The following is a 72,089-nucleotide window of genomic DNA, read 5'->3' as shown; positions in this document are numbered from 1 at the left end:
AGACCGTATATGGGATATATTTGGTCATAGACTCATATTTGGTCATATACAAATTTGAGTAAATAGGTGCCAAATTCAATCCCATCACTGTCCCAGCATTCTGCATATAGGGCCTGATTCAGAGCTGTGTACTATGCTGATGGTTTCACAGTTGAGTACTAATCTGCAATCTGTGAATGTTACACTGCACATGCATCAAGGTGCATTACCATAATCGCTCACAGAGACTTTTTACTCACATTGTGATTGACAGGCATAGACAATTTGGAGTAGGTAATGGGAGTATGGCAAAGAACATAGGCATGTCATGACCATTTTCATGGCGTGTAAAAGCCTACATCTGTGAATCCAAACTCAGAGAAAGTGGCTCCGTCATTTTAGTACAACCGCCCAATCTACGTGACCATAAAGTGTGCATCCTAACTGATAATGATCTACTTGAAAATTAAATTTGTCCCTTATGAAGGTTGATGCCGAAACTGATATCTGATAATCAATTTGTAAGATAAAAGATTAAACGCATTCTCTTTCATTGCTTCTTTTGACCTCTTTTTATTGCCCCACCTACTCTTAGGGCCTCTCTTTCCTCACTGTATTCTACTAGTGAGGTATCAATATGAGGTACCCCTGTAAAAGAAGTCATTATTCTGGATGTGGTATTATATGTCGACAATGATATTGTGATCATAATGTTGAAATTCATCAAGGTGATAGTGATGCAATGTTTTCATGTTAGAATGTCAACATATCATTCCTGGTGGTACATCAGTAACTTACTTTCCCCTGCAGACTGCAGCAAGTCAATTGTGGGTCAAGTGACTGACTTCTGGGTCACAGATATGATCCTCTTGCTTTCCAATGAGTTTTTCTGCTCTATCCCTAACCTTAATCCATAACCCTTACCCTCTAATGCTAACTCTAACTTCCCACCTCATAGCTTATCCCTAACCTCTCCTTGCAGCCTAACACTAACCCTCCTGCCCTCAGCCTAACCCTAATATCATTAGTCAAAAAAGTCAACACATTGTCTGTCAACACTTTAACAATGATGGCATCATAACTTTCAACATTGCAGTGTTGATATTATGAATGCTGACATTTTAATTGTTGACTTTTTGACTACATCCCATTGTTCCACTAGAGAGCAGTCGTTCACTCAACACTACATCTGATAAAGAATAAGATGAATCCAGTGTAAATAACAGGCATCATCTATCTTAAATTGACAACAGGGATAATGGCATCTATCACCAGTCAACTAATTACTGTATAAACAGTATGATTTTTGTAGTCATGTTGTACATCTTCTACTTCTACCATGTATGATTAGGTCCACCTCTTTTTTACTGAGACATAGCAAACAATTATATAAAAAATAATGCTGATTTGACTGGAAGATGCCCAAATTTCTCCTGTTAAAATAGCACTTTGTCAGTGTCAGTGAGCCTCACATGTGCACTTTCTGCTAAGGTTATTAAATCTTCATACACTCTCTGCTACAACATAGGTCTAAATATTCCCAAAATATCCCAACCAATAATTTAAAATAAAAAAATCAATTATAGATAGTCACATCTTCATATGTATCCATATGCACTCTCTGCAATACAGCCAGCTTGCCATGGTGCCTATTAAATAGTCAGAGTACATAGTATAGCATGGATGGCACTCAAGAGACTTGTAGCAAAATAAAAGACTGCAAACTCAGTTGTTAAATGCCAACATTTCAGAGGGAACCTCTTTTAGCAAGACATAACATGTTATACAAAAGGACTTACCATATATAAGTTAAACACCCCATGCTTCCCCCACACTCCACAGCTCCCGACAAAGACCTGATAACATTACAGAATGTGCCAAGGCACCAAGGGGCGTGGACACCATACTGCAGCCACCAAGGGGCGTGGACACCATCTGTCACCATGTGACATGGCTTACAGTATGTGGCAGATAGCACTGCAAAGTGGTAAAATATGTTTTCACAGATTCCTCAATAACTCCTAGGTGACAAGCAGGGGGGGATTTTTTGTGAAGGTGTGAGTGAAGGAATGTGTTACTACACAGGTGAGGGAGGAAAATGTGTTACTAAAGAGGTGAGAGAGTGTAATGTGTTAGGACACAGGTGAGGAAGGCTAATGTCTTACTATAGCAGTGAGGGGAAGGATGCATTACTATATAGGTGAAGCATTAATGTATTACTGGAGTGGTGAGATGGAAATGGAAACAATAAATATATAAGATCTACCCAGGTGAACACAGGCACATCAGCTAGTGTCTATATAAAAATACATTTCCTGACTGACTGACTGACTCACTGAATCATCAATGCCCAGTCCAAAGCCCTGGACATAGAAACATGTAATTCAGGGAATATATGCCTACCATGACATAGGCACCTACTAGTCAGGAATTTTTTAAAATTTGATTCCTAAGGGGGTGAAAAGGGCTAAAATGTTTCCCCCCCTGTGCAATGTACTGACTGACTGACTCATCAATGCCCTGTATAAACCCTTTAGAAATATTACATTTGGGGAGTATATTCCTTACATGATGTAACCACCCACTAAGCATGGATATTTAAGATTTAGACCCCTTAAGGGGATGAAAAGTGGGAACATTTCTCCTCTCGAATTAGATGATGGGTGACAAAGCAGCATGTCCCAAGTACTGTGGGACTGTAAACTCATTGTCTGGGTCGAGTAGTGGCTTCAGAGATGGGACTGCAGTCAAGTCCCATATTCAACTGCCAGTGATGTTTAGCAGCATTTAGGGTGACAGCTGGTGTGGTTCCCCTATTTCAATATTGGATTATGCTGCAGTCTCACCTCTGGAGTCACCACTGCTAAGGACATAACACTTTCACTAGTTTTTTTCAATTTGAATACTTCCCTTGCTATGTACAGTATATGGATTTTCTTTTTTCTCAAACATGGCAATTGAGTTTTTGAATGTTAAAGGGGAGATGGTGTCTCATAACATTATCCCCATCACAGGAGCAAAGCCTGCCTGTTCCAGTCCCTCTCCTATCTCATGTATGATATTCAGCTAATGGCTAGGGAGGTGTGTGAACTAATTGTGAGGCACATCATGCACAACTGGGAGGAGTTCTCCTTCATGTCCCACAATAGCAAGGGGGACAACTACACCAGCTCCACTGAGTTTTGGTGCTGAACATCAAACTGAGGAGGCTACGCTTAGCGCAGAACCTCTATAATATGTACCTACCACACAAACCTCAAAAAGTGTGAAACAAACTACCCCTCCTCCAGCAAAACTCTGCCTCAGCCTCTCACAGGCATCACCTATTCCATCCTCAAGAAGGCTCTTGCTAAACATTGTGGCAGATAAACCAATGCTTAAAGGAGGAAGTGACTTCAGGATATGACAAGGAAATATGTGCAGATTTAACCTACGGTGCACCATACTGCAGTGGCTAAGTAAGCTAAGCATACTGTATAAGTTAAGTACAGATAGTATGAAGGAGATGAAAATATCTACCCATTTGAAATCGGGTATATCAACTAATATATATGTATATATGGGTTGGGTACAGGATGATGGCACTAAGGATCCTGGCAGTAAAGATCCCAATGCCAGCATCCCAATAGGGTTAGGATATTGACACATGTCGGTAGGTACCCTAACCCTCCCCTTCTCTCTAACCCTCTCTCCCCGGTGCCTAAACCTATCCCCTCCTAGTGCCTAAACCTAACCTACCCCTCCACACACCCTAAACCTAACCCTCTCTTCTTAGTGCCTAACCCTAACTCTCCCCCTAGTGCCTAACCCTAATGCAAACCCTCCCCCTAACCCTGCTACTTACCTTCGGGATGCCGGTGGGCTGGATGCCAGTGCCAGGATTCTGACAGGTGTTGGAATTCCAGCACTGGCATCCCCTTTGTTGGGATATTGACCGTATCCTATCTATATGTTTATATATATAAAAACAAAGAACTCTGACAGTCACTTTTATAATTTGTAATTGACATGATCATAGGTAACTGGCATTACATTTTCTTCTCCATTATGATTGTTCTTTTTCTTTTCCTTGTCGTTAATCATTGTTGGTTACTTTTTATTTTTTCTATATTTTATTAAGCTGCATAGCAGGTTTATAATATTTTACAAAAAATGTATAGGGTTTGTATGTTCTTCCCTTGTTTGTTTGGGTTTTCTACAGATGTACTAGTTTCCTCCCACTGTTCAAAACCATATTGGTAGTTTAATGATAAAAATGGACACAGATTTGTATGTGTATGTGTGGAGGGAAACTTAGACTATATGCTTGAATATAGAAGGAACTGTTGTGAACTTTATGATATTTTCTGTACAGTGCTGTGTAACATGGTATATAAAAACAATAATAAATTATAAATGTTTAATACTATGTAGTATAATAAAAGAAGAAAAAAGCTTAAGGTTTTAATGAAACTTTTGGTTTAAGTCTTTTAAACAATTTAACAAGTATGTGAGTGCTGTCACCTGCTATTATAAGAAATGTCATTTTGACAATGATGGTGTATGAAGCACAGTTTTATGTATAGTCTTATCATGTACATCGCAGCTGAAAATACATTTTATGTTATTGTAAGTGATAGCTTATAACATACATTTTATCAGTTATAATATTTATCCATTTTGAAAATCTAAAACATGATATAAAATATAAGAATATTCTAGCACATCTAATACGTTTGCTATTCAAAATTTAAGAGAACATATAATTAGTTGGATATTAATTTGGTTTCAGTAGTTTCATCATTAGAGCACTACGAATATTGATATATTTAGTTTTGTCCTTGTATTTAAGAGGTATAATAGGAATCAATTGAAATATAAAACATAGTAGGCTAGCATTGTAAATAAGTAAAATAGAATAGAGACCAATTCCCTGCACTATGGAAGGTCATAGACCATAGTTTATAGTTTCTCACATGCCAAATACCCCAATGTGAGCATTTTTGTTAAAAGATAATTTTAAATTGTAGATTGGTACGGACATTGTAAGACAGAAACTCCTATGACTTTTCTGTTTCTTGTGTAGTAATGAGTTTTGCTACTTTCAGAAGCAAAACTGCCCAGAGATACAGAGGAGAATTGAACAATACATAAACGCAATGTCCTCTGTGGGTCATAGAGTTTCAGGGCAAAAGTGGCCACACATACAAAAGAGCACACATCTGTATATGTAGTGGAGTGTTGGGCAGTGGTCGGTGGAGTACAAAACTGTTCATACTTTAGTAAAGTACTGTGTAGGTGCAGAAATAATATATTATTATGTGAAATGTGTCACACGCTGCACTCTACAGACTAATTAAACCTGCTCGGTACTTGTCAGGTTGCCAGATCTTCAGTCTTAAGCCGGCTACACACAATGCGATCCATTTATCAATCTATAAATCCAATGTAGATTGGAACGATAGATCATGTGGATTGCATAGTGTGTATGGACTATCTGTGCTCTTGCTGTTGCACATCATCTCGTTGGCCGCATTGCACAGCCAAGCGAACGCTATCGCATGAGGCTGCCATTGCAAGTAATGAAGGACGGAACTATCACTTTACATCTCTCAATGCATACCTGTGGTACAATATGTTGGCCCATTGAGCCGACATATGGTCTAGGTATACATCGGCAAGTGTGTACCCAGCATTAGTTAGTTTGATTATTGGGCCCTCTTGGCTCATACTTTCCATTGTGTTTCTGATTTTCCTCCAATTTTCAAGAACCTGGTATCCAGCTTCACATTTCCTGCTTCATTTTTCATGATATTCTTATATATTATGCCTATTTGTCATCTGTTTATTCTGCCAGTGATATGCCCATCCCTCATTGCCATCTGATTATTCTGCAAGTGATATCCTTGTGTCTTATTGTCATCTGTACATACTGGTAATGACTGGAATTCCCATGGAGGACTGTGGCCTGCATGGTGACTGCAGTGAAGTTTATACCTCCCTTGTGAACACCTGCACCACATCAGATACCCTGACACTGGTAATGATTAACATCAATCAGACTAACTGATTTGGACCCATTGCATCCTTGTGAACTCCTTATATTTTATAATACATACAAGAGTCAAGGAGTCAATTTTCATGTTTTTTGCCATACATAACTAAAAAAAGAAAATATCATTCAATTTACAATGAGAGGAAATCATATCTAGTTCTCTACTTTTGATCAGACAAAACTGGTTACCAGTGTGACAGTATACCCAGTGTACAAGAATTTAAAATGATAAAATTCTTAAAAATCAGGTAGAGCCAATTATTTTATTCAATTTTTTTCACTCTTTTAGTCTAATAAACAAACCAACCCACTATTATGTGCCCTAGATCTTACTTCCTGCTTCAATGAAAAGATTAATAAGATCCAACATGAAATTGTACCCTTTTCCTCAGCCAGCAACATCATTAATTCCTTCCTTGCACCCTCTGACATATTTTCATCATTTGGTACCATAAATTAAGGTTAATTATCTATTATCTTCTTATCTTTCTACTCTACTAATTGTTCTCTTGATCCTAAACCCTTACAAATCAGTCAATCCTTGTCTCCTGTACACATCTCAACCTTGACCTTAAAATCTGTATTATCTCTCTTTACTGGTATCATTCCATTATTATTGTACAGTGTTTACTAAAATTGTAAAAAATGTGTTCCCGATCTCTCTCAAATTATCATTTTATCAGCTACATTACCTCTCTAAGCTTTTTGAGTGGCTTGTTTACACTAGCCTGACATGTTTTCTCTCCTCACACAACCCATTGGACCCTCTTCAGCCAAGCTTTCATTCACTACACTAAACAGGTAGAATTTATCAATCTGCTATGACAATATACATCACCACTACCTAAATCTAAAGACACTTACTCACTTTGGGGATGTAATGGAAAAGAAGTATTTGCAGCAGGAATTCGCAACGACAAATCTGCATCCCTCTACCTTATCTATCAAGTGTTCCCCCCCTTCTCTCCTAGGGAGAGATGTATCAAACCTTGGAGAGAGATAAAGTGGAGAAAGATAGAATACCAACCAATCAGCATCTAACTGCCATGTTACAGGCTGTGTTTGAAATATGACAGTTAGAAGATAATTGGTTGGCACTTTACCTCTCTAACTTTATCCAATGCTTTATACATCTTCCCCTTAGCCTGCAATCTGAATTTGGCAGGGACATTTTACCTTCTGTTTCATGTAATTGAATATAATTTGTTCTTGTCATAATCTTTTTCAACATCCAGTGCTATGTACTACTGTATATCAGCACTTTATAAATAAAATATTTTAACCTCTGCAGTTACCTTTATTAAAAACAAAAATAAAAATAGAACACTAGGGCATTCAGATGCTTTAATACTATTTACTATTCAAAAGGAGCTATGTTAGTTCCATATATTGGAAATCATTTACTATCTAGGCACACATTTAAACCAAATAGTAAAAGATAAAGTTACAGGGAGGGAAAAACTTCATTAATTGGTGATGCTTACACTTGCATTTTTAGTCCTACCTTTAAAGCAAAATATTTGTGCACATCTGGGGCCAAAGGCTGAGAGTTTAGAAAATGTGAGAGCAATCTCTCACATTTTTAAACTGAGCCAATGTAATAAAGTCACAGAACATGCACACTAACATGTTTTTCAGACTAAAAAAATCTCTCAATATGTAAACTCTCATCTAGATGTTTGAAAATACAACTCTATCAATGTATTAGTGTTTAGAGTTTTACTGTTAAACTTTCACATTTTCTAAACTCTCATCCTATTACATTTGGCCCCTGATGCCAAGAGCTTGCTCAGAAGGAATGTATATCCTTGTATATACTGGCTGACCTATAAATATAGATGTAATTCTATTATGCTGCAATGTGTCATTTGTGCACTATAAAAGGGATCACAACTAGTTCTTATTGTGCTCTCAAAACTAGGCAATAATGTTACATTCGTTATTAAATAATATTGGAATGATCCAATTCTAAAGTTTTTTAAGTGCATGCTACTTTAATAGTAATTATAACTGTTCCTAATGAGCTAAGTTATATCTACATGAACCCGTGTTACACTAAGCAAAGATTAGTAAAAAGCACAAACACAAAGTATTAGATTCTTTTAAGATTTTTTCCCTTCTTAATGTACTTTCTTCTTTTATATTCATTTAATGTCATTACTTCATTATTACTGTTTGGATGCTCACTATTTCAAACTCACTGGTGTATGATATTACTTCTGGAAACTTGTTCCCAATGTAATTGTTATTCAATATCGAAAATGGTACCATTTGAAATTGCACTATTCATTTATTTGTATCTACATTTTTACACATGAATTTAATTACTTTCAGTTCCTTTTGAGTTTGCTAAAGATTAACAAAAGTATTACCTGAATTGGTGACTGGAGAAATATGAAAATACCAATCCAGGTAATTATTTATGAAATATAAAATGACAGTTGAATCAGCCTTGGTCCTTCTCTCTGCCTCAATTTGTGGATGAGAGGAGAAATTGGTCAGAATGAGTGTGTTCTTTGCTAACTAGGAAATCTTGCAATGATGTGCATAGTTTTCTGTAGCAATCAAAGTCAAGATTTGAAATTAAAGTGTTGAGAAAGCATATTTTGAAGGACTTTTGTTGTGCTACAGTAAGTGGTGCAATTGCATTTTGTTAACTTCACAATAGAAGTAATCTAGCGGTCTTCATAGATTCCTAGATGTACTCTGAGCAATCTAATTAAAAGTTCACATGCGGAAAATTGTACAGTAACATGCCATAATTACATGATTAATTTAAGCTGTGCAGTATTTTAGAGAAAAACTAAAAATGTAATTTAATGAAAGTGATGGTTCTAAAGTTGAATAAAGTTGGACTTTGATGTACCATGTACACAGGGCCAGGGGTACAGTGTTTCAATTTGACATACTTCTCCAATGTTTTCAGACGTGCTCATACGCAGACACATACTGCGCATGGGTCGATCTGGTTCTGCAAAGTCGGTTGCAGTGTCCCAAGAGCTCGCAGAATGATGGACATGCTGCTGGCATTTGAGGGCAGCAACGGGGGAGTGTTACCGAAAATGGGGGCATGTCAGACATGTTTTATGGCATGCCAAAGTCAAAAGCTGCATCCTTGTACAGAGTTTCACTGGCCCCAACAGCTTTGTTTAGCCGGACATCCCGAGTAACTTGAAGGTTACTCAGATGTTTGATGGGTCACCGATGTTTACACAGTGGATCTGATGTTGTGTCTTCGGAAGCAGGTATTGGAACACAGAAACCAGCTTTTGCATATTTTAGCACTATCACCTTTGAATCATCCCCACAGAGAACCTTTTCAAGTGCACTTTGTAAATGATTTCCACAGTAATTTAAGTCAATAGAACAATCATATACTGTATATAGGTTGTACATAAATACAACAAATTAATAATAATATTAATTATTTTAAGCAAATATAACAATATTTTCTTAATTAGCATCTATAAACTAAGAAGAATCTTAGCAAAAGATCTTATGATTGACAAGTTAATGCAACTTAGTTTCAGTAAGAATCCTAGGACTTGATCTATCGAACTTTCTTGAGAGGACAAGTGCCCATAGCAACCAATCAGCTTCTAGCTATCATAGATTATATGATCCTGTATGGTGTCAGTCTCACTCAAGAATGCTGGATACTATATTTAAGGCCTCCCCAGTGCTGAGCAGTAAAGATTACTGAGGTCAGAGCCATGGCACTGGCTGCTCTAGACATACAGGTTACAGCTCAGGGTAAAGAGCTACAGGCATGACCACTCCAGAGGTAGAAGCTGTAGAAGCAGTGAGTCTCAGATATGAGGAACTAAAATTAGGTCACTTCTCATGCACCATAAAATAATGGTAGGCTGCTACAAAGCTTTTTGAATGACACCTCCATAATGATGTGGCATTGTAGCAGTGAAGAGGCTTGTGCAGGACAGGGACTGATCCAGACACAGAGGGCCTGATTCAGAGCCGCTCATAAGTGACGACTCGTTCACTCCGAGCGATGTTCGCACATCTGCGCATGTGTATGGGTTGTAATGCGCATGCGCCAACCAGTCAGTGCGGTCAGAATTCGTGTGCTCACAAAATAGCAAATGCCTGCTAATTTGAGTGACAGAATGAGGTGTTTGTGGGTGGTAACAGGGGAAGGTGCTTGAAAACGGGGAGTGGAGATCCAAACGCAGGCGTGCCAAACGGTCAAAACGGGCGTTTCAAGGGTGTGCATAATTAACAAAGCAGCGTCATCGACCACGTCACTTGGTTGTCTTTTAGCCTGAACTGCTCGCATGATTGCGGTAGGAAAATGCTACCACAAGAATAGCGAGCAGTTCATACGCTGTTCGATGTACTCGATTAATCTAATAAATAGCAGAGATGACGTATGATGCGTGCCGCCAGGGGGCGTTTTTTCAAAGTAGCGAGCGCATGTTTCGTTTGCTCGTTCAGACATAGAGGTGTCAACAAACTGTAAAGAGCGAGCGCTTAAATTAAATATCCGGACCCTTTTTCAGAACGACTGTCCGCAAATAGCGTCCAGCTCTGAATCAGGCCCAGAGTCCACTGGGACACCAAATGGATGCCAGAGTGACAGCAGCAGGTAGGAATGAGCCCATACACAACCAGGCAGCCAGACAGATTCTAGGCCACCTCCTGGGAGCCACAAGCTATACAGCTGGATAAAGTCCATGAAACAATACAGAAACACACCAGAAAACCAAGCAGCACCAAACACATCTGAGAAGTAGGCCACAGAAGGGGAATAATCCTCTGCCAGTCAACAAAACTGGGAGTCTAATACACACACCACCCAGAAAATTAGGTAGACAAGGGATTGATGGTGTAAGCAATTTCATGATGATCAAAGAGGCACTCAAGTAGAAGTTGTTATATAAGTAGCACTCAGCCGGATCATCCAACACAAGGCAATCCCTTATTTATTATCTAAATATGTATATAAGAGCTATTTAAACCTAATTCAATATAATATATTTTAACAAAATCAAGTTTTAATAGCTATTATGAAATATCTATTATTTGTATATTGTGATAATTAAATTAAATATTTTTATAGTTACAAAAAAACAACTCTCAGTACACTCAACTATCAATTATCTGCTTTCTCTAACCATGACTATCTGTCCCTTCTTTGAGTCTCCTCACAAACCTCAAAGTTAAAGTAGAAGTGGATAGCCTATCTGTACATTTTGTGCTAATGTCAATTGACAGGCGATTTCACACAATCAAAAAGCCCTAGGAAATGTATCTCATTTGGATGACTTCTAAAACAAATGCTGTCAACTTGACATAGAAGCTGTGGCAGTTTCAGAAGGTTTCTAAATGAAAATGTGGCTTAGTAAATTTAGCCTCTAATATATGAACCTGTAATGTTATCATTAAAAATATTCTGCCACTTGGTAAAATTTTTTACATGTTTGATTTGCTTAATGAAAATGTTTTCTACCATACAGATCCTGATCATTTTTCTTATTTCAGAATGTGATTTATAGTATTCAAGTGTTTGAACTTGAATCTTATTAGTAAATACTTCTCTCTTGAGACTTTACAGAAGCAATAACATTATCCAAAATAGTGAATCTGAGCCCATACCAAGTCTAAATCCTAACAATAACCCTTCATCAAGCTCATTTTTTTTCACATTGTATTAATGCACTGTTCTTTGCGCTCACATATTCTAATATGCACACATTATAGAGAAAACATTACACCAATGGAAATGTACTGATATTTAAAAACATAATTCCCAGATACACAGGCAAAGAAGACTGAATGCAAAAAGAAGCACCAACTCTATCATAAGGGTTGGGTATGAAATGCTGATGGCCAGGAAGCCGTCTGACAAAATCCCGATGCCACAACCGCGAATGATGAAAACCTGACTGTTGCTGATAATTACCCTAACCCTCCCCTCTCCATCCCCTATCCCTCCCTTAGTGGTGCCTATCCCTAACCTCTCCCAGGTGGTGCCTAACCCTTACCTTCAACCAGGGGTGCCGAAACCTAAGGCCTAACCCTCCCAGGGTGGTGCCTAACCCTAAGCCCCCCCAGGGGCCCCTAAACCTAACCCTCCCCCCTTGCGGCTAAGCGCTAACACTGCCCAGCTTACCTTCATTCGGGAAGCCGTCTGTCTAGATTTCGGCATTAGGATTTCGATGGGCATCAGGTTTTCGACGCCTCTCTTTAGTCCCATGTTGGTATTTATACGCCGAGATTTAGACAGACATCCTCTTGCCTGTCTGCATTTTGACTGTATCCCCTATCATAATACCATTAAAATGATAAGAAACCTTTTGCAATTGAATTTGTACAAAATATAAGGTGGCAGAAATATTTTATGGATTGCAATGATCTAATGTAAGCTTGATGCACCCTATTATTTTTAAAACAGTTCTACTTGGATGCTTTATATGGGAATGGTATCTTAATAATTACATACATCACCCAAAAGTACAAATATATACATTACAGTACATTCGCCTTAACAAGTACAATATTTTTTTATCATACACATCATACAATCTTCAGACATAAACTTCATAATATTAAATGTACAACAACTGATTCAGCCTGACAGTATTGTTATCTTTAATTTTAGAGACTGTCACAAATTAAAAATCAATATAAATACCAAATGTACTGTATGCCTTTTTTTACAATATTATTCTCCTGTAATATTTTAATAATTTGGTCATATAGGAATATTTCAGTTCCAAAAATTTTAATATTTAAAAATATCAAAGCTAACTGACATGGGGAGATGTATCAAGCCATGGAGAGAAAAAAAGTGGAGAGATATAAAGCACCAACAAATCAACTTCTGTCATTTCTATAGCACAGCCTATAATTCATTCACAACACTAAACAGGTAAGATTTATCAATCTGCTCCACTATGGAGATCACCACTAGCTAAATCTAAAGACCATTACTCAAAAGTGTTTGCAGCAGGTATGTGCAGTGACAAATCTATATTGGAAATCTGCATTCCACCAGTCCCCTCTTAGGGGGAGATATATCTAACCTTGGGGAGGGATAAAGTGGAGAGAGATAGAACACCAACCAATCAGTGTCTAACTGCCATGTTATATCCCTCCACTCTATCTCTCTCCAAGACTTGATACATATCCCACATGGTGACAGAAATAAAATGGGAATATTTACAGTGCATAACGAATGCTCACAGATGCTGATTAATGATTGATATTTATGTGACAAGCACTACAGAATGACCAAGCTGAATCACAAGTATTTATGATCTACTGTTACATGATCAGAAAAACCAAAGCTGTTAAATCTCAAGCTGACAAGATGTTGTTATGAGACTGGTGCCACATTACCGCCGGACTCAATTACTGACAAGGAAATCCCGACAAGGGACTTAAGATAGGCTTTGAAATACCATACTTACCTGCCCTGTTGGGATCTTCTCCTTTTGGGCTGCCAGCGTCGGGAAATTCAGCCGCCGGGACTTCATACCCATTCCCAAGCTGCCTATATTTTATACCTAACTACAGTGGCATTAAATTAACTAACTAACTATGGCCCCCATTTAGTAATGAGTTTTAGCACAAAAATGAGTGATAAATTTCACTGTGTATGATAAATGGTGCTCCAGCCAATCAGCTCCCAACTGTCATTTTTCTAACAGTGCACAGTTGGGAGCTGATTGGCTGGAGCACCATTTATCATACACAGTGAAATTTGTCACTCATTTTGGTGCTAAAACTCATTACTAAATAAGGCCCTATGTCCCTTTAACATTGAAACATAATTAGTTTGTAAACATTAGAGGATAATCCCATTAATGTTGCATATTAGTATGTGGATGTTTATGAAGACCATTTAATAGAATTGTCTACAGATGTGTCCTCATAGTACAGATAGCCTTATGTACCATATGGCACGAGACACATGGTGTGGCTTAGATGCTCCACCACAGGAAGAAATTCCAGGACTTTAAACTTATTTGTGAATTTTGTGTCATCATAGTTACAGTACTTCCAAAGTCACTTATAGTGTACTGAGGTGTAGTAATTTTTTCAAAATGAAGTTGATATACAGTAAAGTTGCAGATTAAGCACAATGCTGCACAACATGACTCATTTATATTAATTTTCAGTCTTTTGCCTTTTTACCAAGATTAGCATCCGAGTCATACACAGCAGCTGCAACCAGTGCCAGTGCCAGTGTTTGGGGTACCCCTGCATTGTACATTTGTTATATTAGTAATGCGAATGAGATGCAATTTCAATACAAAACTATCTGATGAGCCACATGGCACAGCTTAGTTGCAAAGTCTATGGCATGTGAAACAGGGCTCAATGGCACAATTTAAGGTTAGGTGTACATTGACACATCTGTAATGCAATGGTTAATACAGTAACTCAAATCCTCAAATATCCCCAGCAAGGTCATGTTTTCAGAATTTCTGTTGATAGAAACAGGTGTGCTATTTACTGACCAGGCAAAGCAAATTCACTTACCTGTGCATGATAAACCACTTAGCTGAAGAGGGTTTGCTCTAGGGATGAGCAGTTCGGATTCTGTGGAATCCGAACCACTCCGAACAGTGGAAATATGAGTTCACCCGACCCGCCTGACTCTGATCCCACTTCAAAGTTGATTGTCATCCTCCCAGTGTCGGATTCTCGAGAGAGTTGTTTTCTACATAAGGTGCCGCAACCAGGAACTTGGCGTCATTTTACTCGCATGTTGCGCATTGCTCTGCTGAGACTCACTGGCTGTGCTGGTAAAGTGACTGTATAGGGGGTACTGACTGCATGCTGATGTATGCTGTGCTATACTCTGCTGACTAAGTGGCTGTGTCCAGAGACTCTCAATTGGCTGTGCTGGCAAAGTGACTGTGTAAGAGGCACACTGCATGCTGATGTATGCTGTGCTATATTCTGCTGATTAAGTGGCTGTGTCCAGAAACTCACAAGTGGCTGTGCGTCTCAAAGTGACTGTGTATAGGAGGCACACTGCATGCTTATGTTTGCTTCACTATACTCTGCTGATTAAAGAGGCTGTGTCCAGACTCACAAGTGGTTGGGTGTACAAAAAAAAGATTAAAAAAGTAAAAAAAAAACTTTCAAGAAAGTTAAAAGTTTAAAATAAACTGTTTTTTTTGGTGCTGTAACCCACTGTGTATACAAGCACTGTGACTCTGTTGGCTGTACCACACTGTGTATACAAACACTGTGACTCCTTGGGCCATAGCCCACTGTGTATACAAGTACTGCGACTCTGTTGGCCGTAGTCCACTGAGTATACAAGCACTGTGACCACTTTGACTGTAGCCCACTACGTGTTTATAGCACACAAGTACTGTGACAAGTTAACGCAAGAAAAGTAAAAAAAAAGTTTAATAAAGTAAAAATATTTTATAAAAGTAAAAGAAAAATCTTTTTTTGTGCTGTACCCCACTTTGTACTGTAGTACAAGTACTGTGACTCCTTGGGCCATAGCCCACTGTGTATACAAGCATTGTGACTCCTTGGGCCATAGCCCATTGTGTATACAAGCACTGTGACTCCTTGGGCCGTAGCCCCCTGTGTATACAGGCACTGTGACTCCTTGGGCCTTAGCCCTCTGTGTGTCCATAACACACAAGTACTGTGACTCCACAGTGAGTTCCAATGTTTCATAGGTGTGCTTTAAACTGTGGTGTCTGTGCCACTGCCCTGTCACTTTGTAACCAGCCAGCTCATTGCAGCCTTTGACCAATAATGGTGAAAACAATATTGTGAGCTGTGAGGTGAAATAAATTGATTGTAAATGACTGGAAATGAATGTTATTGAGGTTAATAATACTCTAGGAACAAAAAAGCCCAAATTATGTGATTTTATCTTTTTTTGACAATTTTTAAAAAAAATCCAAATCCAAAACTAGTCAAGGCAGTTTGGCAAATCCAAATCTGGATGATGAATCAAAGCAAAATCCAAATCTAGCAAAAATGGTTCTGTGCACATCCCTAGTTTGCTCAGCTCGTAACATACCAAGATCAATATAACAATTTTTTTATGGAATACCCACACAAATTATATTTTGTTTTTTTCAGAATGCATTTAATTTTCAGCAAATACCATTTCAGTTTAAATGATCACATACAATTTTACCAAAATTACCTAAAAAGTGTTTTGTAATGAAATTTCAAGAAAATTAACCAAAAGCAAACACTTATTTTATAAACGCCACAAATTAATATTTGTTTTTCATGCTTTGGTATTAATTGAACTTTCCAAACTTGTTACAAGCATGATTCTATATGCAGGGATTAAAAAAAAAATCTGCACATAGAGAAAATGAAAACATTTTCTATTTAAATGCTTACAGTGTGTAGGAGTAATATGCTAGTCCTTCCAGATTAAATGATGGTACCAATATTTAATATTTTACATAGTTTGGGGGAGATCTGTGTTTTGAAAATTTGTCTCTCAGTCATTGCCTGGTGTTTACAATCAAAATAACTTTGATGGGGAATCATCATTTAAACAAGGGGACTCCTTTCTGTGACACTACAGTACCCTCATGTTTGTGTCTGCCAGTATAAGGGAGATAGGGCACAATGTGCATTCTGACACTTTTTGGAAAATGTAATTTCTCCAAAGTGCAAAGTGATATTGTTTGGTGATCAGATGCTAATGATATATATATTTTGAAAGAAAGGACAATGTGAAGATAACATCTTGGTGCTAATTGGACACTTGGCAAAAATTGAGTTCTCCATTGAACAAATTGCCATTTTTAGGTAAATGTAAAATATACACTTATGACATGCACATTCTAACCAGTTATATTCCCATAATATTGTTTCTACTTTCTATATCAAAGGCAATATTTCTTGCCAGTCCTCTTATGTAGTACATCTAATAAATTGTACATGTGAGATAGAATAAGTGGTTTATATGATTAGACCATTTACATAACAAATTAATGAATGCCAACAGCAAATTAAAAATATATCAAATTCCATATATCAACATTTCAGAGATACACTAAATTGATCTCACATATTTTAAACTCTATGAAATAATCCCTGTATATAGTTTGACAATGGCAGACTGTATAGACAGAGTAGACTATTTTTTTTTTACTTTTTTCAAGTTGTGTTCAATTTTAATTGAACACAACAAATTGGTTTATGTAACAATATAAATCCCCTACCTATGAGAACAAACACAAACTCATATCTTTCTGAGATTTTTATTTAATCTGGAGACACCTAAAAAAATTTTTAAAACACCAGGTATTGAAAAGGTTACCTTTTGACAATTATACTAAAAAAAACATAAAACCCCATTCAAACCGTAAGAATCAGAAAAAATATATCACACAACTTTGATGTTTGACTTTTACCTATAGACATGTTTCTAACATTTTCTAATTGTCATTAATGAATTTACATTTTAAATTCTCTCTTTCTCTCAATTTAATAGTTTGATTATGTTGTACAGTATATTTGATTGAATGTCAATAATAACAATAATAATAATAATAATAATAATAATAATAATAATAATAATAATAATAATAATAATAATAATAAAATGACCAGCACTTTTAACAATTTCCAAAATGTGCACATAAATATCTCCAATTTGTAGTATAATGGTCCCAATGTCTTGCACAATAGCTTTCATGCTGCAAACCTCAAAAGGTTATTGGTTAGGTTTGTCTAATGATTAGAAATAGTGGCAGTTATATTCTAAAGTTAGGAGTCAGATTTAAAGCCTATAAAGACAGGTAACATTGTCTGATATACTATAAAATAAGTTTAGGTACAAGCAATGGTCCTTAGTTTAAGTAGAACAGTAAGAACAGATGATCACTTACCATGGAAACCATTACATTATGGACAACAATCAACTAAAGTGGTTGGTTCTCAACTTGTTTCAGTTCTTCATAGTTTTAACTGGGAGTCCTGAGATTGGAATGTTTCAGATTCATTTTGACCAATTATAGTCTTCTTCTGAAACAAAGTAATAGGTTGAGGAAATATATAGATAATCTAAAATTGGGGATTCCTACTCAGTGGTGTCCCTACCTTTTGATACACTTGGTGCAGATAGCTTAGCAGTGTGCTGCACTGGGAAATATGGGGTGTAACCATGTGACAAGGGGGCGTGACCTCATGACAATGGGCATCGCCTTATGGATGAGGGCAGGGCCACACACCCAAACCCCGGTTTTAGTATCTCCGGGGGGTCCTGGAGGCGCAGGCTGCCCCAGGGGACCAGAGTACTTGTAGTGCCAGCTCCCTTACTGTGACAGGAGCTGAGGGCTGCACATAATTCTACAGTGCAGCACCTGGCTCCTGTCACTGAGGGGGAGTCTGCACTTTGGTGTCACCCTTCGGCGGGTGACAAGCGGGTGCGGCCCACACCCCCATTGTGACACCACTGTTTGTACTGCATTTTACAAACCCTGTGGAGGCCCCCCTTCTTTTTGCAGCAAACAAACAAGGATCCTTATGGCTCTTTATTGACTACCATGATTTTCTGTGGTTCAACCATCTTGTTTCCATGTTAGCATCCTGTAAGAGCAGCTCCTTCAGACTAGCAAGTTAAAGCAGCAAGATTACAGTTATACCACTGACACTGTTATAATGCTTAAATAGCTTTTTAATGGGGTCAATATCATGATGCTGTGATTATGGTAGCAACAACATCTTGTCAAAGTTATAACTGCATACTGCCATGGAGTTATTTAGAAATATAAGTGGCTTAGATGTGCATAGCCATGAACCTTTCCTCAACAAGTTTTTCAAAAGTATTTGGATCACTCTGCAGTATCCACCTCTGCAGCTCTCAGACCAGACATGCATACCTCCCAACATTTGTTAAGGAGGATTCGGGACTACTGGCCGAAAAAGGGTCATGGCCTAATGGTAAATAAGGGAGTGGTCTGATGGCACGCCCAAATTTACGTGCACTGCCCCCAGGCTTCCCTGTACTGTGAATAGATGCTGCGCACATGCACACAGCATCTATTCTCACTCTGCATACCTGCTTCTCTGCTATGCAGAGCAGCGGTGTATGCTTCCCTTATCTTCCCCCACCACGGGACATTGCAGCCCCTGGGTGGGACAGTGGGGCAGTCCCAGAAAAATGGGACTGTCCCGCTGAATGCGGGATAGTTGGGAGGTATGGCCATGGGTGAAAAAGCCTACCACTAGAATCTGTAAGATTTGCATTGCTGAATTGCTGTTGCTTTAGTTTGAATACATTTTCATGAACAAGCAGCAATTTCATGCTTATTATGTTGCATGTACAATACATGGTGTAAATTGATGGAGACCTTTGAATGGGCTTTATTTTTGTGCACATTTGTCTTTTGGTCTTTTTTCTCTATATTTACCCAGATTGTGTTCCAGTTTTGCTTCACAGCTATACATTTACTAGCACTTTGTTTATTATATGCATATAAGTGATGCATTTATTTCCTGCAGTAGCTACTTTATTTAACTAGTTTCATTGTTTTGATTCTTTCTGATGCTCCTTTTGTTAGTATGGCAATATCTACATTGTTCTCTATTTAATATATGATATACTGTAGGAAGTCACTGTGCATTGCTTGCTATTTTTAAATTGGATTTATTCAAGTTTTCAGTGTTGGCCTTTTAGCAAGCTAACCCCTTCCATTAACTTAACTTCTGATGCTCTTTACATGTGACAAAACTGCTAGTTGCACTTTGGGGATCTAGTTATGCTTTTCCCCTGGCTGTCTTTCTGCCCTCTCTTCTGCCCTCTCCTCCATTTGGGCCATGCAGTCTCTCTAGTCCAGATGTCAACATGCATGGAATTAATATACTTCTTTTACCCTCTCCCACTATGGTTAACTATTTATCAATAAACACAAAGGTGTTGCTTAGCCCTCTTGTCTTTTTCATCTCAGTAGGCTGATATATATTCCAGAAAGGCAAAAACAGCACACAATTTCCACTAGCACACTGCAAGTATGCCAGCATAAGAGCTTTACATTCTATCTGATAATAGTAATGCAGACATATAAGCAAACATTTGCAAATATACGTTAAGCCATCAGGCCATGGCAAGGTGTCTCTGTTCTCTTGGTCCTCCTAACACTACATGATTATAGCACATACTTTGGGTCATAATTTACATATTTCTAAATCGAGAGTTAACTATCCTGGAAGCACCTCAAGGTCCACCAATAGAGCACTACAAAGATCAGCATACTTCCAACTACAGTTCCAATTTATACCCAGTATGCAACTGGGATCTCTGCATTGCTATTATTAGGCAGAATGTAAATCTCTTTTTGCTGGCCTATTTGCAGTCTGCTTAGGGAATTTTTTTGCTGTTTTTTCTTAGTCTAGATCAGGGGTTGGCAATAAGCAGCACTCCAGCTGTTGTTGAACTACACATCCCAGCATGCCTTGCAACAGTTTTAGCATGGCCAAATAGCAAAACTGTGGCAGAGCAACCTGGGATGTGCAGTTCTACAACATCTGGGAAGCCACTTAATGGCAACCCCTAATCTAGATTAACCCTTCCTTACATGCACCTGTGATGGGAATATAAATTGATTTGAGCAACTGCCATTATGTGTATCATTGTCCTGTGGGCATGGATTGGATTAGTAGTTGGAAGGTATGCTGATCCTTGTAGAGCCATATTGGAGGATCTTGGGGCACCTTCCGGTAAGTTAGCTCTCAATTTAGAAATACATAAATATATGACCAAATAATGATGCTATTATCATGTAGCGTTAGGACCACCAGAACTGCATACCTTTCTGTGGCATGGTGGCTTACCATATATTTACAAATGTATGCAACTGAGATCTCAGCATTCCTATTGTAAGGAATAATTTATTTCCCTTTATGCTGTCTTATTTGCAGTGTACTGTGGGATTTGCTTGGCTGTGTTTTTCTAGTATAGATTATCCCCTCCCTTAAATGCAATGTGATGGGCTTATAAATTGATTTGAGCAACTTCAATTCTATGTATCATATAGTCAAGAAATTCATTTTTTCTATACATTCTGCCCCCCAATTTGGTAACCATAACTTCCACACAGGGGCATTTCAAAAGAGGAGGGGGTCTGTGTGCAGTCTCTGTCCTGGGCCCCCTCCTCTCAGCCCAGCAGCCGGCAATGCACTGAGCACTGATAGAATCTGGGCACTAGAGTGTGCCCAGAGTCTACAGCACAATTGCAGGTCACCATTTTCCAAGCATTTTTTACAGTACTGACACCAGCTTCGATGTGGGACTCCGGAGTGGTAAGTATAATATGGGTGCAGGGTGTGTGGTGTGGGCCCCCCCTGGACCCAGGGTCCCATGTGCACTGCACACCCTGCACCTATTATAGATAAGCCCCTGCTTCCATACATGTTACACTGCCAGTGGTCGTTTGAAGCATAATGGGGTTGCCATTTTCTTGACACTTTAAAATTGAAAAAAAGATATCTGATAAGAATGTTCTCTGCCCCTAATTCTCAACAACTCTCCTTGGTTCAGAAAACATATGCTAATGCTACCATTGAAAATGTTATAATGGTTGCATTATTTATCATGGGAGATTATAATATTGACCATTACTGTTCTGGATAAGCTGGGTAATTGTGTTTTCCTCAGACAGATGAGGACCGAGGAAAAAAACAAATCTTTGAAACCAACTGAAGCACCAAGGGGCATATGTATCAAAGCTTGATGTGAGATAAAACTGTGAGATATATATCACCAACCAATCAGATTCTAACTTACATTTTGCAGGCTGTGCTTAAGAAATGATAGTTTGGAGCTGATTGGTTGGTGATATATATTTCACAATTTTATCTCACATCAAGCTTTGATACATATGCCCCCAAGTCCTGATGGTTTTACTTAAAATTTTTATGTTGTCTTCCAGACTGAATTAACTCCCGTTCCTCTCAATCTATCAAATGTTGTCACTACAGATACCACATTAGTTTTTTTTTTTAGTAATTCTTATGTTGATGATTTTATATGTCCATTGTTTACAATGTGGTAGATATTACACCATCCGTATTCTACCTTTTTGACTATTGTTGACTACTATGGCCTCCCGTTTTTTCACTTATGTTCCTGTTCAATCCTATTTACGTTTGTTTATGTCTTTTTTTGCTCTATTATAAAAAAATTTCAATACATTCAGTTTCTTGTTGCAAAAAAGGCATCCCATAAGAAGGCCATATAAAAAATAAAGTTATTTAAATGTAGTGAGCATCATACTCTGAGAATTTCTATTAATTCTGTGACACATGTAATAGATTGTTTTATGCTTTCAGCAGTGATGCAAGTGGATGGAGAGCCAATGTCACAAACAAAATATAATGCGTTTATAAGGAATTGATTCTTTGGGGAAAAAAGGAAAATTGTATACTAAAATATCCCAAAAAACATATTGCACATTGCCATTGGAATTAATTTAAGATTTAATTTTCTAAGTGATTAAAAACCTTACAAAAAGAATTTGAAAAGCATAGTGATATATTGTTTTAAATCTGCTGAGAATTAACTTTCAATAGACAATGATGGTAATAATAGGAAATCATTGATTTATTACATTTCATTTTGAAATATACAGGTTATGACATGTCAGTACTGAACTGCTGATGAATTGTGTCTGTGCAGGACAGCTGATAATGTGAGTGTCTGATATTTGCTGCTCTTTTTAAACTGCCAAGGTTGCTGTAACATGTTTGAGTTGTGTCATTTTTTAAATAAAGGTGATAGGAAATACAGTCCTCAGGGACATCAATACAATTGCTAGTGTGCTATGAAAAGTAATCAGTCAGACAGGCATCTTTTTAAATATTAGAGGAATTACACAGGAATTGAAGAAATAAACAGGTATTTTCTTAACTAATAAAGAAGTATATCTGTTTATATTTATCTGTTAATATATACTACTAATACTGTACTATTCTGAAAATCATTACTTATAGCGCAAACATTTCTGTATCTAAGCCCAAGTACAATACAATGAGATTTACAACAATGATCATGTTTGGTAACAGAAAACAGTGACCTACAGTATAGTGAATGTAATCTACCTCCTATGCTACACAGAGTGTAGAGTAATAGCAAATGTAGAAGAGCATAAGTCAAATATATGACCAACATATGCAACAGTTGTAAAGAGGTAAAATAGTGGTATGTTGCAATGCAGTACACTTATTATATTCAAATAATATTTATATTCATAACTCTAAATCACTTATTTTTAATAAAATACAGTATTTGATTTAATATCCCAATTAAAGTAGGCTGTTTGATATAATAAACTGACATAGAGATGTAATATAAAGTTCTATATGAGTGTTAAAAGGAAAGTACACTGGTAAGCTTTATAAAGGGTATTTAGACCCAGATCTCAAAACATTACGTATTAATTTTTATATGCAGCACTGTCCTATACAGCCTCAATAACCTAGAAATTTCATTTCAATCGACTTTCATTCAGCATTTTACATGGCAAGAATTTGTTCTTTTAATTCTCGTTAAGTAATGAATTTGATACATATATTGTGACTATGGATACTGCGGTTCAAAAGGAATGCTGATCTTTGCTAAACTAAAGCTGGGTACACACACAAAGATTTTCTGTCCAACCATCCAACTAGTTGATTGGTTGGAATGAAAATCTGGTAAGTTATGAAAGCAAATGACAATCAGCAATTTGCTCCCATACGCCGGAAAATGGACAAAACTGTTTTTGGACAAATTGTTTAGATCAAACATTTAACAAACTTGTCTGATGACTATTTTAATCTGTTTTCTGGGATTTAGGAGCAAATTGCTGATCATCAGTTACTCCCATACGTTACCAGATTTTCATTCCAACCAATCAACTATTTCAATGGTTGGACAGAAAATCTTTACATGTGTACCCAGCTTTAGGTATAATATGCAAATTTAAATCTAACATGTGGTGGTTTGAAAAGACACAAAAGCTGTTTCTATAATCAATATCAGTTGTTAATTTGCATATGCACAAATATAAGTCTGCAAGTTTGAGTTTTCATGTCTAGATCTTAAGATGCATGCTAATGTTAATAAAGCATTCCATCAAAGGTCATCTTCTAGAAAATGGACATACTGTATGTGCAACTCTAAATTAGACCCAAAGTGATGACTATATCAAGGAGGCATGCACTGTATGGTGTTTAGTGATATGACACCTGCCCAGTACAAAATGCCTGAGTGGATGTCATCTTATTGGGCAAACAATTTGGAAAAAATTATATTTGACAAAACAGATAAGCCTAAAATCCATAATCAGCCAGTGCAACACAGCAAATGAAACAACAAGTGTAAGATCCTCCACTAAAAGTGTTATTGAGCATCAGATTGGAGTGGTTATGCTATAACAGGGAAAGCTGCAGCATTGTGCTCCCTATCATAATGTGTACCAGAATGAGCATGTCCATTGTATGGCTATTGAGTTTAAGGAATGTTTGCCCACAATAAAAATAAGTGCTTCCCCTCCCTACTCACCCTGTGCTTGTAATGGTTGTTCAGCAGCAACTCAACCAGTGAAATGTGACAAGTGTACAAATGACTTCTTAATTAATAAGATCAAGGATCAGTTATTATTACATATATTAGGGTTGCTTTTTTATTGTGTATTTTCCTATGGGTTATGTAATTGAAGAAGATTTAATTGCTACATTGTGGAAGAATGTTATTCATAAGATGATAGAGTTGGAGTTTAGTGGACTATGTGTTTTAACATTTTTAATATGTGTGTTTTACTCATTTATTATATATTAGTATATTGTTAGATTAGACTAAATACTCCAATCCCATTATAATACTGCTACTGAGGTGGCAAAGTTTCTGCTCTATGGTCCAAATATTTATTACCAGTATCTAATTCTTGTGTGTCTGACAGGGTGGCGGATGGGTATGCACTCCTAGGTGTACATTTACTAAAGTGAGAGTTTTTAGAAGTGGAGATGTTGCCCATAGCAACCAGATTTTAGCTATTATCTTCTAGCAGGTGCAAGTAAAATGTTAAGTAGAATCTTATTGGCTGTTGTGGTTCAACATCTTCACTTCTAAAAACTCTCACTTTAGTAAATATACTCCCTAGAGTCTATAGTCCCATGATAAACAGTCTAAATTGTTCTGTTCACATTATGTCAGTGGCATCCTATGCTATTGTTCCCCATCTTCACTGGGAACCAGCCCAGATTGACAATCCTGTAGTTGGTTTGTTTTGTAGCAGGATTAACCTACACTCTTTGTTATGTTAACCAGTTTTAGACTAAACAGCACCAGGCTATCTAGCATGGATGCTAGTTAAAAACTTAAGAAATATCATGCTGCCCTGTTTTTTTTTTATAATTCATTATTTTCAAAAGCATTTATGAGAAAAAGTTTGCAGAAAACACATATAGAAAACAGAGAGAAATAAGTAGTTTAAATAATACTGGTCAACACTTGTAAAAACAGCACTTATCTAGAAAACACTATTTAGTGTAGAAACATTATAAAAAACTATTTAGTATCAAATAGAGCAAATGGTTGAAAAACCATTTCTCAGATATTACTAAAAGAAGAAAAAAGAGGAAAAAGAAAGAACAGAAAAGAGAGTGAATGTAAAAAGATTTGGAAGGGGAAATGGGAAAAATAAAATCTAGAGACAAGCGGATGTCTTGCCTTGTTTTATTTTCTTATTGTTAAACTTCTATAGCAATTCTGTCAATAAGTCTCCAGGAGAAGCTGTTTGGGTAGAATCATCTGATATTTACTTTTTTATTCGTGTAGTTTTGCAAACCACCACTTGATGCATTTACTGGTTTGTATTTGTCCATCATCTCAATACCATAATTTACCATATATGGTTTACACTGTATATTCATGTGAGGAGCTGATTCAAAGGTGAATGCTAAATTGATTTTCATGCAATCTGCCAGTTTGCAGATCTGGTCCTGCAATGTCTCTTGCAGTGCCCCAAACGACACAGTATGATTGGGGTTGGTGATGGGCAGCATTCCAGAAAACGGGTGCATGTCGGACCTATTTTCTGGGTGTGCAGAATCCAGTGGCTGTGTCCTTGGATGCAGCTTTACTGGCTCCAGGAGCGTGATTTCACTGGACATCCTCGGTAACCTGAAGGTTTCTCATATGTCTATTGTTCATGCAGTTGATCCGATGCTACGTCTGGGTGCAGCAGCAGATCATGGAAGCCGGCAGTTGGTGTCTTTCTGCTTAAGACACCTCCTGCAGCTTTTGCATAATTTGATGCGGCGGCTGTGCCTTTAGCCTCCACCTCTGAATCAGCCCCTGCTATGCAGTTTGCCTATGACACATGCATGAAATATGCAAACTGCACTTTTAAATATTCTTGTTGTTTCAATTGTTACTGCCATGAATGTATTATTGTTGTATACGTATATCAGTGAGGAAGTTGAAACAAAGTAGCACAATCTGTCAGTGATCTTGTTGACATTCAAAATATATCTTAAACTCTACATACAGATAACCAACTCCACCAGTAGCCCTTCCAGGCTGACAATATCCCATTCATACAACATGTTTTCCTTTCTGCTGTTTGGCATTAACATCGCTTCCAACCTAAACAGAGACGATTTTTCCTTGTTTGAAGTCACAAACTAATTTTAGCAATTGGCATAGTACTTTCATTTTCTATTTTTTGTTCATATCTTCACAAACTCCCCCATGTCTGGCAAAATAAATAGCTGTGGTAACAGTAAGGATCATTTTCACAAACAGGATGTTTTTTGTATGTTTAATAATTATGCTTTAAAGTGGAATATACTTTTTTGTATTGTACAAGGGGGCAAAAACATCATATACAAAAGTTCATATGCATATATGGTGGTGTGAACACTTACTTAGGCCCTGATTCATAGCCGCTCGCTATTTACGAGCACTCGCTCTGAATCAGGGTGGGCCATTTTTTTTAACTCGGCCTCCAGGCCACTTGCTAAGCTGTGGGTGACCATCCACAGCTTAAGCGGGCGGCCAGGCAATGGTCACGATTATCGTGACCATTGGGCTTGCGACGAGACCCTTGTGCAAGGGTCTCATCCATCACAAGCCCTAGTGAACTGCCTGTTCTAATAGAGTAGGAAGTTCACTACTGACATCACGTGTGATGTCAGTAGGGCTGCCCACAAATGCCTCCGTTTGTGTAGCCACCCCCCCCCCCCCCGACCAGCCTACAAAATGGGGCGAGCTGTTGATCAACATCAACAGCCATCCCATCTTGTAGCAAGCCCCGGAGCGAGTGATTTATTGCACATCAACCCGCTCAGGCCCTTAGTCCTTATTCTGACACCCATTTCACACTGCCAGCAAATAACCTGGGTTATTGCACATGAACGCGCAGCAACCCGGGTTGCTGTGCAGTGTGAAAGGGCACAGTTAAAATAACCTCGGTCAAGCAACCCGGCATTTCAACCTGGGTAATGAGCAGGATTGAACATGAGTTCAACCCGGCTCGCAGTGCAGTGTGAATGGGTAACCACGTCGAGGCGACCCGGGTTCCGTTCACTGCATATGGAGTGCCGGCGCTTGGAGATGATCTCATCTCCAAGTGCCAGCTCAGCAGTGATGGTGGTGATGTCATGGATGCGGCATTATTGCCAGGTTGGGCCACCAGTCTACAAGGGGTCTTGGCCAGGTAGCACCGGGATTGAAGTGTGTACAAATTTTGGGTGAAACCAGCAGTTGCAATGTGAAAGGGGTATTAGAGAGTCATACCAGAGGTGACTTAACATAGGCAAAGGTTCACTTCAGGAAGGGTTGGCCTCCCAGGCTTGGTGACAGGAAGGTACAAAGGGACAATTGCACTGGGCCAAAGATTCAGAGTTCAGGCTCAGACCTCTGCCTGTGTACTGGCACACTATTCAGCTGGAAACAGGTATGAAGGGAGTATGCTTTAATAAGGCACCCTGTGGCACACTAATGTACAACCAGCTTCAAGCTTCCTGGACTTCTTGTTTGGTGGTACAGCATGCGGGATGTCATGAATGCACCCCACTGAAGGAAAGAAAAGCTGTGAAGAAGAGCACGTGCCAGCGCCTGAAAAACATGGAAGGAAAGATGTAGCATGAGCTTACTAGTGCAGATGAAGTTGGGGAGACACAGGGGGCATGAGCTACAGAGACACAGGAGGCATATGTTACGGAGGAACATGAGGCATGAGCTGCAGATACACAGGAGGCATTAACTGCAGAGACACAACTGACATGAGCTGTAGAGGCACAGGGGTCATAAACTGCAGAGATAGAGGAGGAATGGGCTGCAGAGACACCAGCAGCATGAACTGAAGAGACACAGGGGGCATAAGCTACAGAGACAAAGGGGGCATGAGCTACAGAGACACAAAGGTGGTAAGTACCACCATCACTCTAATACAGTATTTCTGTTGCAGGGTCTGGTGGACCAAAAGTGACAGAAGCACCAGTGTTCATAGCCTGGGCTGGTTTCCACTATAAGAGTATGAACATCATGTTTTGCTATTGATACCAGAAGGTTCTGACAGGAATAAATTGCTATGGAATACAGATTCTTGTTGAACTACAGGTGCAAGTATACCATAGCTGTTAACAGGGGGGTTTTGAGAGCAGAGGGGGCTCATATGTAGTCTCTGTGTTGACCCTTTTCTCTCATATGCAGAGTCTACTGTGCATGTGCAGGTCTCCAGAAACATGGTGAACACTTCATGACTTCCGTCCTATATATGCATCATTTTCCCAGTGATTTCTTTAGTGCCAGCACCAGACTGTGATAAACATACTTTATGGGTGGAGTGTGTGCGGTCTGGGCCCATTTGCACTGCACAGGCTGCACCCATTATGCCCATGGCTGCTTAAGAATGCTGTTTCCTATAGAGTATGTAAGTGCCTGCATGCTTTAACATCCAGAGCCTGTTGGACCTGTAATGACAAAGGGAAAAATAAAACAGTTAAAAAACCCACAAAAAGTGGCGTGCAAAGCAGCAGTTAGTATTAACTTAAAACCTACCTGATTTTGCCTTAAACTGAATTGCTGATTTACAACTAGCAGATACAGTATATTGACAAAATTGTGCCTGTGCCTGCAAACGACAGACTGTTACATTGTGTTGCAGAGTCTAAAGGGGCACATCCAATAGCAGACCAAAAAACAACTGCACGACTACAACACTGTAATTGTGCAGTCTTTTCACAGTCTGTGCTGTGCCTACACTGAATGTTCAGTCATTCAGTGTAGGCACATCAATCATCCTCTAACATGCTCAACCTGACGTTATCGGGTGATGATTGCTGTCTGAAACGACCAGCGGGAGAGCACATCGCTGGTCATTTACAACATTAATGTGCCCGATTCATGTGCAATTGAACAATAACTACTGTATATTGTTCAATCGCACATAGAAATCGGTAACTGGATGTGCGCCCTAAAAATATAAACATGTGAGTGTAGGTTCACCAAAACATACATATAAAATGTATCATTATAAGAGATTAATGCAAAAAGTCTTATGCAGTACACATCTCAGTCTTATAAGGGTACCTGATGCCATGATTATTAGTATCAACTACTTAATAGATAATTTGCTAAAAAAACTGGGTATAGATTTTATTCTGTTTTAAAGAAAATATAGATTTAAGCTATACACTACATTAGAAGATTTGATCAGTCTAACACAGTCACACTTAACAGTACCAGTTTTTACCAGGTGCTTTCACACAAAAATGTGAAGTTACACAATTGTCTTTGCTGTGGTACTGTTGTCTGCATCACACTCACTAACACAGAGTTATTGCCCCAATAAGTAAGGAATATAACAACTATGAAGGTGGGATACTGTTACTTCCGTAATGGGGAGCTGGTGGGAGTGATGGAGACATACAGGTGAGCTGATGAGGACACACAGGTTAGGTGAGAACAGTGTGGATCCAGGTCCTGAGCAGGAGGTGCAGAGGTGACCTGTGTGGGAAGTCATTATTCTCATCTCGTGATGCCTGTCACACACATCCCTCAATGCTGGGGCTGGACTCGAATGAGTCCAACTTCAGACTGTAGATGCAGTCCCAGACTTGATCACCCCTGGACCAACCACTCTCTAATGACAGGCAGCCAGCCTGCCTGCCTAATATACCATCCAATCACATTCTTTGGGCCAGGGCCAAACCCTGATGAGCTTGCACTGCCAGCCCTGCTTCTCCCACTCTAACCACAGGCAGGAGAGAACAAAAAAGGACAAACACATAAAAAGACATATGGCCTCCAGATAGCCCCCATTAGACTAACGGCCCACTGGGAAATGTCCTGGTGAGCCCAATGGCCAATCTGCACCTGTCTCCTCCAGAGGAACAAAATAACATTGGGGGGAGATATATAAATCTTGGAGAGAGTGCCAACCAATCAGTTTGTAACTGTCATTTTCCATACACAGCTTGTAAAATGACAGAAGCTGATTGGTTAGTACTTTATCTATTTCCACTTTATCGCTCTTCATGGTTTTATGAATCTCCCCCCCAATAAACAAGACTATTTAAAGAACAAATGCTGCCTGTGCCTCTGCTACTGTCCACTGATTTCATGTTTGATGCACTTTTAGTACCACAACATCTGGAGATCACTATTCAGTTTAAAGTTACCTACTTCAGATGGATACAATTCTCAATTAATACTGCTATGGCAACCTGTTTCTATTCAGCTGTTTTAGCATACAAAGGATAGGATGCACTCAGGGGCGTATCTATAATGGGTGCAGGGTGTGTGCAAGGCACATGGGCTCCTGGGTCCAGGGGGGCCCTGTACCGCACACCCTGCACCCATAATATACTTACCTCTCCACATTGGTGCAGGGGTCCGGTGCTGTAAAAACATCTGGAAATTGGCTGCAACAGCCATTTTCCCATCATTTGAACAATGCACAGTACAGGGAAAATGGCTGCCGCAGCCATTTTCCTGGTGACCTGTGCATGCACTATAGACTCAGTGCACACTTTAGTGCCCAGAGTCTATAACTCCGGCATGGCCATCTCAGAGTGCTGCCGGCTGCTGAACAGAGAGGAGAGGGCCCGTGATGGAGACCGCACACAGGCCCCCTCCTCACTAGAAATGCCCCTGGATGCACTAAGCACTAAATTGATGTTTTCAGAGTTTTGCCACAATCACTATATGTATCAAGCTTTGGAAAGTAAAGATTTCCAAAGTTTTTGCCTGACAGCCTATGGGCTTCTTTTGCAGAAATCTATGGAGAGGGATATGAAAGTTCCTTCTCCATCCCCTCTGCTGCTTGCACATTTATTTATAAGTATTCATGAATATGGCATTAATAAATGCTGCTATGCATGCGATAAGGGGTGGGATGTATCCCACAATGTGCTGGGATTTACAGTATAGTTTGACAGCAAAGGCCACACATTTGTGTATGGCTTATGCAAAGTAAAGTATTTTAAGTCAGTTTTTATACTATTGGTTTCTACAGTACTTCATTCTTTACTGTCACTTGTTTCCTACAGGCAAACAAACTGAATTTGAAACAATTTTTTTTGTATTTTAGTATGCACTTTGTACTTATATTGTTGTTTAGACAGTATATAAAAAACAAACATCAATTTAATAATAAAAAATATGGTGTAAAGAGCACAACAATCCTTAAAAACTGCAAGTAATTTACAGCAACTGAAGTTAGAGTGATTTTTTTTGCATCATTGGAAGTATTGCATGTTTTTCAACTGTCAATCTAAAACCTATTTGTAAATAATAAAGAATAAAGTTATTTCAAAGAGTTGTAATTTTAGCTTATTTTTCTGTTAGGTAAATATATTGTCATACCTTTCTCAAATTGTATTTCTGGAAATGAACTTAAATAGATAAGATACATACCTATCGCTTTCAAAAATGACCTTGAATTATTTGTTCAATGAAAGTCAATATCTTAAATCCATCTTTTTATTGAGTTTTTCAGAAATAGCAGCACACAATGCATCTTTTCTACCAAAAGTAAGCAAAGTGCAATTGAAAGTAAACTAATCTTTATGCAATCCATTTACTTGTATTTTATAGGTTTTCTCTATGTCAAGTTATTTTCAAATATTTTATTAATGTACAGTATTATTGAATTATCTAAGTTTTGGTTAGTTCTTTAACATTTAAGGGCTACGAAAAGTAACCCAAATGTTCAGAAAGTTTATAAGGTACATAAGACTCATCATATCTGTAAACATTAGACAATTGAGAACAGTATAATACAATTTGGTATCCACATTCAAAAATTTATAAACTATGAACTATGGCCCTCATTCAGAGCCGTACACTCTGAGCAGAGTGCACGCTCTGAATGAGGGCCGCCCTCCATAATTATGGAGCATCCTCCTGGATGCTCGTATAGCTGTGGGTCACCACCCACAGCCTATACGAGCGTGCAGTTTGATGGCTGCGATGGTCTTGACAATCGCGACCATCGCCACTGCGAGCCGGAGCCTGCGGTTGAGGTTTTCAACCGCAAGGCCCGGAGTGATTTTGGCTCTATCAGAGCCAAAATCACTCCCACTGACATCACTAGTGATGTCAGTGGGCCGGCTTCTGACGGTAGGCGTTCCCTTGGGAACGCCCCCATCAGGGAGGCACACCCCCGGCATGCCCACCAAAGGGGGCGTGCTGTCAATCAACATCGACAGCACGCCCCCTTTGATCAGACACAACGAGCGAAGGAAAGTCCTTCGCTCGTCACGTCTGGCGCATGCGCACGACGGAGCTCCCGCCGTCGTGCGCATGCGCAGTGCACAACATCGACCCACTTGCGAGCGGACAGCCGCTTGCGAGTGGGTCTGAATCAGGCCCTATTTCCCTTATATTGTATATCTAAATTAAGAGTGGTGCATACTAAAATAAAATTATATCATATAAAAAAAAGAAAGAAAAATTATAACATTTTCATGCTAAGGTAGATACATTTTATGCTTGGGACACTTTGAATAAGATTAGCTGACCTCAGGTAAGAGGGGGCCATTTCATGGCCAAAGTACAGTAAGGGCATGTCTGCTCAAAATGCACCCCATGCTGACTACTAGATATGTGCCTGTCTGGACAGATCACTTGTGGGTGCTCGACTCTTGGTGCAAAATGTGAAATGATGATGATGATCAGTGTTGCCGTTTTTGACTGTGTCTGAATACCTCCCTTTTATGCTAATAATATTATAATGTGGCTGCTGCAACCTATTAGCAATAATACATTGATATTTGCAATCGGTCTGCATTTTAAATGAGAAGGCAATAGATATGTGTATTGTTTTGAATATGAATAATTTCTTTAATCTTGTCTCTCTTTTTACATGATAAATGCAATTTTTTAGTTATTTAGGGGCCTGTTCTTATCATGAACCGGTGGCCTCAATAATTAAGTATCCAACTTGCTGCTGTGAGTAATAGCCATGGATAAATCACAGGAGCAATTCAGCATTGCTGTGGTGTGGAGACAGCTGGTCACAAAAATCAGCTGTCCCTGTGATCCTTACCATTGCTCCATTAGTAGCGGTGAAACTTAACACTGCCAAGTCTGACTCGGCAGTACTCGTGCAAATGCGTGAACACATGAACATAAAGAACCCAGTGGAAGGAGAAATGGGTGGAGTGATCCAAAAGTGTCCCTGTTTGCAACAAATGACTCCTTTAAGGGTCCAGGAATAAATGTCATCTAAAGATGGTGAAGGTTCCCACTGTCAAGATCTGAAAGTTTTGTATTTTAGATTAATAAATTTAGGTTGCATTATTATTGTATGTGGACAGTGGGCCAGAAAGGGACTAAAATTTAAGCATGAGACATCTGTGATATCTCCCGCATTACCTTTATAATGAGTAGCCCTGGTACTTAATTTCTACAAAAGTAGGAACATTTTTTTTTTCTCCAACTTTTGTACAGTAGATATTACGGAATAATGAATAGACCCCTTAGAACACGGTCCAGCAATACACTAATTTATATTGTTTTCAATTTGTATATTGTATTTTTACCAGATAATATTATCACTTTTAATAGCTCTAGGAGTAGACCAGACATATTTGCCATCCTTGAGAACTGCATGCATACTGATGGGCCAAGCTAGTTTTTTGCTCATAGCATGACCTTCAGGCTTCTGAGTCGCACTTTGGAACATTGCATGATGTCTGTATTGTGGCACACCGTGGCGTTCTACAACATAAGAGAATCCATGTCATGTAATACACCATTTAACCGCTGAGTGACGAGTGCTCTACTAATTAAATTTATACTACTGAATACCATACTGTAGAAGTGGATGGATATCCCAGACAAGCAGGCCAATCACATTCATGCATTGTACAGTATTTGCATGTTTCATGTTCGCACAACCAATCTTTTTAATAATATCACAGAAGCTCATTGAAGGGGACGCAATAAGTACACATACAGTACTGTATGGTACAGTGTAATTGCCATGTTGTTATGATGGTATAACCGATTCATTAACGAGATGCATGCACAGCTATCAATGATACGGGATGAATTATTATTCACTAATGGTGGGGTAATGTGTTTACATGTACTAGTATAATATTTTGAAATAAAGACACATTTTTATTATTAGTATCATTATTATTATGCTTCCCTCACTGCACCCTCTCTAATAGCATCGGGCGGGTGGAGAACACAAGGATTCAGAAAGTAGAAGTGAAAGCCTTCTTGTCACAGTGGTAGAGCGGGTCCCGGATTCAAATCTCACCACAGCCTAACATTATTTCTTAATCATTATCACTTTAGATTCATTAATCTATATATATATATATTTTTTTATTAAGTACAGTGGTGGATCCATCCACACTAATCAAGTTTTAGATGCACCCACAGGTGTTGTGGTTCAGGGACTCAAACATAACCTCAGTTTTAAATAAGACCAAATTAATTCCTTTTCAATAATGTTGCAGTAGTGCATTGAATGCACTACATTGCTCCTCAACTCCCCTGCACCCTGCAATGACACACCCATACAATTATGGAGTGCAGATGCTCGAGTGTCGGGATTCAGATGCACTTTCAGCATCAGGGTCTCAAACGGGTCAGATGCACCCACAGGTGTTGGGGTTCAGAGACTCAAATGCAACCTCAGTCTTAAATTTGTTTTGTGTTTACTGTATTCTCCTTTGTTCATTCAGAATTTGTACTTGCAATTCTTTAATCATTGTTTATTAATTAAGGTAAATTAATAAATATAAACTTTTCTTGTAAAAATATGGGGTAATTTTTTATTTTTAAGAGGTAATTATTTTAGAATCAATTATTCCTTCAAATGATTCTAATTTATGTTGAACCACAACTATTCACAATTATCATAATATCATTATATGTATTTATGTATTTGTATTGTCACCATTTTTCTTTTTCATGGTAACTAAAGGCTGTAAAATGCAAAGAGGTTTAAATTCTCAGGGCTTATATAGATTTTGGAGTTTAGTTTAGATTACTGATAATACTTAGGGCATATTAAATTGCAGGTTTTTTAAGGTGTTTGATTTCTTCCAGTACTACTTTTGAAAAGGTATCAATGAAGTTACTCTTAATATAGGTGGAATACAAAGTAGATTTCCCTTCTTCTTTACATAGTTTTCTGTTAGAATTTCAAGGTTTTCTACTGGAATAGATGTTGTCTGGTCTTTTTCTTTAATTGCAAAAAAATTTCCGAGAGTTATCTTTCTGATGAATTTATGGATATCTATGAATTTTTCCAAATGGTCCATGTAAGAAGTGGGAGCCTAGTTGAATAATTTTTTGAGGACCTTTAATTCCATTTCCGTTAATAGTTGTCTACTTAAATTGAAGATTTGGATCCTATCTGTGTTGGGTTTTGGTTTTTCTTTGGATATTTCTTTATTTTTAATTTTATGATTTTTTATGCTTCTTTTGGTCTTACCTACTCTACAACCTCTCTTTTTGTAGACTATGGCCCTCATTCAGAGCCGTACGCTATTTGCGGTCGTTCGTTTAAAAACAAGGGGTGGCTATTCAAATGATCCGTACGCACATTGCAGTCTGTTCACGCCTCTAAGTCTGAACGAGCGAGCAAAACATACGCTCGTTTATTTGTTAAAAACGCCCCCTGGCCGCACGCATCCTACGTCATGTCCGCTATTTATTAGATTAATCGAGTACATCGACCAGCGTATGAACTGCTCGCTATTCTTGTGGTTGGTGTTTGCTACCACAATTTTGCGTGCAGTTCGGGCTATAAAATAACCCAGTGACGTGGTCAATGACACTGCTGTTTTAAATATACACACCCATAAAACGCCCGTTTTGACCTTTAAGCACGCCTGCGTTCGGATCTCCACTCCCCATTTTCAAGCACCTTCCCCTGTTACCACCCACATACGCCTCATTCTGTCACTCAAAATAGCCGGCACTCGCTATATAGCGTACAAAGGATTTTCGGCCGCACTGGCTGGTTCGCGCATGCGTACTAAAAAGCGTACGCATGCGCAGATGTGCAAACATCGCTCGGAACGAGCGTACTGTTGTTAACGTGCGGCTCTGAATGAGGGCCTATGTTTTTTTGGTAATGAAATTCATCTTTTTGGTATTTTGTTTACATGGATTAAACTCTGTCTCTTCCTGGACTTTTTATATATCGATTTGGTTATTCCTCTCTCCTTTCTTCAAAAAAAGATGACCTACACAATGGTGTTCTGTTTTGAGGGGTCTTTCTTCTTTCATCAAAAGATGTGGACATTTCAAACGGTCCTAGTATTATTTTATTGGTTTTAACATGTTGAAATCTATTGATATTTTCTCCTTTTTTCCTTTCCTCCAAAAAAGATGATCTCAGAAATAGTGTTCTGTTTTGGGTGGTCCTTTCAGAAGGTACTGAGGTTCTTTTATTGATTTTGGCATATTTGTATCTATTTCTCTGTTCTTTATAGGGTGTCCATCTTTTAAGATACCAACAAGGTTCTTCATACAAAATTCTCCTATTTGTGGATTTCTCAAAATAGAAAGTTGAGGATTCACCTCTTCTTTACTTTTGTGGTGTCTCGAATAGTTCTTTTCTTATATAGTTTTCTTTTGTGGTTTTCCTTTCATGGTGTCTCCAATCTTATGTTTCTGCTATAATTGGATGTCCAAGGCTTTGCTCTCCTGTCATTGTAGGGGGTCCTGTTATAGGTTCTAGAATTGTGATAACTAGGGTTCCTTTGATGGTATGGTACATTGTAGGCTTTAAAATGTCAACATAGTCACTCTTGGATCTTTTTTGGGATAGATCCTTAGGTGCTGGCCAAGAGGCAGCTTTGTCAATTTTTTGTGAAGCACCACTGTTTTTCCCTTATCTCTAGTTTTTGTACAAATTTGACAACCTGACTAGGGAGCCAAGGGCAGAGATTAAATCAATTAAAGAAAAAAAATAAATTGTAACTAGACCCGCTGATAAGGGTGGGGTGGAAGTTGTTTAGACTTTGGGGCTTATGACAGAGATATTCAAACACACTTATCAGACATTAATACCTACAACAGAATGCCCACACCCCATGTTTGAAAATACAACCCCTTGTTTCAAATAATAGCTAAGGTTGGATAATGCTGTCTCCCTCCAGCTGGTAGATGTCACTCTATGTAAATTCCTGAGAGTTTTTTTCTGGTCCTATAAACCATACCCAAGGTGCAAAATTCTCCAGGTAGACAAATTAAGTCAGCTAGGGCATCTGTGTTACTTTAGCCTATTTTATTGATCATTAACTGCAACCTGCTGTGAGCATGTAGTTACATCAAAGAATTAAATTTTTTTAAATAAGATAATAACATTAACATATTTAATTAACAGTAACATTATTGATTTTACAACTGAAGTATGTTTTGCAACAATGGATGTCTCATCACTTTACACAGTGAGACCCCATGACATCGAGTTTGAGGCAGTCAAAAACTGCATACACTAGACCATACACTGGACCACTGGTTGAATTTGTTTGCAAAGTGATCAAATTAGTTTGATCAAACTAAAAACCAGTGCCAATATGGTAGTATTTGCTATGTGCAAAATGCTGGGTCAGCAATGGACTCCAGTGTGGTCCCTTTATATACCAATATTTTTATGTGAATGTATGAAGAGAAAAGTATTCTTCCTAAATATAGCTACAACAATTTCCATTACTTTAGATTCATTGACGATGTGTTCCTCATTTGGTTAGGTTCTAAATCAGTCGTTAAATCTATGTCAAGCTATGTTGACAGAATATATATCCAATTATATTTATCAGCAATTTTTAAGAAAATAGGATTCACTTTTTGGACTGCATATCGGGAAGCTAACTCACAGGGCATCACAATTTTTTAGAGTTCCACAGATGGTAACACAACTCTGTAATCCAGCAGCCACCATATGGCATCACTCAAGGACAGACTTGCAAATCTTAAATATCAACACAGATACTAGAGCAGTAAAGATACAAATACAAGACATGTCATTATGTTTCATTGGCAGAGAAGGAAATCACTCAAAACAGTCCAATGATGCCTAAGGAGGAGAAAACATCAGAACCCAGTGGGTCCAAACAGAACCAAGAGTGTGGCTGATAGGATTGTAGTCACCACACATCATGGCACTATGGTATCACACAGAAACATCATCAAACTTCATTGGCCCATACTTTAGTCAGGTCCTGACTTGAAGTCGATTACAAGAGTAAAATTGTGGGTTGCTCTCAATTCTTGAGATGCACCACTTGCAGGAGCATGATGATGAGCAAGAAATATCACCATTTGCTTAATAGGACTAACATGAAATTCATGCAGAGACTTAAATGCACATTGGACTATGTGATGTACATTTTACTGTGTCCTTGTGGGCTAATGTATTTCAGCAAGATGTCTACAAACTTTTGATAGATAATGTCCAAAGGTCATCAATCATGTTGGCCCTGACTACTCACCAGACAATTAAGACCACACCACACCATTTCCAACAATTACAATAACAAATTTCCACATTGAACTGCATGGTCATAGACCATGTTCCATGACCTACAAGAGGGAAGTAGATTGCAAAAGGAAACAAGATGGATTGCAAAATTGGACATGATAGCCCCAGATGGTTGAGCAAAGGAAGCAATATGAGAACTTTTTACTAAAGAGTGGACTATTATTGAGACTGACTGCTACATCTTGTTTATAGAGCTTATCAGTTAAAGCAGCCCATTCTTTACAGATGCATTCCAAGCTGGAACATACATCCAGTAAAAGTAGAAGTTGCGCGCTGGTGCTGGAAGTGATCATCTAACAGTGTGTGTGTTCTGATATGTACACGCAGCAGTTTGAAGCTTTATATTAATGGGACATAACTAGAATCCTTTGCTCCTAACTTTATCAGCTGGGCTAAGACATGAATAATATATAAAACCCCCATATGTGCAGCATTCAGGGCTCTTTGAAATAATACCATCCACGGTAGGTACTTAATATAACATTTCAGTGCTTTCATTGCAGCACTGGCATCAGGGTTGCCTGCTATTGTATAATAAAGGCACTAAAATGTTGGAATTAATACCTGCTGTGATTGCTGCTACTACAAAATGAAATGTGCAGAGTTAATTGTACATATATTGTATTTATGCAAAATATAATGCAAATGTTCTTTGCTAACTGCAGTCATTCAAAAAGACAACATACTGTACACTACAGTACACTTTGCTAATTAGTATCCTTTATACTGTATGCATGTATAAGTTCTAGGGTAATTTATGTGTAAGTATATATGAAACCTGGAGCATATGCCACTAATGTAAAGCCAGACCCATCTTTCGAGTTCTGTATGGATGTAAACATTATATTTTCACACATGATGCAATCCAGGTATATAACGGTTAAAGAAACATTTTTTTTTGGTACAATATTTTAGAGCTCAAAGTATAACTCAACTTCTGCCCTTTAATGTTTGCATATAAAGGACTTTTTATGGATCATGGACTACATTCTCCAATTTATACCCACACACATTTCACAAAAAGCAGCAGCAAAGTTATGTTATGGTTGTGTATTTTGAAACTAGATATTTTTCAACTACTATATAATCCTCCAATATGAATAATGAGGGTAAAAACATAATTGTAAAGACCTGTCTGCATAGCTAATGTGTTATACTGGCTAATGTTTACTATATGCTCCTCATAATGAGCAATTATATTGGCAACATTTTCTGTGTTACAGTGTCATTATAGCAGTTGTTTTACATTTAGTTTTCTCAATTACAGACAGGAGTTTGGGGTCTAACCTAACTGGCTCATTCTGTGTGATTAAGTGCAAATATTTGAAAATATTATGAACCAGCTATCTCACAGATATCTGGAGAATATATCATCACAATGAATCTTTTTTTTTATTTCTCCATGCACCTACAGTACAGGCTTGATTATACAGTATATTAGTTTAATTTCTCTCAGTGTATATAATATAACCTGGCTAGATCACAGTTCTACTACATTTTACTTAAACATATTACATAAATTTATATAGAGTTTTACTGAGGTTTGTGCAAATCACTCCTGGATGACCTTACACTGGGAAATGAGATAAAATCCACTTTCATTCTGGTTCTTTGGATGATAAAACAAAACTATGGGAGGCTCACAAGTTTTGAAAGGAGTAAATGCCTTTTACTAGCCACTCATAAAAAGCAGCAAGCATGGCTAATAGTCCTTCAAAATTAAATATGGATGTTGGAAGCTATCCAGAAATCTATATCTATTTGAAAGTCACTGTTTGTGAAAGTGAGAGATGATTTCTCAATTACTGGGCTAGATGTATCAAGCATGGGAGAGAAATAAAGTGGAGATTTTCAAAGTACCAACTGATCAGCTCCTGTCATTTTACATTCTGTGTTTGAAAAATTACAGGAGCTGATAGGTGGATGCTTAGGGGTCTATGTAATAAGCCTTGGGGAGAGATAAAGTAGATGGAGGTAAAGTACAAACCAATCAGATTCTAACTGTCATTTTTCAAATACAGCCTGTAAAGTGACAGTTAGGAGCTGATTGGTTTGTACTTTATCTCCATCCACTTTCTATCTCCAAGGCTTAGTACATAGACCCCTTTATCTCTCTCCATTTTCTCTCTTCCAAGGTTTGATACAGTATATCTCCCACACAGACAGGAGAGAAGGTTCGCATTAAGACCAGGTAAATACACTAAGAGATGGAATAATCACTCATGTAGGGTTTACTCCATAAGATGTAATAGGGGTAAAGTAGAGAAAATAAGCCTCTATATTTGTTGAATAGTAAAATAAACTTTACAGTATAATCTTATCAAAACTGATGAATGGAGATTACATAAAGACCATTCACTTAAAGACTACAGTATCTATTAGAAATGTACTGTTACCAGTTTGAATCTCAATGTTTTTTTCATCTTTGAAAATAATTATAGGACACATTCCTTTTTGCAGTCACACATTTCCACTCTCTGCAAAATAAGATAATCATCCTTCACAATTGCAGAAATTATTTGAACTCCTGGTTAAAATTTCTTAGTACATGTACAAAACTCTAAATAACTAATATATAAACACACTGGACAACAGGAGGAACCACTATTTGGCTGTAAACTGCAAGTGCTACATGCTCATCTCCAGCCTCCAAGTTTGCCACTACCTTGCTATAAGGAGGGGCAAAGTGTCTAATCCCTGATTGCAAGCAAGCACTGATAACTATGATCGTCTCTGGAGCCACTAATGTGTGAGGGCTCAGAGGAATCGCAGTCCAATCAACACAATGGCATTTACCTAGAATTTAAAAAATGCCATTACCTCTAGTTTTGTCTTTGACTGGGGTTTGCACCAGAAGCCCCCAGATCTGAAGGTAATTCAATTGTCATGTATGATGAGAGGTTAGATTCCAACACATGGCTCCTACTCACTTCCTGCTGCTCTCACTACTGTCATGGACATCCACGGCAGAAGCTAATGACATAAAATTCATGGCAAGAGTCAGGGCTATCAACCTGATATTTGCTCCTGCTACAATATTGTTGGCCTGACATGTTGATCTGCTTTAGCGGACTGCCATATTAAACATGCACACTGCTATGAACACCAACACAAGTGGTCTGTGGCAGTAGGGTCTAACAAGGGTCCAGGCTGCACAGAAAAAGGGGGATTCTTGGCAGCCCTTTTGCTCTTCAACCCTGATATAACCATCTTGGGAGAGGCAGAAAGGCTACACCTCCTAAGTAGCCCAGGGACCCTTGGGATGGCAAGCTGCCATGTGGTGGCAATATGAGTTGGGATTGCTTCCACCAGCTCTGGCCTGGCCACAGCCATATTGGTAGAGTCAAAGGTAATGACAGCTAAATCCACAGTTTCAATCACCTTGATATATCTGCTGAACTGGGCTATAAAAATTTACCCTGTCTAGGGTACTATATCCAGGGGCTGCTTATAATAACAATGGGGAGCTGAACCCAAGTAAAATGTGTACTAAAAAAAAGAAATATAGGGGGGGCACAATGCAAATGGATACATACAAATGTAATAATCAAAACAGTATAATAAATAGTGAAAAAAACATTAAAAGAAAAACTAAACACACATAAAAAGTGAAGTAGAAGAACATATGCGTATATGGATTGCAACTATGAAAATAGACTGCCAGCTGACAGCAAAATCCAAATAAAATATTCTCATAAAAAAAGAACAGGACACAAGTAAATTTTCCAAAATCGGAAGCAATCAACTGATCATACTGTAAGTCATTGAAATAAAAATAAACAACAGAGGGTAGAAAATCACATAACCTGCACTTGGTTGCAATCCAACAGAAAGGGGGGGATTAACCCCTGTATTTCACTGTTCAAATGTTCACTGAAACTAGGTGAATCACCTCACCATAAACCTATATCACTCATAAAATAAGAGTGGAAAAAGAAGATGTGCATATAGTGAAGCACAGTTTTATTTAGCATACAAGAAAAAACACAGTAACAACATCCCTAATTAGATGAATACCCAAAGGCAAAAGGTGTGCAATTACCAGAAGGCTGTGAGGTAACAACCTCAATGGTCACGTAGTGTATAACCTCAGCATAGATCCCGGGCACTCTGCTGATCAATGTCCATAATTCCAGACATCAGGGTCAAGCCAGCCTCCGTCCAAATCGGGTGTCCACCTCCGACACCAACGCATTTTGACCCCTTTTCTGGCGGTCTTTCTCAAGGTGTCCAAGTAGTGGATGCTGCTCCCACCCACACTAACCCTATTTAAACCCCCCTTGACTAATCCTAACATCACCAGCACAGCTGGTCACTATACAGAAACAAACTACATTGTCCATAATCCTTTGCTGCGCTGGGTCGACGTTTCCTGTGCATCCTGCGTCACTTCCTATTACCACGTGTTAACTGACTCCCTCTATTTAGACGGTGATACTTGTTCTTGTGCATAACATCCGGTGTTGCTTTTATTACCATGGTGATGTAAACAGAAAGCAAATCTTTCCCCGACATTGTATAAGTCCAGGATGTTCAGGACATGCATAACTCAGCCCGGGTAAATTCATCCATATTTGGTGCAATTAATAGATAGCACTCAATAGATAGAGAATACATATATTAGTCATTTTAGAACCCAAAGTATTATTAAATAAAAAACAATTAAAAATAATACAATATATAAACAAATCCATAAAAAGAGTATAAAGTGCTCAATGACAATAAAACTGCAGAGTGTGCAAAATACGCAAGGAATTGCAATCCATCATATAAACCATTTAACTTCTAAATCCATATTTAGGCCTCCTGGGTTCAAACTGCCAAGGTCAAAGATAGTTTTCATCTCCGCCTTGGCAAATTGTTTCGCCAGGTCCCTTCTACGCCAATGGCCCTTGATATGGTAAAGGCCCATGAAACATTTGATTTCCATAGGATTACTATTATGATATTTTTTGAAGTGGTTAGATAAGGCATGCATTTCTAATCCTTTATGGATGTTTCTTAAATGCTCCCCGATATGGACCTTAAGGGGCCTTGAGGTCAAACCTATATAGAACAGGTTGCAACTACATCCTACTGTATAGATAACACTTTTGGTGTTGCATGTATTAAAATCCCTTATCTTACATATTTTACCATTTATATCCACTTCAGTAATTTTATTTCTTCCTTCTCCTTTAATCCCCTTGCAACCTAAACACATACCGCACCGGAAAAAGCCTTTTGATATAATCCCACCTGAATTTTCATTTCTAGGTAATGCACTTTTAACCAGGTTGCTCCCTATATTGGGTGCTTTCCTGAAAATACATTTGGGTATTTTAGGTAGCTGCGGACCAAGTATTGGGTCTTTTTGTAGTATACCCCAATGTTTACGTAGCGATTTCTCCAGGGTTTTGTGCTGACTACTTTAAGAAGTCACAAAAGCCCACTCAAAACACTTATTTCTATTAGTATCATATCTAAGGAGATCTCCTCTCTGCATGAGCTCCACTTGTTCGCTAGCTTGTTCTATATTGTCCTCTTTATAGCCTGATGCCATAAATTTGGCTTTTTAATTCTTTTGCCTGTATCTCATATGTGTGTTGTTGACTACAATTCCTTTTTAATCTTCTTAATTGGCCACCAGGGATTGCAAGCAGCCAATTAGGATGGTGACAACTATCCACCTTGATATAAGCATTTGAGTCTGTCGGTTTTGAATAGTTCTTCATGTGGATCTGATTTCCTTCAATCCACAATGTAATATCTAAAACATTGACAGAGCTTACACTCTCAGTAAAAACAAATTCAATGTTGAGGGTATTATCATTTAAATAGTGATAAAAATCTTTTAAAAGAGTATCTCCCCCTCTCCAAATAAAAAATACATCATCTATGTATCTATGCCAGGACACCAGGTTCACTCCAAATGGGTTATGATTCCAGACATAATTGTCTTCCCACTGTCCCATGAATAAATTAGCATAACTTGGAGCGAACCTGGTGCCCGTAGCAGTCCCAACCTTCTGTAGATAAAAGACATCATTAAAAACAAAGTAATTGTTATTTAAAATGAACTAGACTCATTTGACTAAAATTTTTTAGTCGAATCGTTCCAATTGAACAATTTTAGATGCCTCTTATGATGCATTGTGTGCAAATCGTGCAGTATTTAGGTATGAATATGATCCAATGTGCACTCCCGCCGCTCTTATATCATATCTTATGATCAGACATGCAGCCCATATTATCCATCGTAATCGTATGCAGATTGTGCTGTGTATTTGCGCATTTCATGCATTGTGCATCAGACCATCCGTCATTTGAGTGACAATGTCATTTGAGTGACATTTTCCTCTATTTAAATCTATTATGATCGCATGTTTTTAGTGAGGAACACGATCGATTGTATCACGACCTGTCGTATAATGTACATTGTGTGTCAAAAAGCACCAAATTGTGTGGCCAGGACTGCCATGGAGCTGCCAGGGAGTTCAAGGGAAATCGTATGCTGAATTGCATCTTATACTGGTCATACTAGTGTATGGCTGATATAAATCACTACTGGATAGTTGATAAAATTCATCTGGAAACTTAGTAATCTAAGAATTTCAACCATCATTCATACTTTAGCTGAAAGCTACTTCTTATAGATAATCAAATGGAGAATTATGAAGGAGATATATTACAAATACAAATGCCTGGTAGCAGAGGTGTATTAAGAGAGGAGGGGGCCCTTGTGCATTCCCCTGTCCAGGGCACCTCCTCTCTCCTTATACTTATCTGTGAGTCCTGTAATCAACAGAAGGTGAAAAAGTAATTTTCCTCATTTCAGAGAGACAAATAATTTCCACGTTTTTTATTTTAACACTGTAATTAAATGTTTACCTAACAAAGCCTGCACAGATCATAGTGATCTGTGCAATGCTTCTCCAAAACTTACCTGCTACAGGCAGGTTTATTGTTTGTGTTGGTTTGCTGACATATTGCCATCAAGTTATAGTAATTTTAAAACCAAACATTAGTAAATATCCAATTTGTATAGCATCTATGTAAAAGTATTGATTGTTGGCCTGATTTTGTACAGTGTTCTAAAGTCAAGTTTTAGCCATTTTTGCCTTTAGTATATATATGGTTTTGGTCAGTTTGGAAAGTAGACTAATTACAGAGACACATTAGACTCAACACTGTTGTCCTGAGTAGCTCCAAACCTAGTTGGCAATAAACATCAATCAATAATCCCTGAGATTGTGACAATGACATAATGTAATAAAATTGTGCCCGTTTCACAGGCCCACCACCATCTCTCCTCCACCCACTTTTTTGTTCCCTCTATTTTTGGAGTGTGGGAGGAAACCAGAGTACCAGGAGGAAACCCACGCAAGCACAGGGAGAATATACAAACTTCAAACAGTAAGGGCCATAGTGGGTATCGAACCAATGACCTCGGTGCTGTGAGGCAGTAACGCTAACCATTATACCATCTGTGCTGCCCAATTGAATTGCTACTTAGCCACTCTAAAACACTAATCCTAAATACCTAGTACACTATGGGCAAGCTAAGACACAAAACTGAGGAAAATGTATTACAATGAAGCAGAAAAAGTAGCCTCGCAAAGTTTAGGAAAAGTAGCAGAGTTAATAAACAAGTACACAATCCATGTTAAACAGGCAATAGACAGGTCTGATATGAGTGACCCTTACCATTATTATTATTATTATTATTATTATCATTTATTTATATGGCACCACAAGTGTTCCGCAGCACCTTACAAAGTACATAAACAAATTGTAGACAAGTGAATTACAGAATACAATACAATACAGGACATGGATAATATATATTGCTACATTAGCGACCATATCACCCAGATACGCAACAGAGCATAAGCAACCAAGTGTTAGTTGCCCTAGTGGTGAGTAAGAAGTAAATTACACTATAGTAAGGAGAAGCACAAGAGGGTAGATGGCCCTGCTCATGAGAGCTTACATTCTAAAATGCATCATTATGCTTTATTTGCAACTTTATTGCAATTTCCTTTGCAACAAAAAAATTGTCCTATGTACCTAGTACACCATTTGTGAACTAAAAAACAAAATTGAGGAAAAACTAGCAGGACAAACTGGCAAAGTTGAAAAAAATAGGTAGCAAAATTCGGGAAAAAGTAGAGTGGGAATTGCACCAGGCTTTTCACTCTAAAATGCACAAAAGCGATAGATGATGTGAGGACACATCTGTATTTAATTGGAAACTAATGTAGATCTCACTGTTTTTGCTATTGTAAAAATATATATATTTGAATGCTCAAATTCTAAAATGTAGATCTCATGGAATAACTTTTAAAATCCTTAGGATTTAGAGATCACAAATGTGAGTTAGGAACCATGCAGTTAGTGAAAATAGTCACTAAAGCTAACCAATGTGGGTTCTTACTGGCTCACTGTATAGTGGAGGTTAGAGGATTAGTAATAAGCCTTAACAGCTGACTAAGTTATACATTCATATATATTTGTGGAAAAAGACTGTAATTTGGCAAAACAGCCATACATTTTGGATAGACAAAAATATGGGTAACCTACAAACACAGTGGTCAGTCCTGTGGCTAATCAGAGCTTGGTTTATTATTAAAAGCAATGGGGACCATAAAAGAAGGTGCCCCTACAAATTGCAATAAGCCTTGGCACTGAAATTGAAATGTAGTTGGTGATTTTTGGGGATAGTGAACGTACTGAGCTCTGAAGATGTGAAAACTATTCTATGCCAAGTCTCTGTAATGGTCACAGCCAGCATAAGACCAGTTCAACAAAGCACACAAAATATACATACAGTACATACATGTATATTCTATGTTACTTAAATTCCATACCATCTATTTTTCTTTTGCTCTTTCTCTCTACTGCCTTATTTGTTTCTGTCTTTTATATTCTGATTTATTCCCACCACTTTCTGATTATTTCACTATTTCAAGTAATCAGGACTCAAAGAATTATCTTTGCTGCTAAACTATCAGTCTTAGGAAAGATGAAGTACTGTAGATAAATCTGCTCTGGAAAAAAATAGCTTCTGAAGATGCACTGAGTACATCTTGAGAAGATGGTTACTGTTTCTCTTCTTTCCTTGTATAATTACAGTAAATGAGTTTCTAACCAGTTTGACAGCATCAACCCTCACGTTTTCTCATTCAAAAAGTAATAGTAATCCATGAATTTATGTCCAGGGTGAGTGAACTATCCTCTATGCTCTATTCAATTAGCTAGTATGGTTTGCTTCCTAACACCTTTCAATCACATTGATCTAACATTAAAAAATATATTGAGGTATAGAATAGAGCACACTACTGGCACTTAAAATAACACACCATTATACTAGCATTTGGAATTGAAATAAGCACCTGTCTAGTGCTGTTTAAACAATGAAAATAAGTTCTAGAATGGGTTAATGCGGAGGTAGTACGTGATATTTCATATATTAAAAAACAAATATCCTGTACATAACTATGCATTTCAACAAAGCTGCAATTAACTGTATTAGCAAAAGAAGATCCAAATTAATTGGAACTAAATAAATCTTATCCAACTTACATAAGAATCATACTCCATCATCCTACAATGTAAGTTTCTTATAAAAATATATAATACATCCAATAATTAAAAGTAGTAATTATTTATGATGGTGATCTCCCACACCACCATTTCTCTATGACGTCAAATCGGATCTGCTTGAAACCCTATATTTTAATCGTTGGTTTGTGATACCATGCATCAAATAGGGAGTTGAGAAATTCTATGAGAAATGGACTGCATACACTGAAATGTCAACTGTGGCATTACAATCTCATATTATAAAACTTTTTTAGTCGACTGGCTGGATTTTATTTATATAGACAGTTTTTAATTAATTGAAAATATGTTTTGGTTTTGCCCCAACCTTCCTTTCTAAAAAGTTAATTAAGGTCATGCGGGATTGGTTACATGTTATTGTATAGTGTTTCCTGCACCTCACCCCAAAACTCACCGATTTTCTTTCTCTCGGGCTTCCCTTGTTAATTATCAGGATGCATCTGATTATAGACTCTAAAGGGGTATATTTACTAAAGTGAGAGTTTTTAGAAATGGAGATGTTGCCCATAGCAACCAATCAGATTCTACTTAACATTTAACTAGCACCTTCTAGAAGATAATAGATACAATCCAATTGATTGCTATGGGCAACATCTCCACTTTTAAAACTCTTATTTGTGCTCCGAAGATCTATTAGCTTACATATAGTTAGAATTACAAGGTATGTAACCAGGAGCAAATAGCTTAAGTGTTAAGTGTCTGGTTGTGGTACATAATGTTGAGAGTTCAAGTCCACTACTGGGCATGCTGATCTTTTAGTGTTTTAAATATGGGGCGAGGATGGGGGTTAAAGGAAAGATATTACTGATTGATAGCTCACAAGTTATATAACTGAATATGGAATAGGAGGTTTGGTGTTCGAAACTCTAGATTGGAGTGTTATGCATTTTAATATAGGAAGATTAAATCAGTGAAGGTCATCATTACTATGGTTGAAATATATACTACATAAGTACAGATAGCTCTCCTGTTAAATATCTGACTAAAGCACAAGTACTGTAATCTGGAGTTTCAATCCTCTGCTGGGTGAGCTGTGACGTGTGTACTATAATACAGAAATGATTTATACTTGTATGTTGTTTTCATTTTAATTATGTTTGTATTGTAAATGTATAGACTAAGATGTAGGAGGAGTCGGGAATAGTAAGGGTAAGGAGTCTATATTAATTGTTAAAAAGCCCGCTCCCTAAAATAAGTCTATATCACACCTGAGTCAGCAGTCAGGGCAATACTCTGCAGAGACATGACTGTGAAATGCATCCTTTCTCTTAGCATGTAACAGTGCTGCAAGGCCTTTGCCACTAGTAAAGTTGTATGCATTTTACATGTTTAGGCAAATTAAAATTTAGTGTGACCCCTTTATGAGTGTGATCTACCAATGTGGCTTTCAGACTATAAAACATTGTGCACACCTTGTATTGAGCAGGTATCTAAAAGAGTGTATACAGTATGACAAAGAAACTGCTGTCAGGCCACTGTATCTCTGTAGGATGACTAATTGTACAGAGATTCATTGGATCATCCTGACACTTGTGTACCCCTTCTTGTTTAACATGCTACAGTATGTCACCCTTGCTATGTTAGAGATCATGTACATTTTAATGGACTATCAATTGTCTACATCTTGTTGTGTTTGGATTATATAAAATTTTGTGATGTGCTGTTGCTTCCTCTCGCTCTTTATCGCTCTTCTTTCCAGTCTCTCCTCAATGAATAAATGTTTTTCTTGGTCAATTTCAGTGTTCTAATGACACTGCCCTCCCTCACTTATATCCATGGTCAAGCTGTGTGGCAAAGATATATTAAATGTGCTCAATTATACCTCTAGAGGACTGTTTTGTTAATCATCACTATGTCCAACGTAGAAGAAATATATTTTCATGATAACAACAAGATATATGAATTATGAGTACAATGAATTTAAGTTTAATAGACTTGATTATATATAGTACACAAAAGATTATTTTTTTAAAAAGTTCTTAATCTTGAGCCTATAACACTTAAACCTGCATTTGTTTTTTTTAGAAGTACATGCAAGTGTGTGTATGCAAACTTGTGTGAGAAATGAAAATCAATTTAAATAGCACAGAAGCATCAGTTAGTGATAATGAAGCAAACAACATGCTGTTTTAATGAACTCAAAGGTTGGCAATTGAATCATGCTTTCCCATCTGCTGTAAATATTTGCTTGTCTGTACAAGTGATTAGTTAATGATGTATATATTTGGTTAGCTGTAAACCCATTATATGCAACTAAACATAGAACTGACTCATATCCATAATTAAAATACATCAGAAATATTTACATGACATTTTAGTAAGGTCAGATGTGGATAAGGCAAAATTTTGAGAGCAAAAAGTATCCCTTTACAGGTCTTTTTACAAGTAGGACATCTTTTGTCTTTTATATTCAATGAAGTGTTCATGCATCTAGCTAAGAATTTCTACATGGATACACTCTGTGATCCCTGGCCAAATTGCTGTATGACTGTCTGACCAAGAACCTCTGCAATCTGGCAGGAGCAATATGCAATAAGTAGCACTTATGCTGATTTATCAAATTTAGAGTGAAAGCCTGTGAGTAGTGAACTATTACTGTTTTATTCCAATTGCTAAGCACAATATAATATGCTGGTGCTGTAAATAAATGTTAATAATAATTATATATATATATATATATATATATATATATGTATCTGCTTTGGACAAACTTTGTGGACTTGTGGAAATATGTGAGCTATTAAAAAGAGTTTTTTCACTTTTTTATGTTAAGAAGACTGGTGAGTGCTCTCTTTATCCTACAATATATTATAGCATGCTGTGGATTATTTCTGCAGCATAGCTTGATGTTTGACACCCCAGCAAAATTGGACAGAATTTATTTGGGAGTGCCACTTTGACTGTTTGCTATATATTTAACTAGAGATAAGTGGTTTGGTTTTGCAGAAAACCAGACACACCCAAACTTGGGCTATGCAAGAAGAACCGTGTCCAGGCTCGGGTCTTCCTGCCATGTTTGGATCTCAAAAAGAGGCAAAACAAATTCACTAGAAATCATGAATATTGTGTGTTTTGGATTGCATATAACCATCCCTCCCTCTTGATCAGGTGCCATTTCACACAGGAGAGTACACGGAGAAGGTGAGGCTGTAGTTGAGCTACAAAAAATATGATTAGGGTGTCAAAAGAATGCCATTAGGAATAGGATTAGAGAGTGTTGTAGTAGTTATATATGGAGTATATCTGCAGTCTTTTATAATTTAGAGTGTTTGTCTTGAAAGGCATTGTATATTACTGAACTTACTATGGGTGTTGGTGTGACCCCGCTAGCTGCACCACAAAAAAATTATTAAAGTGCAAACATACTTTTTTCATGTGTCAAAACAATCTGCAGTCTTTTATATTCAATTTAAATAATTTTTAAAAAGTGTGTATCTTGGACAGGCAGCATATATTACTATCATTACTGTAGGTTTTGTTAGTGTGTCCCTGTTAGCTTAGCTGTAACTCCAAAAAATAATTAAAGTGAAAAAAAAATAGAAAAAAAAAATATCTGGTTTCTTTTGATTAATACTGTATGGTAAACAGTCCTTCATTTCCCTATCTTATTGCATGTTGACTTGGTGAACATACAATGAGGCATGGCAGCTTGTCACAAGGCACATACCAGTGACAGGGTATGCACGCTGCATTCGCACCCATGATCCATAGGATTGAATGGTGCAAATGCTGCTGTGGCCTGGTTACCATGGTACACATGCATGTGATGCAAGTGCACATTTGCCGTCAAAGCGGCAAAGATGGAAGATGCATGTGTGGTATATTGATGACAGCTTTCTCTGGCATGGTGGGAAAGAGAAACTGCTTGAATTTATTGATCATCTTAACTATCTAACAACTACAATATGTTTTAGTATATCTTTCAGTAGGACCATGATTACGTTATTGGATGTCATAGTCACAATTAAAGATCCTCTTCTTTTGACTTTACGGAAAAAACACATTGCTGCCCACATCCAGTTTTCATCAAGAATTCCTCAAAAAAGGTCTTCCGTACTCTCAGCTTCTTAGGGTGGTATGCATAACCACTAATGATAACGATTGGCTGGATGCTCTCCAAATTATGGCCCAGAGATATTTTGATAGGGTATATACTGTAATAAGATGGATGTGGAAGAGCCCTTGCAAAGAGTTAAATCAATTACTCTAAAGTCATTGTCACTCAAAAAATTTGATGAGGTCAATTCCACACCACAAATGTTTCATTTTTGAAGTACATTTACAACAGCACCTACATAGACCTGTGTTCCATCTGCTGCTGTGTTCATTATCTGTCAGCACAAGTGTGCACGCTGCATACAGAGCTGTGTCCATCTGCTGCTGTGTTCCATTACCTGTCAGTACCACAGCTACCATGCTGCATACAGACCTGAGTGCTGAGCCGGAGATTTCAGCCGCAGTCTCATTCCATCATACAGCTGGGACAGAGCATGTAAGTTACTTATATAGTTATACTCTATGCTCAGTGGTTGTCCAGGTTATCAGGTTATACTATTGACTTGTATTGGCTTCCATGTACTGTGCTATTGTCTTTGGTTTGTTCAAAGAAGGGTGCTGGTTTCAGGGCTAGGTTTCAGTGTGCATTATACAGTCTGTGCACTGAGGTGTTCAGCACCTGTATTACCGATCCTGGCACTCAGTTTATTAGTTCCTCACTGGTTCCAGTTCCAATTCCAGTTCTTGCGTCAGAGCAGTACCAGAGTTACAGCTTTTGCAGGTTGTACCCTGATTACATAACACTTTGATTCCTGGCTTTAGTTCTGAGTTCCTATCTAACAGTATTATACTATTCTGAGTTCTGGAGTTCACCCATGTCACTGGAGTATATTCCTGGTCTTGATGGCCTTAATAGGTCACTAGATGAGGAGTTACGTAGTGGACCTGGTCTGTTCACCCCAGTTTCAGTCCAGTATCCTTGCTTATCACAAGTCTGTAGTTCCTACACTGTTACTAGTGTACCTAGCTCCTGCTCATACCCATGAGCCAGCGTTTCATCAAGCCACCTCATTTCCTATGCATTTCAGTCAAACCTATGGGTCCCAAGCTGGATCTACAAAATAACCAGACTGTGATAACTGGGAATTATTATCCTGTAATCCAGTGCTCTCCACTGAAATTAGTAATAGACTTAGGTTTGCCTAGAACAGAGGGCCCAAACTGAAGGGCCTTCTTGTGGATACAGACTGTTCAATGCATCGACCAACCTCTAAACACACATGGCTTACCACTAAACCAGGTGTCTACCAGTGCCTGAAATGTGTCAATTGTTTATTTTTAAACACTGGATCAATCTTTGAAAATCCACAGACTAAATAAAAATTCCAGATCAAGTTTAGACTAAACTGTCGAAGCTGAATAATTGGCTGAGACAAGATCATTTTCAAATTGCAGCGTGCGCGACACCATCTTGCAAATGGCAGCTAGACTCCATTTTAGAAACAAGAATCTGCAAGACACCATTTTGTGACCAGCGTAATTTCAAGTTACAACTCAGGAGCTAAGAACAGATGGCAATGTTTTTGTTAATCTACCAAGGGCAACTGGAAGAACAAGCTTTCTGAGTAAGAGTAAATAGAATAGACAATGGGTATTTTTACATACAAACTGTGAATCCCTGGATGCAGATAAAGTATAGTCGTGGCAATTGTAATATAATCCAGGCATTGATCTACACAATTGGATTTGTCTGAATCCTAGACAGGATGGCCCCAACTTCCCAGCTTGATTCACAGTTCACACAAGAGTCTGGGAGAACAAAAGAGGTTTTTTACTTTGAACACAAGACAGGTGGGGGCCTACTTACAGAGGGCATAGAACTACAATGCTCAGCAATCCACACTACTAAATGTTCACTTCGTGTATGAGAAATTATGCACTCAAATCTCACCCATTAATAACTAGCATCCTTATATCAAACCCCGAATACCCTCACATTTCATATTCACACATAAGGTTCAATAAGCTCTAAAGTGTATGATTTAAGTTGGTTGAAAAATAAATATATTTGATAACTAAGGTATTATACATGCTAAACAAGTCATGTTTGGAGTTGTACTGATGTGTATCCTTTTTACAGTATTCCAGTGTTATCGGTGGGGAGATCGCATCATACATTCCCGAGTTATGGATCACAGAGCCTACAAGCAACAAAATGTATATTTTAGAAGCAACTGTTAGGATGCTGCAGGAGGCGTGAAGAGGAAGACCCCCAGCTGTTAGAGGCAGGGAGAGTCTGTGTGAACCAGCCTGTTAAATGTGCTGTAACAGATGCTTCACCCCTAGGAACCAATGATATCAGCAACAGACTTCCCTATTGTCCTGTTTATTCTGGGGGTATAAATATGAGTGCATGAATGCTGGTTCTGGGTCTTCGTGCTGAATGACGAGGGGTCTCTTGCTGATGCCTATCTCTGGGTCCGCAAGCGCCTGCATATGTATACTGTACTTGGGGTCTGTATAATTTCCTTTTGTGCCTAAATTGTGTCTCTCTCTCTCTGTGTCTCTCTCTCTCTCTGTGTCTCTCTCTCTCTCTGTGTCTCTGTGTGTGTCTCTCTCTCTCTCTGTGTGTGTCTCTCTCTCTCTCTCTGTGTGTGTCTCTCTCTCTCTCTCTGTGTGTGTCTCTCTCTCTCTCTCTGTGTGTGTCTCTCTCTCTGTGTCTCTCTCTCTGTGTCTCTCTTTCTCTGTGTCTCTCTTTCTCTGTGTCTCTCTTTCTCTGTGTCTCTCTTTCTCTGTGTCTCTCTTTCTCTGTGTCTCTCTTTCTCTGTGTCTCTCTTTCTCTGTGTCTCTCTTTCTCTGTGTCTCTCTTTCTCTGTGTCTCTCTTTCTCTGTGTCTCTCTTTCTCTGTGTCTCTCTTTCTCTGTGTCTCTCTTTCTCTGTGTCTCTCTTTCTCTGTGTCTCTCTTTCTCTGTGTCTCTCTTTCTCTGTGTCTCTCTGTCTCTCCCTGTCTCTCATTGTATTTTGAAGTTTAATCATACATATGTATATCAACTGTACCTTGTGACTTTATGATTTATTTGCACTTATTGTACACAGATCATAGCGTGTAACTGACTGTACTTTTACTTGAATAATACTTTGTGCTTTGGAACCACATGTTCTGAGTCTGGAGCCTCTATTTATTGTACGACTGCGTACGCAAATTAGCGTCATCCTTAGAGGTTTATAGGAAGGGTTTTAGAAGGTACAGGCAGGGGTATATAGAGGTTCATTTCAATATAATCAAAACTGTGATAGTAAATTTGTAATTTATGTTTTGAGTTGTCCATGTGGGCTATTATACAGTATGTCGATAAGATGTCTAGTATGATGAAAGAACGATTAGAGCAGCATCGCTCTTCCACCAAGAAAGCTCTTGGTAAATCCATCAATAAGGAAGAACTAACAAACTAATCTGTAGCAACACACTTCCCCTTTAAAGAACATAAAATACAACATCTCAAATATTCTCTTATCGATCATATACACCAAATGCGCAGAGGAGGCAATAGAGACAAATTGCTGTTACAACGTGAACTTAAATGGATTAACAAAGTTAACACTCTAGCTCCTAGAGGATATAAATAGAATTGTTTCTTTAATGTCTGCTTCATGCTTAAGTCTATGTGGTTACATTATGGATTATCTGAAATATACTACCGTTAAGATGTATTCTTATTCTGTGTTCTGTGCTGATTATGTATAATAGCATTATATGTTCATTGATATTGTGTTAGCTGGTTAGATACCTTTCATTACACACTAGTATATTGTATTTGTGTACAATCTTTGATTGTTCCAACTTATGGTGCCACCTGCTGTTAACATCCTACAGTATGTCATTCATTAATGTGGATAACTTCAGTTACATTATGCTGTGGCGTGGTCCGCTTGATTACATTGTGTTCTTTTTTCTTATTACTGATCCACTATTGTATGGTGAGTACAGTAGATCCAGGTTTGATTGCATTTGTTCTTGCAAGACAATGACTGATATGTAAGTTACAGTTTCCTTTTTGGTATGGTGACATCTGATACATGCTGTTGTTTTACCATGCAGCAAATGTTTTTTGTCTGTTAGTAGTTGATTAATATTTTCTGCCTCATACTGTTATTTGTTGCATGTGTGGCACTAACTGACACTTGATAAATGACCCCAATAGTTTTTGGCACTGACCGCTATAGTGTGGACAGTCCCTATAGTAACATTGAATACATATGTTTATTTAGTAACTGCAACTTTGCTATATTGGATTGTTGTTACTAATTGACATATATTTATGTTTATCCTGCAACTGTTGTCTTGGTATACCAGGTCTTGTTACTAGTTGATTCAATGTACGTTTGTTTATGCTTGATTTATTCATTTAATTAATTTTGGAGTATTTGATAAAGTGACATGCAGACATATTGCTTCATTCTTTGTTTGTAATGAGTTGATGTTTACATATAACAATGATTTTAAAGGTACATAGCAATCTCAAGGCTACCAACTTATATTGAAATTAATAAAGTAACTACTTTTGGTGCTTTTTTCAGGTATATTAACTCTTTAGGCCAAATGTAATAGGTAGTCAGTTTTAGTAACAGTACAAACTCGCACCTTTCTCGCACTTTTAGAAAGTGCGAGTTTGTACTGAAACTCGCAAATTCAATAGCCTGCGAACTTTTCAGCTCGAGGCTACTGCATTTGCGAGTGCAGGCGAGTTTAGGACTATGTAAACTGACACCTTTTAATGTGAGTAGCATTAAAAGGTGCGAGTTTTAGAGAAGCCATCACAGATCAGTGAGATCCGTGATGCCTTCTGTGTGTGTTAAAAAAAACAAAAACGTGCACTTCCTCTCCAAAAGCATAACCAGCCCCGGGCTTTAGAAATCCTGTTCGGGTTCTAAAAATACAGGGGCCAAAATGCGTAGGGGGCCCCTGTATATTAAGAACCAGCACAGGGCTTTGTTGAGCTGGTCCTGGTTCTGGAAAATCAGGGGACAAAACGATTAGGGGTCCCCTGAAAATTCCTGAACCAGCACCGAACTGTTTCTAGCAGGGGGATAATGCCACAGCTGGGAAAACCTTTCACCGGTTTCCCCGGTTAAAGCATTATCCCTGACTGCTAGTCAGTCCAGGCCGGGGATCCCTGGGGAGTTGGGTACCCCCCCAATAAAGGGGTACCCCTCTCCAGGGCACCCCAGGCCTAGACTGATAGCCCGGGGCTATCCCCGGCACCCTAGGGCGACATTGTATCATTGATGTAACCACAAGATTAACATCAATTAATCTTGCGGTTACTATGTAGCGGCTCCCAACATAGACGGCTATGGGGATTTCTCACCATAGACATCTATGGGAGACAGAGGCTGGCCGCATTCAGCTAATCAGGGAGCTGCTCCGACGGAGATACTCCCTGATTGGCTGGTGGCCCCTGCACTGACGGGGCACACGTGTGCCCCGGTCATTTACGCGGAGCAAAGGTATGTGTACACACATACCTTTGCTGTGTCCGGCATGGTTCGGGTTTTTTTAATTTTTTTTATTTTAACCCCTGGATTGCTTACTTGGAGAAGAGGATGTGATCTATGCATAGGAGAGGTGAGTATGGATTTTTTTTCAGGTACACCACTATGGATTACTTCGGATACTAGGTGAGTATGTGTGAGTGTGAGTGTGCATGTATGTTTTATTAAAATTATACTTTCACGGTGTAAGTTTGTTTATTTACGTATTTCTTTAGTTGTGGAACTACAAGTGCCAGTGGGCCCGTAATGCCCCGCATGCTGGTATTTGTGGTTCCCCAAATACCAGCATGCAGGGGAGGCTTGCTGGTACTTGTGGTTCTACAAATAAAGACAATATGGTAAATTTAATTTTACACTTTCACTTTACACTATCAACCTGGCACCCACCGCCCTAGATTGCCGGGGATAGCCCCGGGCTATCAGTCTAGGCCTGGGGTGCCCTGGAGAGGGGTACCCCTTTATTGGGGGGGTACCCAACTCCCCAGGGATCCCCGGCCTGGACTGACTAGCAGTCAGGGATAATGCTTTGGCTGGGGAAACCGGTGAAAGGTTTTCCCTGGCTGTGGCATTATCCCCCAGCTTGAAAGAGTTCGGTGCTGGTTCAGGAATTTTCAGGGGACCCCTACTCATTTTGTCCCCTGATTTTCCAGAACCAGCTCAACAAAGCCCTGTGCTGGTTCTTAATATACAGGGGCCCCCTACGCATTTTGGCCCCTGTATTTTTAGAACCAGAACAGGCTTTATAAAGCCCAGGGCTGGTTATGGTTTTGGGGAGGGGGTGCACGTCATTTTTTTTTATTTTATAACATTTAACATAAGTACACACAGAAACATGTACATATCTCATGGATATGTGCATGTTTCTGTGTTAATCTTACCTGCTCAGGATGTACTCGCTAGCCTGAAGCAGGTCTATTATTTGGGGACTTTTGGTAATCTTTTTTTTGCGAGTCTGAAACAGACACTCTATTACATTGGGCGAGTTGATTGTTTTCAATGTGAAAACATCTGGATGCGAGTTTGAGAATGGAGAGTTTTAGTAACTCTGAAAAATGTGAGTTTTAGTGAGCAGACACCCTATTACATTGGAGAGTTGTGAAAAATTGCAAGTTTAGCACCAAACTCGCAATTTACCAAAACAGACACCCTATTACATTTGGCCCTTTGTTTGCTTGACTGTATATGCTCCTGATGAAAATCATTTGACAAAATGGCCATTGGAAAACCAATATATACTGTAGCTGAACAGTTGCCTGAGAACTACAGTTATCCCGGCACTTATGGAAAGGTATAACAATTGTGCAAAATTAAAGGTGTAAATATAAAAGATAGTAAATGAATACTAATTAGGTTAAAAGATATGTAAAAATATCCAATTACAGCAATGCAGCTGGACTAAGGGTCTGATTCAGACCTGGACGTTATCCGCAGTGCGCTCGCTATTGCCAATGGTTGCTAATCTGCACATGCGTGTGCATGTGCACAAGCTACACAGTGTGTTTGCAGATCTCTTGCTCGCACAGCAAAGCCAGCCCAGCAGAGTGAGTGACAGGAGTGGCCGTTTGTGGGTGGTAACAGCGGCAGTCCAGTAAAAACGGGGGAGTGGAGGTGCGAATGCAGGCATGCCTGAGTGTTTCAATGCCATTTTAGAGGCATGCATAATTAATAGGAGGCGTCATAGTAGACATCACCAGCCATTTTTTTACTCTGTTTTCCTTGCAATGCTTGCGGTAGAAAAAAGCTACCACATGCACTGAATTCACATCCGATAATGGTCGATGTAACAATGTTTTCACAAACTTCCAGGAGATTATGTGGGGCAGTGAGCATCTCTGCATTCGCTAAGGGGAGTCTGCATACACAAAGCAAATGCTCGTACAGGTAAGATGGGTGTGCTTATGCCTTGGTGAGCAATCAAATATTTCACTTTCAAATATTTGCATATGCATCAAGTGAGCGTATGCTCTTAGGGAACGGGTCTGAATCAGGCCCTAAGTGTCAGTTGAAATTCTGACACATATAAAAGAAACACCACTTTGCAGATATAGACCTTGCTGTTGCTGAAAACCACCAATTAAATAATGTACTTGAATGATCACAAATTAGACTTGTCTGTATCATAGAACATATTTATTCACATAAACATTCCAATAAAATGTATCCAATACTAATAGTAACAATGTATTTTGCACATAGCTACTTATAAATATATCTCACATACAATACTTAAATGAGTAGGCACCCAATAGTATTAAATAATTATCCAATACAGAAAAAAAGCAAGTGTCTCTATTCATTATACACTTCTGCAATGTCTAGCAATAATATGATAGGATAATACCTGTAATATCTCAATTCTGTCTAGAAAAAAAAAATCTTTCCACAGTGTATCCAACTCACTGATTATATTTGTTACTGATAGCAGGATGGTATCTGTAGTGCACCAGTTTTGCACTTTTACCATAAGATCTCCATGTTTGTGAGTTGAAATCATATATCTGGATTGCAGCAATTTTCTTAGCAGAGTCAGTGATTAATTCCCCTATATGCAATTGTGTCAATATGGTAGGCCATTTATGTAAAGTATTTGCCCCATTTAGCTATGCCTCCTGGCTAATATAGGCTTGTCTTGCAATGTGCCCCCCACAGCAATAATAGAGGTCAGCTCACCTCGTCTGTGAGTGTAACCATGCTAAGTCCCAGCTCGTTGTGTTGTATGGAGATTGTGGTCAGTTACCCACTGTGTATTCAGTCCCAGCTGTAATCAGCCTGCAGCCGCTGCTTCCACCTCCACTTAGAGCCGCAGATTCACAGTCTGTTGATACCTTTTCACAGCCGCTGGGAAAAGTTTGCAAATCACTGGTTGTAGTGGATAGATGGATCAATTCCAAAGTAGCAGAATTAATTAGATATTCCAATTGATGCATTTTGCTCACACCTTGGAGCTTTTTCAAGATAGGGGTATCTGAGATACTTTCCTATATATATGAGAGTTTTAAATTGCTCATTACCTATCAGCTGATTTTTTTAATTAGGCACAGACCTCTATTGCACTTCATTTAATTCAGAAAAGCCTGCATGATCACAACTTTACTCCTTTAGAGTTACACAAAACATATATAATTTGATTCAAAGTTATACATAAATAAATCTAATGTCTCTGTATATTTAGTGTTAAATAGTAATTTTTACATCCATCAATTTTATTTATAATATAAAATATAACACATCAATATTATTCATGAATAAATTTTAAATTGTCACAAGTGTATCTTTACTCATACAATTACATCTGGTATTCATCATCATACATAATGAAAAAGTAATTATGTTACAAAAATTATTCCTATTTCTTTATGAGTGCAGAGAAAAGGTTTCATTTTTCCTGTTGTGGCTTGTATTAATAATATTTTATTCTAGATCCCTAATACAATCCTCCTTTACTATACATTCTCATAAATTGCTGGAGTAAATACCACTAGATATTACTCCCACTGAATCTAAAGCCGCTCTAATAAACCTGCTTGTCTGTATATGCTCTTGATGAAAATCATTTGACTGAATCAGCCATTCGGCTGTAACTATTTGATGTATACTTCACAATAAATGTAATATTTTTTCCTTTCACCAACTTATATGTGCTGATCCTTTCCTATCTAAAGGCAATCTTTAATGAGTGAGTTTATTTTATTTTAATGGATGTTGCACTATTGCATTATATGCTATTGAACTGATTTTAAAAGAGTGCTGCCTTTGACCAATATGACTACATCATGACTATACAGTATGTAGTGTACAATTACCATTGTTTGGATTTTTAAACCTGACCCCTTGAAGATTGAAGTAAGTAAATGTGCAAATTAGTTGGAAGCTAATTAACTATGAACACCAATTATGAATATCTGCATTTAAGAAGCATAATTGCTTGTGTATATTTATGTTAATATGGGTTCTGCTTGACTGAAGGCAATGAGGGTATTACATTACATCAGCTATAACATTACATAGCTGGCCACCTTTTATTCATAGGATATTCAATTATACTTTTTTTAGTGCTAAAATTTAATTTGTATTAGCCTTAAAATATAGCCCATAAAAGAGCTAATAGTATCAATTGAAAGGATTTTTTTCAGAACATATGTGGCTTAAACATTTTTTGTGGTTTTAACTGGAACAATTAAAAACAAAACAACTTTTGTACAATATTGGCACATCTTAATCAATGTTCAGATCTGTTCAAATTATTAAACAATGTTAAAATATGTACTTGACTAAAATGATCACAAGCATGTTGGGGTGGCATCGGCATGCTGTTCACAGTATTTAATACAAGTCAGTAGCAAAGATAGGAGTGGGTGGTGGAGCACATGCTTAAGGCATCATATGTAAGTGATGTTGCATTTAGGGGGAGGGAACAGGTATTAGGCCACATTGTCAGTTAGGTTCCCTGGAGGCTCACTGGCTACCACCAATTTGAGAGGAATGTAGAAGGATATTGTCAGTATTGAGGTCCATCAGTGTTGTATTAGCTAATACAGGTATCAAGACTATACACACTGGGGGTCATTCAGAACCACTCGCGAGTGCAGGACACTCGCAAGCGGGTCGATGTCTCCCCAATGCGCATGAGCACGACGGAGGGAGCTCCGTCGTGTGCATGCGCGAGACCCGAATAACGGCGGCTAAGCCGTCGTTATGGGTCTCACACTAAAGGGGGCGTGCTGTCAATGGTGACTGACAGCACGCCCCCTTTAGTGGGTGTGCCGGGGGCGTGGTTGCCAGATGGAGGCGTTCCCTTGGGAATGCCTACCGTCTGAGTCTGGCCCCACTGACATCACTAGTGATGTCAGTGGGAGTGATTTTGGCTCTGATAGGTAGGAGGGCACTGATTCAGAGCGAGCGCTCTGGTCAGAGCGTTCGGCCCTGAATCAGGCCCTCTGTGAGCTATAACTCTCACACATTATACAATGAGATTTAGCACAAGTTGTCAGATGACCATGTACTAAGATCTGATTGCAGAAGCTAATCACATGCTTCTCTGACACCTGGAGATCAGCACCATTTCAGCAACCTCTTGGGAGTGATAACAGGTGGTCTGCTGAAGATTGTCACCTAGGGAGCTCATGGATCTTCTGATGGCTGTGCCAAAACTCCTATGAAAATACTGAATATTGGAAGGTACGATCATGATTGCAGTTAGATGCAATGACATGTGGAGGGTATTCAGAATAGGTATAGGAATAACAGATGGTATGTGTTTATGGGTGATCTGATGGCATCTGAAGGGGTCTGATGGTATGTAGAGGAGGTCTTATAAAGTGTGGAGGGGTCGGATGACTTGAGGAGGGTTTCTTATGGCATGTGTGGATGGTTGGATGGCATGTGTGGGGGTCTTATGGGTACAGGGTAGATATGATGGATATATGGGGAGGACTGATGGGATTATAAGAAGGGTTATGGCATGTGGATCAATGCAATAGGCATAATAGTGGCATGGAGGGATGCTTGAGGAGTATCATGGCCATTTACAACCTTTTTATTTCCAGTTCAATGGTTTTCTCCACAGTTATTGTACATGGGGTAGCACCAGAAGGAACAAGAAAAGTCTATTGAAGGCTACAGTCTAGCATTTTGTATGTGGGTAAATTGGATAGGCAAATGGGAAGGTTTTATGGCAAGCAGTAAGGTGTGGAGAGGTCTGCGGGGAAAAGCCAATCATTCAAGTGCATCTCTGTGGGGTTCTCCTTGAAATATGGCAAATTAACTTGTTTTCTTCCCTTTCTGTTCCAAAATAGTGACTGAAACGGAAACAGGAAAGACCATGGGCAAATTAGGGTGAAACTTCTACAAATGTGCAAATTTCTCACAAAAAAGGTGTGAGTTGCAAGCTCGCATATGTAATAGGCTGCAAGAACATGCAAATTCAGACTAAACTCACATTTCTATTTCTTGTAAGTCCCAAATTTGCATCCAGATGATTTCCCATTTGAAACCTACAACTTGCACAATGTAATAGAATGTAAGTTTAAAACTCGCACAAAACTAGTTAAAAGAATTGCAAAATAATAGACTTTCTTTAGGCTAGCACTAGCATCTCCCATAGACTTCAATGGAATGAAATTGAATAACCCGGCAGTTCCCACGGTATGCAGTCGGGAAGCTGGCGGACCTAATCCTGACAGCTGGCTTCCTGATTGACATATCCCGGCAAGGGTCTAAAGACAGGTGTCAATATGCTGATGCCTGTCATTAGACATATGCCAGGAGCCTGACACCCAGCATCCCGATCAAAGGGACGATGGACGCCGAGCGCGGATAGCTGTGGGGGGAGGTTATGTTTAGGGTTCCCAGGGGGAACTTAGGGTTAGGCACCCCCCGGGGGACTTAGGTTTAGGCAGCGGGGAAGGGGGTTTAGGTTTAGGCACTTAGAGGGGGGATTAGGGTTAGGTACTGGGGCGGAAGATTAGGGTTAGGCACCCCTAAGGGAGGGCTTGGGTTAGGGGGTAGAAATAGGTTAGTCAATACTTACCTTAGGATGATCGGGATTTCCTTTTCTGCCAGGATGCCGCTGTGGAGATTCCAACTGCCGGGCATGACTCCGGTGGTAAATGATACCAATTCTGTTCCCACCATTGAAATCTATGGGGGGAACCGTTAATTGGCTGGGAGAGCCTGGGGCTCACTTCTTTCAGCCAATGAACAGTCCACCCATAGATTTCTATTGGAAATGTCACAGCTGAAGCCTCATTGGACTCAGGGATTTTGTTTTATTATTTTACCAAGACCCTGGATGCCTACATGTACCAAAGAGGACCTTAAACCAAGGTGCTGGAGAGTATTGTTTTTTTTACAGCCAAGTTTGGGGACTCTACTGGAGAAGGGAACTCTGGCAGGGAGTAAAGGGAAGTCCTGTGTTTGCCTGAGGGTCTCTGTCTGTGTAATAAAATAATACAATATTTGGTGTGCATGTATTGTGTTTATTTTAATATCTATTTTACAGAGCTATAGGTGTCTGCGAGCCTTTAATGTCACTGGCTTGCTAGAACTTGTAGTTCTCTATGTATACAAACAGTGGAACACGCTTCCTGGGACCTGTATTCTACATGTAAAGGACAATATTATTTCTTAGTTTGCACCATGAACTCCACACCCACCGCTACCAGGAATGTGGAGCATAGCCCCAGTCTTTCAGTCTGGGGTGTCCTAGGAGTGAGGAATACTTTATGGGGGGTCCCCATTTTCCAAGGAATCCCTGGTTCGGCTGACTAGTGTGGGAGGATTGATGTTTTGGCTGGGGGACTCTGTGAAGCATGTTCCCCTGCTGCTGCATTACACCCCCGCTAGTTGGAGCCTGGTGTAGGTTGTGGTGAATACAGGGGACTCCTACTCATTTTGTCCCCTGTTATTCCACATCCAGGACCAGCTCACAGAGCCTGGTGCTGGTTGATGAAAATATGGAGACTCTTACATTTTTCCCCCATATTTTCACAAACAGGACCAGCTCACAAAGCCTAGTGCTGGTTGTGCATTTGGGGGGGAGTGAGACATGTAATTTAAAAAAAAAACACTATTCAATCACTTTTAATACAGAGAAGCCTGCATGGATCTCACTGATCTGTGCAAGCTTCTGCTAAACGCGCATTACAATTTGTGAATATTACTCCCTGAAAAACTTGCATGGCCTCACAAATGCAACTCAGGGCTTGAGTCAGCAAGAAATGCAGTTGCTAATATGCACGCAATTCGCCGATTGTTGCATACTATGCATGCATATGCATCGCAGTGCACGTGCTCGAACCAGCCACTGCGATCGGGACTGTGATCGCAGTGACTATGCAGACCCATCACAGAGTGATTGAAAAGAAGTGTCATTTGTGGGTGGTAGTTGGGGGGTGGTCAGCCAAATACAGGCATGCCAGTGTATTTAAACGTTGTTGCAGTTGTGTGCATAAATTATCCATTGTAATACGCTACGCAGCCTGAGGCCTGACAGCATGCATGGAAGGTACACATTTCTGAGTAAGGTCAGGCAGGGACAGCTCTTGGGGTGTTCAACCAGAGTGGTCAAACAGGGGCGCCACACCATAGAGGGCGCACCCCTCCCAACATCCCAATTTCAGCAGAACAGCACTGTCCCACTGTTCAAGCCATCGGATGAAGTGTCCTGCAGGTGGTCAAATCAGGAGGTTGGGAACCCCCATCGCCGCAGCTGTGTGGCAGTGCTGGACCCCGGAGTAGCTGAATGGTTGCTGTGCACATGCGCATGGCATCCATTCAGTGCCAGGAGAGGGCTGGGGAAAGCCCAGCTAGTGGTGGAGTGCTGTGCTCTCCCCCAGCCTGACTTTACACGGGAGGCATGCCGTGCCACCAATGAAAGCCATATAGGGGGCGTGACCTTAGGTAATAAGGGCACACACCCATTTTTGGTCATGCGCAGCTTTAGGTGCATAACACCGGGCCGGCACAGAGCACAGGTACCTATGGAGCCAACCCTGAGGTCAGGGCTTGTGCAAGTGTGTGAGGCTGCGATGGTACTTGATTGTACCAATGGTTTTGCAGTCTTGCTTAACATTACAGATGTGTGTAAGGTAAAGTGAGAGTCCTTATGTAGTGCAGCGGTGGCATTGAGATTGCAATTAATTAGCATACTATCACAGTTGAACTGCATCTGTAATATCTATTGCATTCACAGTTGCGTTCCGTAGTGAATCAGGCCCTTAGTTTTTGATGTGTAATGTCATTTTTATAACCTTGATATGAAGTTGGGCAGCATGTGCATGCACAGACATATCACCTCCGGATCCTATATCGACCACATTTTCCACTCTATGATAGTGACCAACTAGTGGTACCATGTGGGCAACCACAATGACACCTGGCTAGTGACTATCAAGTAGTGCATCACTAGGTCTGATAAATACAAGGAACTGTATTATTAGAGACGTGATTAAAACTCTAATTGCATTACTGATTGTTTTGCTGCAATGATACTGTATATTTATATCAGTGCTGTCTTTATTTCAGCATTTTTTGTTTCATTGTAGGAATGGTTTTCCTTACAAGATGGCTGCTCCAATTCATATGCTAATTATATTACAGGTTGAGTCTCCCATATCCAAAATGCTTGGGACCAGGGGTATTTTGGATATCGGAATACTCCGTATTTTTGAATATTTGCATACCATATTGAAATGTCTTAGGAATAGGGCCAAAATCTATACCCAGAATGCATTTATGATTCATATACACCTTATACATACAGCCTGAAGGTAATTTTATACAATATTTTCAATAATTTTGTGGCTCAAACAAAGTATGTACATACATGAAATTCATTTCTGTTTCATATACACCTTATACACACAGCCTACAGGTCATTTTATACTTTATTTTTAATATTTAGTGTACATTGAACCATCAACAATCAAAGGTTTCACTGTATCAGTCATGCTAAAAATATTCCGTATTTTAGAATATTCCGTATTTCGGAAGATTTGGATATGGGAGACTCAACCCGTATATATATTTATTTGTTGAGTTTTCACTAGTGCCTGGTTACATTTGTATTAGCCTGCTGCGATGAGCAAAACTTTGTTTGTGCTCAGCTAGGTTTTGATTGACTATTTTTAGTAGAAACTGCAGTTGTCATGGATACAGAAGCTGCTTCTGTGTGTTTCCAGATTATACATTAGTAGTAGGCTGGAAATCAGACTCCACTAAATTGGTTTCTCACCCTTTAAAAAGCTGCCTTGCCATTTCACGTCTTAAGTGGCCCGTACACCAGCCGACAGATTGTCCAATTCTCAGATCAGATCGGAAACGTTGAACCACTTGTCAGAAATACTGACCAGTGACCATTGATGTTCGCCGATCCTTCAGAGGATCGGTGAAATTCTATACATTAAAAGTCACCAATTTGCAAATTATGATCATATTTTGATTGTGTTCAGCAAATCAGTGAAATCCAACATTAGTTATGCCAATAATGTGCTGTTTAGGTTCATTGGATGGTGATATAGCAGATAGATATGCAAAACAGTATATTATCAACATACTGTGTGTACGTTAGCCAAGCTGTGTGTGGCGAGGTCGTGGATGGCTTCTATGGGACCAGATTACAATGCTTGGCTGTCCTTGGTTCGAATTACTGATAAACATGAAAAATGTGTTTATTTGCTGAAAAACAGAAATGAAATTTGACCGCATCTGGGGCAGGTGGCTTGAATCTACTAATGCCTGTACGTCACCTCAAAATGTATTTGATTTGGGTCTGTTATATCGGACTATTAATAATTGGATATTGCAGTATGTTACTTCACTGGATATGATGTTTTGTTTAAATAAGAATAATATTGGGGAGCAGTTGAGATTACTAACTTCTTGTATTTTAGGTGAGTGAGGCATTTTACTAAAATGTTTTTTCCCTTTTTTTGCAAAATCTGCAATTTATAGAATATATATAAAATAATTTTTTATTTTCTATTTTGTAACATGTATAATATATTTGTATGGTATACAATGTTTTATAATGGCTGTTATGAAAACTGTAATTCTGTATTGTTGCTATTGAAAATACCTTAATATTGTAATTAACAATGATTACATATTACATTTAAAATAGGCGTTATAAGAATATGTAATTATGTTTATTTTTATCTATTTCTTATTGTTTTTACTTGTTTGTATGTTTATAAAATAAATAAAACATTATTCAACAAAAATAAATCCAATATGTTGGAATTCACTGATCTTTGACCCTGGCATCTGGGGATCACAGAATTGCGACAATCAGTTGCTGGTGTATGAGGTCCTTATGTTGTAGCTACCTTCTCATTAGGTTATACAGTATCTGTGCTCCTGATCTGTTCTTTATTGTTTACTGGTATTTGGCTTTGGCTAGTTCCTTGACTCTGACCTGTTAGTGGTTCTGATGATTCTCTCTTAGCTCCTAAGTTTAGATATGTGTCAATTACCTTATCAGTTCTATTTCTATCTGTTATATTTCTGGGTATTTCAGTGGTTGTCACCACTTGACAGTGGTGGGGTTTACCTGCTGTACAGATGTGTCCTTATACACCTAGCATCTATATGCTAAATAGCACAGTTTCTAATTTGCATCACAGATGCAGCTCAACTCCACTTAAAGGGTACTTACAGACACTGGGCTGCAAGTTTAACTGCACAGGAAATTGTTTTAAACACATACAAAGTAACAGTGTATGAGGACTCATTTGTAGTATCATGATCATTATTGTGTGTGTGGTATTGCTGTAGATCCTATTTTTTTACTTTTATTCTCATTCACTTTATCTATATAAAATGTTTTCATTGGCTCTTTTGCTTCAGCATTAGACTGATCAACTTTTAAAGTTAAAAGCCTTTTGTGATCTACCGAGTCCGATAAAGGGGGTGTGGCATGCAAAAAAGGTGGTGTAACCTCGGAGCAATGGCCGTGGGGTTTGTCCTGCCGAAAATCACAAATAGTATCCCAAATTCAAGTTACATCACACAGCAGCACAATCTTATTCACCTTAAACCACAAAGTAGTGTCCCTTATACACAATGCCCACAGTAGTGCCCCTTATACAATGTCCAGTGTAGTAGTGCCCTTATGCAATGTCCACTGTAGTAGAGCCCCTTATGCAATGCCCCCAGTTGTAGTGCCCCTTATGCAGTGCCCACTGTAGTAGTGCCCCTTTTGAAATGGCCCCAGTAGTAGTGCCCCTTATGCAGTGTCCCCAGTAGTAGAGCCCATTATGCAATGCCCCCTGTAGTAGTGCACCTTATGCAATGTCCCCAGTAGTAGTGCCCCTTATGCAATGTCCCCAGTAGTAGTGCCCCGTATGCAGTGCCCCCAGTAGTAGTACCCCTCAGGCCCAGATAAAGGGGGGGAGTGACAGGGGCATTTGGGGGACCCCTACACACATTACCAGTGACAGAGGGACTAGTGGCACAGGTGAACTGCTTCTTATGCTGCTACAGTACATGATCAGCAGAGCACAGGCAGATACCTCTATGGGGACAGTCCAGAAACTTTATTGAACCGGTGATGGCCGGTGAAATAAAGTTTATTTGTTTAATCAGAGCAGCATGTGTGATGTCATTACATGATGCAGCACTGTACCCATTTTTGTAGTGGATTCCCCATCTATCCACTACAAAAATGGAACAGGCAGCCGAGGATTTGTGCTGCGGTGGGCAGCCAACAAACAAATAAGGTAAGTGTGGTGGCTGGGCACTGGGCAGAACTGGGTTGGGAGAAGCACTGGACAGGAGAGACAGAAGGGGGGTCTGTGAGGGGGCCATCAGGGGGGGCACTGTGGCCATATTGGAAAGGGACAAGGTAAGGGGACAATTTATTGGAGGGGTCCCACACAACTTAGTTGCCCTGGGGCCCCCACAAGCCTTAATACAGCCCTGTGGCCCCTTATGCAATACCCCAGTAGTAGTGCCCCTTGGGCAATTCCCCCTGTAGTAGTGCCTCTTTATGCAATGCCCCCAGTAGTAGTGCCCCTTATGCAATGTTGCCAGTAGTAGTGCTCCTTATGCAATGCCCCCAGTAGTAGTGCCCTTTATGCATTGCCCAGTGTAGTAGTGCCACTTATGCAGTGCCCACTGTAGAAGTGCCACTTATGCAGTGCCCACTGTAGTAGTGCCCCTTATACAGTTCCCCCAGTAGTAGTCCCCCCTCCCAGGTCAGGACAGCCCCACACCCTGTGCAGAACTTACCTAACTTCATGCTGAGCACCGCTGGATGCTGTCAGTGATCCCGCTGCTGACTGGATCAAACTGGATCTAGCATGCGCACAGGCTCCTCATATTATGTCACCCGTGCACCAGCGCACTGCATCACTGGGAACGCTGGCCTCTGAAGCAATCAGAGGCTTCTTTAGCCTCTGATCGCTTCAGAGGCAAGCATTCCTAGTTGCTGTAGGCAAGTTGGTGGCGATTTTCCAGCGAGAGCTCCGCAAGCTACCAGTATATAATAATTAACATTTTGGCCAATCCTGCACTAACACTTCATAAGCTACTACTACCCATGCAGATGCCCTGCTGGTATATAAATATGTGTACTATTATCTGATTTTAATATTATACAGTAGGTAAAGGAACTGGTTCTAGAGACTTATCGTGTTATTACCAGTGTGATTCCTAGCATTATTACTGATCCCAAAAATACATGTATCCAACATAATAGAACAGGTCAGGGTTTATGTCTGCTGCTCAGGCCACTCAACAAGAATATGGAAGTTTAAAGTATGGTGCCTCCAGTGAACCTAAGTTGTATCTGCCTGATAATTTTTTTGGAGATTTTAAACCTTTTTTAATTTAAAGGAATGCTGTAAAACATCTTTCTTCTTAAGAACCTCATCATCTGAGAATAAATAACAGGGAACAGGAATAACTATATTTTTGTTGCAAGGACACCCTCACACCTTCATCGCCTGCTTTGAGCACTGTTGATGCATTTTTTGCAGCCTGAGGAGTAGTATCTATAAGCATTGCAAGAACATTCTGAGACAATACTATTTTCTGCAGATGGACAACTGGCTATGAATTAATTGATCTCCAGAGTAGGCTGATGAAATCAGTCCAGAGAAGGCTTATGTTAGTGGATAAAATATGCTCTTATCCAGTAACCCCTCCCAGATTCTTTAGAACATTTAATGCTCCATGTCAATGTATAGAATAATTAGAGAATGTGGTCAAGAAAAGGGGAGAGTTGGGAGCAATGTACAGTAGTGGCTAAATGTCTGAATGTAATTTAACCCATATTAATTAATATTCCTATATTGTTTTCTTAGGATTAATCAAGGAGGAGATTGAATAACGCGTGTCTTTACTGCTGGTGGAAAAGCCGTATTGCCTGTTCTTGTACAAGTTGGGAAAATGCCAGAACCTGACTGATAATAGGGAGGTTGTTTTAATCAAATATCAAACTCCCTAAT

At 38.8% G+C, this 72,089-nt stretch overlaps 1 long non-coding RNA gene across 1 annotated transcript; it reads right to left on the bottom strand.

Moving 5' to 3' along the window:
• Positions 1-26,770: 26,770 nt before the first annotated feature.
• LOC148521908 (uncharacterized) lies at positions 26,771-61,084 on the bottom strand. The gene is made up of 2 exons (XR_015878786.1): positions 60,811-61,084; positions 26,771-28,939 (listed from the first exon to the last, which is right to left on the bottom strand). It is a non-coding gene; the product is annotated as an uncharacterized LOC148521908 (long non-coding RNA).
• Positions 61,085-72,089: the final 11,005 nt, after the last annotated feature.

The sequence above is a fragment of the Taudactylus pleione genome, unplaced genomic scaffold (genome assembly GCF_031769625.1).
Source record: "Taudactylus pleione unplaced genomic scaffold, aTauple2 ptg000154l, whole genome shotgun sequence".
In the NCBI taxonomy this organism is placed as follows: Eukaryota; Metazoa; Chordata; class Amphibia; order Anura; family Myobatrachidae; genus Taudactylus; species Taudactylus pleione.
The sequence above is the reverse complement of the archived record's forward strand: the minus strand, read 5'-3'. Positions and strand labels throughout refer to the sequence as shown.